We start from the raw sequence: 72,089 nt of genomic DNA, 5'->3' as shown, positions 1-72,089 counted from the left end.
GCACTAGAAATGACCATATATTAACGTAAGAAGAGATCTAACAAATGGAAGGCCAAGGTAAAGACTTTTTACCTTCGAATGAAAGCCAAGACGATGTAAATGTTGGATCTACATGCTCTTCCTCGTTCCAAGCTCCTTAACCTTCAAGCTTCTTCAACAAATGCACCAACAACACACTTTAGCCTCACACACACTCAAAATAGGGTTTGGATTGATTAGGGTTTGCTTCTGGCCGTCAAAAGGTGGTAAGGAGGCTGGAGGAAGGACTTTAGTTCCTTTAAATAGGGTGCAAACCCTAAAAATTAGGGTTTCCATTAACAGCCTCTACTCGTCGAGTTGGGGTCCTCCAACTCGTCGAGTAGATGCCATAAACCACGTGGGTCGACCAGATTCGACACGACGGGTTGGGGCCTCTAAATCATCGAGTTTCCATAATAATATGAATAAAAAGCTTTAAAATATGTACCTAGGAGTCGGGATGTTACAATTCTCCCCCACTTGAACTAGACTTCGTCCTCGAAGTCTGCTGCGGTGAACAACTCTGGGTAATGCTCCCGCATCTCCGCCTCCAGCTCCCAAGTCCACTCGAATCCCCTCCGATGCTCCCATTATACCTTTACCAAAGGAACCTCCTTGTTCGGTAGAACCTTCACTTTCCTCTCCAGAATGGCCACTGGCCTCTCCACGTAATTCAGGCGCTCATCGACCTGAATATCATCTAATGACACCACTACCTCCTCATCTAGTATGCACTTCCGCAACTATGAAACATGGAATGTGCTATGAATCTGACTGAGCTCCTCATGGAGATCTAGTCTATACATCACCTTGCCAACCCTGGCGATGATCCTGAATGGACCGATGTATCGGGGACCCAACTTCCTCCTCTTACGGAAGCAAATCACACCCTTCCCGGGTGAGACCTTCAAGAGTACCATGTCACCAATCTGAAACTCTAACTCAGATCGACGCCGATCGGTGTAACTCTTCTGCCGACTCTAAGCAGTCTGTAGCCTCTGTCTGATCTACTGAATCATCTCGGTAGTCTGCAGAACTCCCTCGGTCCGACCCATCACCCTATGACCCACCTCGCCCCAACAGACTAGGGTACTACATCTCCGTCTATACAACAGCTTATAAGGTGGAGCACATATGCTGGAGTGATAGTTGTTGTTGTAGGAGAACTCTGAAAGGGGCAGGTAGGAGTCCCAACTCTCACCGAAGTCAATAACACAGGCCCTCAACATATCCTCGAGGGTCTAAATGGTCCGCTCGCTTTGGCCGTCTGTCTGCGGATGGTATGCTGTACTGAAATGCAACCGTGTGCCCAGTTCCTCGTGGAACTTCTGCCAGAAACGGGAGGTGAACTGCACATAACGGTTTGAGACAATAGAGACCGGAACCCCATGGCGAGCGACAATCTCGCGTATATACACATCGGCCAGCTTCTCGGCCAATGAGCTTTCCCGAATAGGCAAAAAATGAGCACTCTTAGTCAATCGATCAACGATGACCCATATAGCGTCGAAACCCTTTGTCGTTCTCGGCAATTTGGTGATGAAGTCCATCATGATCTGCTCCCATTTCCACATGGGAATCTCTAGAGGCTGCACCTTGCCATGCGGTCTTTGGTGCTCGGCATTGACCATCCTGCAGGTCAAGCACCTCTCAATGTACCAATCGATCTCTCTCTTCATGCACGACCACCAGTAACTCAAACTCAGATCGCGGTACATCTTGGTGGCCCCCGGGTGAATAGAGAAGCGAGACTTATGAGCCTCCTCTAGTACAATTTGTCTGACCCCACCATACATCGGAACCCAGACCCGACCGCAACGGGTCAATAACCCCCGACTTTTTATGGGACTCAGGACCCGATTGTAGCCATGAGGTGTCTATCTGAATCTTATGGATGTTACACTGACTAAAAAAAGTGTTGGTTGAGATCCTCCCATCAAGAAGCATCGACAACCAAGAATTCGTTGCACTGGGAGCAAGCCAACCAAATTGTATGACACCATACTTCGACTACCTGCTGAATGGCATCCATCCAGACGATAGTATAGAAGCAAGAAAAATAAAAATCAAATCACCTCAGTACACCATTCGCGACGGAGCACTATACAAAAAAAGTTATCGGGCACCATGGCTAAAGTGTGTGACACAACAGGAAGGCACGCTATCACATCAATAAATTTATCCCATATAGGGACAGAAAAGTCAAGAGGGTGAGAGCAAAACAAATAAACGACTTTATGTAGTAAGGTTTTAAAAGGGTATTTCAGTCATTTACACAATTAAGGGAGGATATGTGTACCTTCCCACACCAACCACTATAGTCTATAGTCACATCAGAGCATATCCATATATTGTGGCATATCTCAAAGTAGCCAAAATATAAATAACAGATTCATGACAATTTATAATCTGCAGTGCAGAGCCGAGCCCTTCTCACCTACCTGCTTTGGGGAGAGTTTGATCCGGACAAAACTAGTGGGCGTCGCCTCCCCAAGGTTCAACGAATGAATGAAGCTATGCTATGATCGTACCCGGATAGAGATGATAGTCTTCCTCTGATGTATCCAAGCCGGCCATAATAGAATTGATAGGCGAAGCAGCCAATAGCAGTCTGTTCTCGCCTATCGATAGATAGCAGGTTGCTTCCAAGCTCAAACCATTTGAAACGGAATTGGATCGGGAAACCGTATCCAAGCTCCGTAGCTAGTCCTTAGTTTCTAAACTAGCAGAATCGCATGACATAAAAAGTGGGAAGTTTCTTGTTGGTTTTTCTTCCTCACTCTCGCCTTCTTTCTTCTGCTTCCTTGTGCTTCTAAGATCGCTAGCAATTTTCCATTGACTGATTCACCAAGCATTGGAGCAAGCGAGGAAGACCGCTTTTTCCATCATATAAGTCCATCTCCGGCCCCCTTCTTCCTAAAGCCCCGCTCTAGCCTGCTCCTTTATCTGTCTTCTAGTCGGCTCTCCATTTATCTTCCGTCTACCCCCGCCGATGAGACTTTCCAGCTCGAGGCTAGAAGCTACCAACACTTTAATACAAACAAAAACAGAAATCAGAATTCGTGGGGCCCGAGGCCTTACAGAAAAAGATCGATGAACGATTAAGCGAGACTTTTCCTTAGAGACCAATGAAATGAGACCAAGAAGCTTTATTACACAAAAGTTCTTTGAAGACCTTTTGCTTCTGCTTCCCTGCTTACTATTGCTATCACCTCAACTGCTTTGACCTGCTCACTTAGAGTGAAGATCAATAATGGGCGGAAAGGAGTTCACACAAGACCACAGAGCGAGAGAGAGAGCCTTTAAGTCTTCCCTTCTTTTTAAGTCCGATTGCTGGATGAATCCTAATAAAGCGTATGCGCCTATTGGAAAATTTGGGCTACCTCCTCTCTTTCCGATCTCATTCAGATAATAAGCCAGTCCGGTTTATTAGATAGTGAGTGGGTAAGAGAGGTGCTTGGTCTGTCTCCGAATGTGGGCCTAGAAGCATTAGTCGAGTCTCTGAATATTCCCGAGGGTTCTCAGGATAAAGACAGCCTTAAGGTGCTAACGAAGCTTCCACGGTCTCAGTCCATGAAGGTGCTTGCTTTATTGGTTGGCAGCTTGGTTATAGTCGTTATGAAGAATGAAGGATCGATAAAGGAGCTCACTTCCACGACATGGGAAAGGATCATGGGATGAGGAAACTTTATACCGCCCCAGCCTTCATCCAGTAAAAGATTAGCTCGTGCCTCTTCCTTGGAGGACATTACCAGGCATGAGGGCAAGCACTTGGAACTAGAAGCCTTGTCTTTTGACTCATGTCACGTCGATAGTTGATAAATGCCCGATCTGGGATAGGTTGGTTGGGCACAGTTTTGAAAATCGGATTATTGAGTTCGCCTGGACTACGCTGGCTTTGGGATGCCAGGCTTGATGCTTCAAGAAAGTTCCAAACCAATCTCTGGCACTTGGTAAAGATTTGTGATTTCCGGGTGATGACAAGTAACTCGTGAAGGTCTATAGTCAACTACGACTATTGAGAGTCGAGATGCTTTACCACGCGAGATCCTTTCCTCACGCACGATACTTATATAGTAGAGCAGCAGCCACCGGCTTTATTCGCTTGGTCGAAACAGACAAATATGGGGAGAGAGAAGAGTAAAACTCTATTTCTATTCACAGCGTTGGAAATGCCCGAATAAGTCGGCTCTAGAGCAGTCATTGAATGCACGACCTCAAATTTTATTTCGATGACAAGAAGGTAGGTTAACGTAAGAGGGTTCGACAAAGCCTTTCCGTTGGGAAATCCCTAATAAGCTGCGCTAAAGACTGTTAGCCTTCTCTTTAGTAGTTTCGCGAACATTTCAATTAAAGAAAAAAACAATAGTTGATATACTAAAAGATACAATAGAACCTCAAAAAAAAAAACCTAACCTTTACAAAAGAGATTTTAAGTTCAAATGGTTGATTTGATTTACATATGATTGTTTAGAAATTCCCTCTATAAAATTAGAGCTCTTGGTAGTAGTTCATTGTGTTCCCATAGCATCCTACTCAAAACAATTACTCCCTTTTGCAACAACTCTTTCATAGATCCGTTCCAATTCAAAAGAAATATTATGTATAATACAGTCATGATAATGAACCTGTATCGTATCGCATGAACTGGGGCTGCGGATATAATATTGTTAGAATTAGCAAAAAAAATGGACTTATCTCTAATCCTTTTTTGCCAATATATATCGTAAAATCAAGACGCTCAAAATTTTCCAATATTAAAATTTGGATACGTTGAAGTATCATCAAAACTTTAAATCTAAATAGCGATTTCCTAGTGAGCATCAAAATAATAGCAGATTTTTAGGGGATAGTTCAACGTATCCAGATATTGATAATGGTAACAATACCCTATTTTGTGTTGATTGTGGTTTCTTTGGATAAAAAACCTGATCGTCGGCCACTCGTCAAACAAAGAAACACTTAGATGGAGAAAAGAGGAAGGCGATTCGGCCAATACATCATCTCTCTTATTGGAACATATGCAATTCAGAACCTCGTAGATATGGAACCGCGTTGCTTCCTAAACCTACCGGTGAAAGCTGAGATTCAAGTCGGGGTCAGAGTATTTTCGTTCCAATCAAGAACAAATGAAACCAATTAAGGAAGAAATAGAGATAAGAGGAAGACGGTGAGAAGCACATGCGGACGAAGAAGAGTGAAACAGATGGCTAGGCGGTGCACCAACGGAAGACACGTTGCTGAGGGATTGAGTGGAAGCAAGAAGGCGGTGAGAAGTGGAAGACATCTATTGGTTGTAGTTCGAGAAGATGATTGGTTGAGGAGGACGGTGTAATCTAACCCCGGTGGAGTTAAAGTAACCTGATGAACAGTACCCTGGGTCAGGTACTGTTCATAAAGAGGCTTCTAAATTAAGTTATATATATATATAATTGATGATCAAATAATATTACATAAAATAAAATAAAAATTTGAATATAATTTTTAATACTATTATAATTATATGATTTAAACACTTTCATCGGTCACTACACCAATCATGCCATCTAAATGTTAATTTTCTTTGAACGGATACAAAAATGAGAAAGGATTTGCACCTCATTTGCCAACATGGTGTGATTCTTACACTCCGCTGTAAGATTTTGATATTTCCATAAAATCCGAAGGACTACCAGCAGGGGCGGACCCAAGAATTTTTCGAAGAGGGGGCAAAAAAAATTTATAACTTTTTATGGGGGGCAAATGTTTTTGATGAATCAAAATATATAATTTTGAAGGGTTAATATATATATTTATTTTAAAAAAAAACCTATTTTTTAATGAATTTTTTTTTGTTGTGGGGGCAATTGCCCCCACTGCACCCACTGTATGACCGCCCCTGACTACCAGGATGATTGCTTCATGAGTTTCTGAGAGGATTTTACTTTTGTTGATTTTTTTTCACTTTTATTGCATTCAAGCAGATTTGATAACTGATTAGGGGTATGATCAGCCCATTGATTTTGAAAGACCTATTATAAAAGTAAAAATGAGCTTTTAAATAATATTTTTTTATATAAGCAAAAAATCATTGATAAGTCAGTTATTGTTATAAATTTAATTAAAACAAAAATTATCACTTCTGCCATTAATCTGTCACTAACATTAATATACATAAAAACTTTTTGGGCCCCTTAAACGACATGGACTCTTTGCGGATGCACATCCCTGATATGTCTAGAACTAGCCCTGATTTGGAGTTGGAAGAACGGTTTCCACTAGGGGTGAACATTTGGACTTGTGGACCGGACCGGGCCAGATCGTTTTTTTGCACCCCCAAGCTGGTTCTCGGTTCTAGGATTTGAGCAAAACCGATCCGTTTTTTTTTACCAGTGCCATCCGGTCTGTTCTGGGTAAAAATCGGTTTTGGGCTGGCTTATTTTAAAAAAAAATTATATTATGTGGAATTCTTTAAACAAAAATATCTCATTCGTTTTAAGTTGGATTGATATGCGGTTTTTCCAACGTGTAATTTAGTGTTTGTAGATACTTTTAGACTATAATTTTGTTGTTATTGGTGTTATATTCGATGATTTACAATCCTTCAAAGATGAGATAGCAAAACTGAAATATTTCAGCTTTTCAGCAAGAAATTTAAACTTTTGTATTCTGTAAAATTCTTTCAACAAGCATATCTAATTCGTTTTAAATCGGATGGACATGCGGTTTTTTTTCAACGTGGAATTTAAAGTTTGTAGATGATTTTAGACTATAATTTTATTGTTTTTGGTGTTATAATCTATGAGTTACAATCCTTCAAAGATGAGATATCAAAGCTGAAATATTTCAGCTTTTCAGCAATAAATTTAAACTTTTGTATTCTGTGAAATTTTTTAAACATACATATCTCATTCGTTTTAAGTCGGATTGACATGCAATTTTTTCCAACATGTAATTTAAAGTTTGTAGATGAGTTTAGAATATAATTTTGTTATTTTTAGAGTTATATTCAATGAGTTACAATCCTTCAAACAAATTGTATAAAGTATATAAACAATCAAAGTTTGACCAAGAAACATAAACATATTCATTTTTACGAGTTGTATCATATCAAACCCCAAAAAATATTCATTTTGACGAGCTGTAATGTATCAAACCTAACAACACATTCGTTTTAACGAGTTGTATCAAACACAAAAATGCATTTTAACAAGATGTATCGTATGCATGTAAAGTTGTATCAGTCCAAACGGGGCTAAAAACAGGAAAACCCGGACGTGGATCCCGTAAATTTCATCCGGTCCGGTCCACGGTCCACAATATTCTCCGAAATCAATCCGATCCAAAGAGCCGGTTCATTCCGATCCGATCCAAATACTCACCCCTAGTTTCCCCCACAATCCAACCCTTTGCCACATTTCTTTAGCAATTCGACGGCTCACAAAAATACGATTCTCATCCGAATATTGTGAGTGAATTACAACAAACCAAATATATGAACCAAATGCTTAACTTTTAACTATACATAATGAATGCAAGTTGTAATTTACTCTTCTACTTAAAAAAGAAAAAAAACACCTTTGGAATCTTTGTTTTTAATTATTAAAGATTAAAGAGAATAATTGGACAAATCAAATAATTTGAAATTAGAAAAAGATGAGGAGATAAAAATTACACAACGGCCAACCCCCATGTGCCTGTACCCAGCTAAACCCTACCTGCAACCCACTACATGCATTTCATCTTTCACCCTACACGTGTCCTTCATCAAAGGCCAATATCCATTTTCCCTATTTAATTAATCTATTCTAATCATTATTAACAACGGTAATCCACATGGCCGTTTCTTCTTTTTCTTAAAAAAACGAAGACAAATTATACGGAAAAGATACGAACTAAGTTTGTTCAATTCATATCATAATCATAATATGGTATCAAAATAATAAAATAAAACATAAAGGAAACAAAATTTAAACATATTCAAAACACAAAATTAGGTCATTTAGCGTTTGAAAAATAAGAAAACAAATTGCATTGGTTTTAACTTTTATTATAGATTAGAAAAAGATTAAGAATCGGATTCTTTTCTTTTTAATTTGGAGCTGTAAAAGTTGAGTTAGATTTTGTTTGGTTTTGTAAATAAAACAACGAGTATTGCATATTTTAATAAATATATCTTAATTTTTGAGTTAATAAGTGCAACATATCTTCTAGAAAATAACAAAATATAGGCTCTAAAATGTTTTGAAACGAAAAGATTGAATTTGAAATATGAATCATAAATGGAAACTAAATTGAAGCACAGGTCCTTTTTTGCAATTTGCAAAAAACAAATTTCAAAAAGAAAATTCGGAAAAGTTTTTTCTTTTTTTTCTTTTTTTTTTTCTTTTCAAAAATTTCCATATATTCGTCCTACCCACGATTCTCTGTCTTTCCTATATAAACCTCTGAATCCACGCAGAAGAACACACCTAGGGATTTGAGTTTCGCTTGAAGAAAACCGAATTCAAAGGGGCTATTATTTGTCGTTGAATTTGAATTCGGTCGAGTTTTGAAGATGGAAACCTTGAGAATGTTGTATGTAATGTCAGTTTCTGCTCTTGTAATGTCGCTGCTTCTTCCATCCATGAATGCTCAAGCACCTGCTCCAGCTCCGGCTCCTTCCAACGATGGTACGTTCTTCCTCTCTCTAGATCTGTATATATAACCTATCGATTGGGGAATCCAATCACGTGATTGAGATTCGTTAAAGTAGATCTGGATATATTTAGGTCTTTTTCGCCATCTTATCGATTTACGATCTATAGAATGTTATCGAAAACGACCGGTTTAGGTTTAAGATTGAAATTATTGACTGATTTGGGGTTTTTTTTGGTGATTTTAGGAGCAGCGATTGACCAAGGGGTAGCGTATGTGTTGATGGTGGTTGCTTTGGCTTTAACTTATTTTATTCACTAGATTTTGATGTTGGTTCTTTTTTCTGCCAATTTCTTCTCAACTGAATTTTCTTTTCTTTTATTTATCATCTGGTTTAACAATTTTTTGGGTTTGTTTTGACATTTTAATTCAAACCCAATTCTTTGGTGATGTAAAGATTCTTTTTTTGATATTATGATGTTTAGTGTAATTGGCTGCAAATGTTCCTGTTCCTGTTCCAAATCTCAATGTGTCTACATTTGCATACTTCACGAAATTTGAATTTATTCTCAGAGGGCATTCATAATATAATATTTGCCATTAGATCAGAAAGATAACAAAAACTGCACTCAAACTATTTATATGGTCAAACAATGAAAAATTTAGCCTATGGCTTGTGGGTATATACACGCCAAGTGCTGCGTGGCCACATTGGTGTTCTATTCATCTTCACGCCGAGGCCATGAAAGATGAAAAATTAAGGGGAAAAAGAAAGAGATTAGAGGGAGATGAGAGGAGCTTCTTGGGTGGTCATAAGTAGATGAGGTGACACTTGGGCACACCAAAAATCAACCATGCACAACCGGTGGTGTGCACGCCTCCCAACCAAAGCCACATCAGCACACCGCCTTTGGCATGGGTGGTGTACATGTGAGAGGTATACCCGATAGGTCAGAAGTCTTTAAGTCAGAAGCCTTTTGAAAAACAAACAACCGTGAAGTGTTGACCAACAATAAGTGTTCAGAAATAATTTTTTAGAAAAAACAAACAACAACCAAGACTATATGGTATACCCCCACATTAAAACTGTTTCCTAAATTTAAGCTTCATTGTTTCCTTTTTTTTAATTGTTTAATAATACTAATATTAATTTGAAAAATAAAAATATAACACTAAATAAAATAATAAAGTTATATTAATTTATAGAAAATTAAAATTGCATAATGAAAGTTAAAAATTAAAAGTTACATAACAAAAAATCATTTTTCATTGTTGTCGTCTTTCTCTTCTTCATCATTGATATTCATCTACCTATAGCATATGATCTCAATCTCAATTTAATAATTCATAATTCTCTTACAAATTGTTGCCTATACAAAGGAATAAATGTCTATTTAAATGAAATTGTCGTTAGCGTACATGCAATTATTGACAAAGTAATCATGTATCAGCGTACATGCAATTATTGACAAAGTAATCATGTATCAGATGTTCATTAGCAGTTGCATGATATACATTTATTACAACTCTATTATTTAATTACTTTTGCTCAGTGTTCTAAAAGGGCGCCAAGACGTGCCATGACGTGAGGCGCGACTCCGTCGTTACGAAAAGTCTCATGGCGTTGTTGTTAGGCACAAGTTTTTTCGTTGGAGGCATATTTTTTGCTCTTTGTTATGCCTTTTTCGATCAAGCATACAAATATTGTGGTTTTTTTCAACTTTTTCTTATTAGTTTTTAATATAACACTTCTAAAAACCTATTATATTTGATATAAATCTATATTTGTGTGGTAAAATAGTTACAATTAATATAAAATCGCCGCCATACATCACGTCTTGAAAAATGTCATGGTTCGTAAAACTTGAGATTTGGCTTTGCTGCCACGTCACGCCTCATGCCTTTAGAATCTTGCTTTTGCTACATCCTAACTTTTTGCTTCTTGATCGAACATCATGCCTACCACTTGAACGAATGTGTTTTTTTGGAACGATGAAATTATATTTAAGGACTAGCAAGGAGCTAGCATAAAAAAAAACAATTACATGAAAATAACAGCACAGGAACAGGAAGGGTTAAGTAAATCAACCCAGTTCACACTGCATTTTTCATTTTTATTACAAATCCATAAATAAAAACGAGAGATTACATTGTCAAAAAAGCTTCGGCTTTTTAGGTTTTGTAGATCCGAAATCTGATCGTTGATAAAATTTCACAACCAGAAAGCGGTAATGATCACTGCATCGAAACACTTCTTGTAAAGTAGTAAAAGAAGTGTGATATGACCACCCAATAAGAGTAGCAATCAAGAAGTTGGCATGCATAGATAGGCCCCACCAATGATCAATAAGAACCCGGGTATTTGACATTTGAGGGCAATCTGCAAAAACATGATGAATCATCTCAATGTGAAGCATACAATTAGTGAAAAGCAAGTTATCAAGATCGATTCCTTTTTGCGCTAACTTCGTGTCGGTTAGAATGTGAGATGCATCTTTTCTCAAGACTATTGAGTGTGTGAGTAGTTCGTTCTAAAAAAGTAATATACTATAAACGAACGTAAAAACAGAAACAAACTAAAATAGATCGTTCATGAACATACATAAACTATAAAATAAACTAACGACACTATTTTGTTAGTGTTTGTATAACTAAACGAAAGCAAAATTTTATTCTTGATTGTTTCTTTATTAGTTAAACGAAATTTACCCGATGATTCACTTCGTGTTTTGTTCCGTCCTATTTATTATTTTTAATGTTATAGCATCTCAATACTTCTATCCCATCAACTCACAAAATCATATATATATATATATATATATATATATATATATATATATATATATATATATATATATATATATATATATATATATATATAGATTTATTATTAAAGAGCTAATGTAGATTATATAGCAATTTGACATCCTTATTATTATTATTATTATTATTATTATTAGAGTAAATTACACGAATGGTCTCTATGGTTTGGGGTAATTTACGCGCTTGGTCCATAACTTATTTTTTTAATTCGAAAGTTCTCTACAGTTTGTTTGTATTATGTGCTTGGTCTCTACTGTTTTTTTTATTACACGTTTGGTCCCTATCTTATATAAAAATACTATTATTTAAATAGAGAAAAATAGTGGGGTAGGTAAGGTAATGTGAGAGGTGGGATTGGTGGTGTGTTTATTTAAATAAATCAAAAAATCATTGACAAAATAGTCTTTTTAGATAAGACAGGGACCAAGTGTGTAACAAAAACAAACAGTGGAGACCTTCAAAGTTAAAAATATAAGTTAAGAACCAAACGTGCAAACTACCCTAAAGCATAATGACTATTCGTGTGATTTACTCTTATTATTATAACAAGCGGTATAGCCGTATAGGTATATTTGAGAAGTTTGATTCTCAAATAAATATATGCCTATTCTAATTCTAAATATATCTAAGATTTGTTCCAAATTTATTTCAAACGTCCCGTTCACATACAGTTTGTTACAAGTTAAATAAAGTATTTTTTTTTCTAAACAATCTGTTCTAAGTTAAATAAATTGTGATATTTTAACAATTTGTTCCACGTTAAATGGTTAAAAACATGTTCATTATTACTCCACATTGTTTAAAAAAAAATTCTAAGTTAAAGAACCCGTGATATTTTAAGAATTATATAATAAATTTTTTATATTTATTCAATACATATTAACAAATCGTGGCCTTCTAACAATCTTTTCTAATATTTTTGTTGTATTTGTATAAATGAAATTGAGATTAATGTTTTTATGTCATGTTTTGATGTTAGATGTTCTTTTTCATTTTTAAGGCTATACTGCGTGGAAGGACTTATGCCGACGGTAATCCTACGTGGAAGGTATTGCCGACCGCAAACACCACTCCATGATCATTATTTTACTGGCGGTAATATACCGCAGCCACTTTGTTTACCGATCAATATAGAAGATAAAGCCTTTGTTTCGATTGTTTCCATCGTTGAGTTATTTGAAACAAATATATATTAATTGATATGGGTGATTTGTTTTTTTCTCTATGAATTGTACATTCCATATAAAAAGAGTAAATGTCATCTACATATCTTTATTTCAACAACCTTATTTACTAACCAAAATACCAAAATAAACGTAATTTATCAAAAAAGGGTAACAATTAAAACTATATAACAAATATATGTATTTTAAAAGTTTTTGTATATGTTTCTAATGTAATTTATATATTTATTTTTAAATGCCATAACAACCTTTTATATAAAAATTTAAATTAATTGTTATTGTAAATAAAAGATTGAAAACTTTTTATTTATACTAATTAATATTTTTTTTTAAAGTTGATAGGTAAAAACATCACCACACCCCATTCATAGGTAAATTATGACAAAAATAGTAAACGTTAACGTGGCCCCTATGTGCATATTTTTTCATAGATAAAAACGTTACAACACCATTTAACATTTTAGATAAATAACCTAAAAGTAAGTGTAGTTTAACCAAAATCCGGTTTAAACATATATTTTTAATTGGTTTAAAAATCAACTCATGTTTGCGAAAAGAAAAATCTAATATGACCACTGTAACTCTTTATTGTCAGTTTATTAGGTTACCATTGTTATCTAACTTTAATATATTGTTTTGATTTCACTACTATAACAATTTTTTTGTTTTTTCCTTTGTTAAAGACGGTATATTTTGAAGAAAAAGTTATTAAATGCGGTATTTATTTTTTTGTTATCTTAAAAATTGTATTTTTTTTTATTGTTCTCATAATAATAATTTTTTGTAATTTGACCACTTTGACATATAATATGGATCTAGTATGTTACAAGATCTTTTCGGCTTATATGGCATTTGTAAAAATAAAATAAAATAAAATAAGACGTATAATATTTAGATGACAACATATTTTACAAATTTTCTAGAAAAAAAATAATAATATCCAAAAATACCACTTAAAAATAAAAAATAAAATATATTAAAGACTTAAAAGTTGGATTACTCTAATGAAAAGAAAAAATGATGCGAGTGAGTTTTTAAAAATTGAGATATATATATATATATATATATATATATATATATATATATATATATATATATATATATATATATATATATATATATATATATATATAGAGAGAGAGAGAGAGAGAGAGAGAGGTAAGTTCAATTGAGAAAATAAAAAAGATTTAGAATGGGGGAATCGTTCTCAGCCACTCATTTATTTTTGCCGCAAAAGCCTTTGTTGTACCAGCGGAAATGGATAAGGAATAAACATGCGTTTCCAACAAAACATGTTTCCTTAAACCATGCTAATTATTACCTTAATATATACAAAAACATAGTTTTTTTTTGTTTTTTTTAATTTTTAAGAAGCTATTTATATCGAAAAATGATTTTAAATATACCAAAATTTATGATTTTTTATTCTCTACAAATAGACATCCATATTGATATACTTTTAAGATAAAATAATTTTTTTTTTATATTTTCAGCTATCGTTATTTATAAGTGAATAAAAATGCATCAGATTTTTGTTACAGTACATTCGTTATTCACTTATGAATAAAAATATATAATTAATTTTTTTTACAGTTTAAGTATCATTTATACTACTTATTCATATATGAATAACAAATTAACTGTAACAAAAATCTGATAAATGTTTTATTCATATATGAATATAAAATATGATGACAACTAATACACGTTTTATTCATATATAAATATAATATATGATGAAAGATGATGTAAAAAATATATTTTAAGTAAGAAAACTTTATTGCGTGTCATATTCATATATGAACGGTACTTAAACTATAAAAAAAGTTACGCATATGTTTTATTCATAAGTGAATAACGAATATACTGTAATAAAAATCTGATAGATTTTTTTATTCACTTATGAATAACGAGAGCTGAAACTCTAAAAAAAAATTATTTTATCTTAAAAGTATATCAATATGGATGTCTATTTATAGAGAATAAAATGAATTTTGATATATTTAAAATAATTTTTCGATAATAATGGTTTTCTAAAAATAAAAAAAACGAAAATTAAGGGCTATTCCCATATATATATATATATATATATATATATATATATATATATATATATATATATATATATATATATATATATATATATATATATATATATATATATATATGGGAATCGCCCTTAATTTTCGGCATGTATATTAACAAAGAAATTGGTTGCCTATTTAAATTCACAACTCCAAAATCCGGCATCTTTCTTACACAAACTCACAATTGACCCTGATGGAGACCTCGGAATCTATCTCCACTCCTTCCGTAGCCATCGTCATCACTCCTCCAATAAAAACCATCTCTCCACCACCAACAACCACCCTTTCGCCACCACCACCATCTTCACCCGAGTTCCTTGACTTACTCAGATGTAATCATCAAAATCTTTGGAACTGTTTCAGAAGAAAAATGAAAAGGTATATTGGGTGTTTCAAATCGGAAGATTCGAGTTCTTTGGAGATTAAGGGGGAATTCAAGAACGATAGATTTACAGGGGTGAATAGCACAAGTACAACAATCCCATCGCCGAATTATTATAGCCACATGAATAATGAAGAACGTGATGAGAAGCTTAAATCTGCCATTGTTTACTGTAAACAATCAACTAACTAACATCAAGGTTTTCTTTTATGTTGGAGTTACGTGTTTAAAGTCATTTATTTGTATATAAAACTTGCTTCGATAAATGGGTGAGAAAAGGCTCGCCATCTTTGATGTTATTTCTTTTGGTATTTAAAGTTTTAGAGTTTCTTTGAGGGCAATAAATAATAATGTATTTTTAGTGATTTGTTTATTATAACATTCTATTATAATTTTCCTTGGCATTATAATTTGAAAATCCAATAGCAACATCATTTAAATACAAAGCACTTTACATTCCTATAATCGAATGGATTTTTCAAAATATAAATCGTACTAAAAATAAAAATGTTTGAGTTGAATAGTTTTGTAAAGTACAATGTCTTAGAAAAATGAAAGAAAAATAGTGTTTTATAATACACAAATGAATGAAAATATATTGATATTTCTTGTATTTGGACTTTTTCTGAATTCAAATGTTCGCAATGGTACTTATAGTATATCAGTAGTGCTCCATATGAAAATTGTGGTGTCTTGCTTTGGAAGCCTTATACAAAAAATAAAAACGAGCCCTTGAATATAATTTTTTATATATATATATATATAAGCAAAAATCATTGATGACTCGATAATTTTTATAAAATTAATCAAAACAAACAATGTCGTTCATCTGTCATTAATCCATCACTAATCCGTCGCTAATACTAATGTATGTAAAAAAAATTATGGTCCTCTAACAGGGGCGTAGGTACTAAGGGTGAAGGTAGGTCCTAGGACGTATTTTTTTTTTATTCATACATGAAGTATTTATAATAAAAAGGACCCACCTTATTTTTTATAAAAGACCTACCTTTGACATCGTGACATCGTCCTATATCAGAAGTCCATATCTTTTTTTTTATATCAGAAGCCCAATCAATTGATCAATTATTTTATTTTTTTTTAAAAAAAAAGAGAAATAGAAATAAGAAACGGAAAAGACGCAGACTCCCTGCGTTTGGAAATTGGAATCGATCATTCATCATCGTGACGTCGTCCCTGACTCCCTGCGTGCTCGGTCGTCCGGCGTCCGGCAAGGTCGTCGTCGTCCTCGTCTGCCCGTCAGGTGGTAGCAGCCTATCGGCAATTTTTGATCGGCCATCACTTCATCGATCAACACTCAGGTTTGTAACTTACAGGTTACAAGTGTTACAACTTACATTACAATTTCAGAATTCTTTGCTTTTTGTTGTTCAAAATCAAAACCCTTTGTTTGATTAATGATTGTATATTTGTATGATTTCATGATTTACAACACATTATCACTGAATCACTGATCAGATTTCAGAATTCTTAATTTGTTTTTGTTAAGTGTTAACAGTTTTGAGAATTCTTGATGTTAAGTGTTAATAGATTTCAGATTTTCAGAGTTGTTATTGTCTATTTGATATAAAAACATTGTTTGTTCAACTGCTATTGTCTTGATTTTTATGTTATATTGTTATTGTCTTGATTTTGTGATTAGTCTATTACTCTATTTGATAACAAAAGATTGATAATGGTTATTAGTTTGATACTTTTTATAACATTCAATTTCATAATTCAATTACAGAATAAAGCATCAACATTCAAGAATGTCTTTGCATAAGTTTTATAAAAAGAAAGAAGATGGTTATAGTTTAGTGTCGTATATTGAAAAAAATGTTTTAAAAGGCATCGGTAATGACACAATTGTGAAAATGTTTCAAGATATAAGACTTCGTAGGGTTCAATTGTAATAACTTTATTATAACTATTGAATTGATGTTTAAATATTTTAGGCATGCAACCCGACCCGCCACCACTAGTATTCTTTAATCTTTCATATTTTTTCAATTTTATTTACATAAGGAACCACGTGGTTTTTTAGTTCTAGATTCGCCACTGTCCTCTAAACAACACGGGCTCTGTGCCGTAAAACCCCCCACACACACCCAGGCTCTGACCTGTTTTTTCCTTTTTACTAATTTATATAAATTTAGATTATTCGAGTCGAACAATCAAGAAACAAATCGATAATACATTTCATCTCGTTGAATAAGAAACACCATTTTTTAACAGTATGAGTATAAGAAACACCATTTGATTTTTTAAACCATCTCGCCATCATCAGGAATGTGCAAGTGTTGGTTCTTGTTGATCAAATTAAGGAACCAAAAGTCCAAAACACTTGTGCAATGTTATTCTAAAACCGCATCCAACCTAATAACCATTGTATCTTCATTTTTACAAGCAACTACTTATTTATATTTCTTTACCCATAGGCATAAAATCTTACCTTAGAATATCGATATAACTAAATATATTTTCAGATAATAACGTGTATTTAAATACAACATTTTGCTTTTTCTATCATTATTAGGAACTACTAAAATAACAAGCGGGGTAAAAAGAACTATTTATTGGATATATTTTAAGGGGTGTTTGGGATTGCTTATTTAAAATTGTATATTAATTTATCTCTGTTAAAAATGAGTTTTAAATAAAAGTGTTTAGATTTAGCTTATTTGGTATCAAAACGAAAGAAGTTGATAAGTTATTTTTAGTTTTTGCCAACTCTTATTTTACATGTAATAATTAAACAACTTATTAAAAACTCCTTAAACAAGTTAATAAGTACCTAGAAAATGACTTATCAAAAACTCATTATTTAAATCAATAAGTGTTTATGAAGTCTTTTTATCCAAACACCAAAAACTCTTTATTACAGCCATCATACCGAAATAAATTAATAAACTTTGAAGTAATTTCAAACACCCCGTAAGTCATTTAATTTTATAAGTACAAACGAACAAGAAAATTGGTCGAATCTGTTTGACAATAACTAAATTTCAAGAAAATAGCAGTCAGAAAGAGTTGAAATCTAACACATGATATTTGTAGCGGTAAATATCATTAACTGAATGTAACTATTTCACGTTAGTGTTATATATTTTCCAACTTTTTCAGGTTATGGATAATTTATCTCGCTGAACCATTCAACTTAAATATTAAATTTTGAGGTTATAACTAATGCATACCAAAGAGCTTCTAGTCCAGCGGTATCCGATGTTGCTCTCCCTCCTTGAGATTGAGGGTTCAAGTCCCGTCGTGGACATAAGTATATTTAAGGAGTAGTTTAAAAGTAGATTTGATTTGCCGTTTCAAAAAAAAAACAAATAAATCATTTTTATTCAAAATGGGAGATATTCTTCCATTTCAAAAAATTAATCCAACCATGTAAGATACAAAAAAAACAAACATAAATAATTAAACATAAATATGTAAAAAAAATTATTCCAACATGTACTAAAATATGTAAAAAAAATTAACTTTTATGTGTATAAAATAACAAACATAAATAATTAAACATGTACAAGATAAAACGTATTACCTTTATAAATCATTAGGATATACTTAATTTATCACGATTTAATTTTTATATTTAGAAAATATTATTAAAAGAAAATGTACTTTATTATTGATATATATATATATATATATATATATATATATATATATATATATATATATATATATATATATATATATATATATAATCAAAAATAAAAGATACATCATATCTTATATATATTTTCATCACAATCACGATGTAGATAAAAGTAAGACTAATATATATTTTCATCACAATAACAATCACAATGTAGAAGACTAATATATATTTTCATCACAACCACAACCACAACCACAACCACAACCACAACCACAACGTAGATAAAAGTAAGACTAATATATATATATATATATATATATATATATATATTTTCATCACAATCACAATGTAGATAAAAGTAAGACTAGTATATATTTTCATCACAATCATAATTTATAAGGTATTTGATAGTTGTTGTCTGGGAAAGTGTTGTTTGGAAAAGTTTTCTGACCGAGAAAAAATCATGTTGTTTGATTGTACGTCTTACTAACTATGCTGAATAATGAAAAATAACCATATTACCCTTTCTGACATGTTTATATTAAAAAAACAACACATATATAAAAAATTAAGCATATATGCACAAAAAATAGGATATATATTCAAAGTTTTATGGAGTGGATTCATTTTGATTAAAATAAATAAAAGAGGGGTTAAAAGTGTTTAAATTAGTGTTTAAATTAATTCAAAGTTATGGTTCTTGGATCAGTTGACTTGGTCAAAATTAATAGGTAGAAGAAAACGCTTTTGAACTAGAGGGAAGATACGGTGGTGACTATGGGAGCGTTTCTTGGTGGTCACAATAGCAATTCCACCGGTTGGGGTTGCTCTCGGTGCAAGGAAAGAAGGAAAACGGTGGGAAAGCGGCACTAGCAGGAATGGGGATGACTAATCGACAGTGGCAGCGACAACAAGGCAGTAACAGCAACAGGTGGTTCGTGATGGTGGGAATCCCAACGACAGCAGGTGGCTTCGCCGCTTCTTCCTTCTCTCCGGCGGTGAACGGGAAACGAAGGGAAGGGCAGCAGCGATTTCGAAAAAGGAAGGCAATAGGGGTTTGGTGGTGGTTGCTGGTTTATATAAAAAGGAATATAAAAAGGGACGACGACGTCTGGTCCGACAAAGGAAAGAGCGATGAAGGCTGATGATGCAGACGAACGAGGCGTTTTTTTTAGGGAACATTTGTCCAAAGCGAGTGTATTTTTCATTTGGATTGGGTTTTGTGGCTTTGTGGGAAAGACCCATCTTATCGGCAAAGACAAGTTTTTTTTTTGCAAATCAAACGGTCTTTCCGGCCATTCAGCCAGAAATATCTTTTTGGAGCTGGAAAGACGCAAATCAAACAGGACCTAAGACTGATATATATTTACATCACAATCACAATGAAGATAAAAATAAAATTGTTTCAATGGTATTGCAGGTATTCAATAGTTACGTGTAAATCTAACATGACAATTATCAACACGGCACACACAAAACCTAAATCTAACATGACAATTCTCAACATATCACACACAAAACCCAGGTTTAGGTTGATATTTCTAAACTGCCAAACTACAACCACATAACTAGTCGGGATAATACTCAGGGTTTGCACGTCAAAAGACCAACCCTTGTATTATATGATGATTAAAAAAACAATTTTTAACATTTCTTTATTTATTTAAATAGATTTGCCGTATTTGCTTTTTGCCCTAAATGTAAAGTATTAACCTAACTGTATTACATACACACAATAAGGCTATACAAATGTAAAGAATCCAAGCTAATTTCAAGCAACATTCAAAAATCGACTGATGAACAGAACATCGTTTTTTTCAACAATACATCGTTTTTTTGAACAATGTATACCCAATATAAATTTCAAGAATAACAATATCAAACATTAAACTCAAAACATTTCATTGAATTTTAGGTTTTAGTAGAAACATTGTGATCATCATAATAAAGACTGTCTAAAATAACATGATAGCAATGTAAAAACAATCCAAACAAACTAAGCTTACAAAACTACACAATCCATCAGAGCTTACTTCTCAGATGAATTTGGTCCCCTCTTCTTTCCAAAACCAACAACTGCAAAACCATAAGCAATAATTCCACAGCTCGAATTAGAAACGTAGTCGATGATATTTGTTGCCATTAACAGCAACATAAACAAGATCAGTGAAATTGCTCTATCAATGTTCATACATTTAATATCAAAACTGATTAAAAATTAAAACTTTTAGAACTTGACAGATAAATCAATTAGCATAACTATATCGGATTATCCAAATAACCGGCAGGCGATGAGAAACTTACCGGCGGTGACAAAACGGCGGTTGTACTGAATACGCTTGTGAGCACGGCCGCGAGGCTGCTTCTTCTTGTCTTGCTTTGCTACCTTAGGGGTTTGCCCTCTCACTTTTCCGGCACGAGCCAAAGATCCGTGAACCTTTCCTGTTAAAGTTCATTGATCGGAAGTTTCAGTTATGAAACAATTTACAGAAATCTTAATCGATAGGAAGGAAGAGACTGAGGATGGTTAAGCTTACCCATATTGAATCTGATGTCGTTTGCTGCCTTCCGATATCGATTTCGTTCGTTGAAATGCAAGAATGGCAGACACGATGGTAATTTTAGGGTTACGGTTTTGGGCAAAAATGCATTTATGTATTTAAAGCTAGCTGTATGACGGGCTGTTTTGGGCCGCTAATTGGATATTAAGAATTTTAGATATATTTGGGCCACAAGTTTATTATCTAGCGATATCAAGAAACGAAACCTAGGAGAAAAATATGTTAAATACGTCAAAGATTATTTAAACTCTATTTTATCTTTATTAAATTATTTCAATCAAATATTAGACTATTGTAGTAATACCAAGGTTGCTAAAATCTTGATTTTATCTTACGATCCTACAGGTAAAAAATCAACCGATCTCAATTCTTTAGTTTTATTATATAGCCGAGTATCTAAAATTCGTCTATTCAACTTGAAATCGAGCATCACAAGTTGCAAGAAGTTTTCTAGAGCATCACCATTTTATCAATTAATCTCGAGTTAAACATAGCACACCCATAATCAGGGGCGGTCCTAGCTACGTGCCCGGTGTGGCACCGGCAACACCTAGCTTCCGCGCACATAGTAGAAAAAATTTCGTTTTTTTTTTTTAATTTTTATCTATTGTACCACTACGTAAAAAAAATCGTGCAACTACTAAAAAAATTTTGTGCAACTACATAAAAAAAATATTGTCACTCTATCGGGAATTACGAAACAAAAAAAAAATAATAACGAACCCAAATGCTCAATGTTTTAATCAATTATTGTCGAATAGTCCAATTGCCCAAAGCCCAAAGTAAAACTTAATTGGATAAATTAGCAATTGGGCTAATTGCTTGTAAAAAAGATAGCCCAATCCTAATTAATTGAGTGTTTAATTGTGTATTATCGGTACAAGGAAAAAAAGAAAAAAAGATTACGATTACAGAATCGACATCGACAACTTGACTTCCTGATCCTGCGTCCAAAATTCCTTCGATCGTGCCTTGGCTACTGTCACCTGTCGGACTCGTGAACTCACAATCCTTCGTCCTCGATCGATTTCATTGTTGGATCCATCACAATCCTTGATCGATTTCAACAATATTCAATCACTCAATGTCTCAATCTATCGTTCTCTTGAAGACTTGAAGCAAGTATCGATCAACTTCTGTCTTCTTTCAATTTCTATTGTTTTGGTTTATTGGTTAACAAATAACAAAATCCACTTCAAAGTTCAAACTTCAAAGCCCTACACTACAATGAAACAAGTAAGTTTTACTACCAATTCATTTAGATATTTGAAATTGATATGTTTTTTTGAAGTTATTGATTGACTTGGGTGAAATTGATTTGTTTTATTGAAGTTATATTGTTTGCTTAGGTTATATTGCTATGTTTTTTATTGAATTGATTGTTTGATTAGGTGTAATTGTTAGGTTTTTATTGAATTTATTGTTTGATTAGGTGAAAGCAACTTGTTTTATTGAAGTCATTGTTTGATTAGGTGTAATTTTTATGTTTTTATTGAACTTGTTGTTTGATTAGGTGAAAGCAACTTGTTTTATTGAAGTCATTGTTTGATTATGTGTAATTGTTATGTTTTTATTGAACTTATTGTTTGATTAGGTGAAAGCAACTTGTTTTATTGAAGTCATTGCTTGATTAGGTTTAATTGTTATGTTTTTATAGGTTAAACTAAGTGGTTTTTTTACCAAAAGACAAAGACCTAATCCTAATGAAAGTGGTGAAGAATGTTCCCAAATACCAATCACCAATCAATCAATCCCTTCTGTTTCTAATCCTAATGCAACTCCACAAACACCAATCATCAATCAATCAATCCCTTCGGTTTCTAATGCAACTCCACAAACACCAAGCTCTAACCAACCTAATGATAATGTTGACTTGAAAGATCTTCCAAAGGACCCGGCGGATAGGCCATTGATTACAAGTTACAAACCAAATATAAGAGATGATGTAAGAAGAGCATATTTGCTTCAAGGACCGTGTCAAGTAAGGGCACATAAGTTTCTTAAAAAAAATAGGTGATCGATTTAGAAGATTCGTTCCTTCATGGTTTGATGACTTTGATTGGTTGGAATATAGTGTGAAAAAGAATAGTGCATATTGTTTATATTATTATTTGTGTGGGGACCTCATGGGACAAAAAAAGGGAGAGATGCATTTGTTTCCCAAGGTTTTGATACTTGGAATAAAAAAGATGCATTTAGGACTCATGTGGGTGGTGTTGATAGTTTTCACAACAAAGCAAAAGAAAAGTGTGAGTTTTTGATGAGGGAAAAACAAGCTATTAATGTAGTCTTGAGGAGGCAAACCGAAGCAGAGGACCATTAATATAAAGCTCGATTACGTGTTTCTCTTATTGTTGTTAGAATTTTATTGAAAACCGGTTTACCGTTTCGTGGTCATGACGAGTCGGTTAACTCGGAAAATAAAGGGCTTTACATTGAAGTGTTAAAAGCCATTCGAGAGACTAGTGAAGATATTTTCAATAATACTTTAGAAAATGTTCCTAAAAACAATCAACTAATTTCCCCTAAAATTCAAAAAGAACTTGTGCAATGTTTTGCACAAGAAGTACTTTTGAGTATTCGTGAAGAGATTGGTCAAGATGTTTTTGCTTTACTAGTTGATGAATGTAGTGATGTTTCAAAAAAGGAACAAATGGCTATTGTTTTGCGCTATTTCGATAGTCTTGGCTTTGTGAAAGAAAGATTCATAGGACTAGTGCACGTGAATGATACATCTTCTTTGACACTCAAAAACGCCATAAATGAAGTGCTTACAAGTAATAAGTTGAGTTTTAGTCAGGTAATTTATTCTTTACTTTTTTTGTTATTTCAATTTATATATATATATATATATATATATATATATATATATATATATATATATATATTAATTGTTTTAAATTTTAATAGATAAGAGGACAAGGTTACGATGGGGCTAGCAATATGCGAGGGGAATTCAATGATTTGAAAGCTTTGATATTACAAGAGAATTACACGGCTTTTTATGTACATTGCTTTGCACACCAACTTCAATTAGTAGTTGTGGCTGTAGCAAAGAAGGATGATGGTGTTAGTGACTTTTTTGAGCAAAATTCATTGGTGGTTAATGTTGTTTGTGCCTCGTGTAAAAGAAAAGACTTACTACGAGAGCAAGAAAGAGAAAGGGTGCAAAAAGGCTTGTGTAGTAGTGAACTTGAAACCGGAAGAGGGTTAAATCAAGAGACTACACTTGTTCGAGCAGGAGAAACGATATGGGGTTCACATTTCAACACACTCACAAGTTTGATGAAGTTGTTTGCGGATGTTCTTGTAGTTTTAGATTTTGTGAAAGATGTGGGAGGGTCATTGGCAAACCATCAACAAGTATCTGGAATATTAGCATATTTTAAATCATATGAGTTCGTGTTTTACTTACATATGATGTATGACATTTTACACCTCACAGGTACATTGTCAAAGCAACTTCAAAGAAAAGATCTAGACATTTTAGAAGCAGCTTCGATGGTTAGAGGGACAATGGAGGCATTGCAATCGTTTAGAAACATAGGGTTTGCTAGCATTTTTCCAAAAGTATCCTCTTTTTGTCAAACACACGAAATTGATACTTTAGATATGGAAGAGTTGTATATTGGTGCGAGAAACCGTAGGACTACAAAGACTAATAGGTTTCATTTTGAGGTTGAAATCTTCAACACGGTGGTAGATATGCAACTTACAGAATATCGGGATCGATTTAGTGAAACAAGCACCCAATTACTAGAATACATGGGTGCTTTGAGCCCTTGTGATTCATTTGCACAATTTGACAAATCAAAGTTATTGAAGTTGGGCTAGTTATACAAGTATGACTTTGATGATTCAGATATGATAGACCTTGAAAGACAACTTGAGATATTTTATCACTCTTGCATCAAAGATGAGCGCTTCACTAGTTTGAAAGGAATTTCCGAACTTTCTCGTTTGATGGTTAGTACGGGGAAGCATCGGTCTTATCCTTTGGTTTATAAGCTTTTAAAGTTGGCTTTGATATTACCCGTAGCGACCGCAAGTGTAGAAAGATGTTTTTCAAAGATGAAGCTCTTGAAGACCGACTTGTGTAACAAAATTGGCGATGAATTTTGGAATGACGCATTGCTTTGTAATGTCGAGACCGAAGCACTTGCGAAAGTTGAAAATGAAAAATTAATAGAGCGGTTTCAAAAGATGTATGCACGAAGAGGACAAATTTAAATTCTAATAGATCGTTGTTATATTATGTTTAACCAGAAAAAAAATTTGTATTAAATGTTTTATATTATGTTTGACCGAAATTTTTTTTTAATGTTTTATATTATGTTTGACCGGAAAAAAAAAATTTGTGCAACCCCTACTACTAATTTTTGCATCCCCTGCCCATAATAATCCATTTGTGATCTTATGTATTGTACATGATCAAAATGATCTTATTCCTAACTAATATGTTTTATACTTAATGTTTACAGTTTGTAGCAACAAAAATTATAGGTGACGCTTAAGAAGTTAAAGTAAATGACACTATGGTGCGAGTAAATTTGAATATGAGTTCATTTTGGTAGAATCTTGTTCCGATCTTACGATCACGATTTTGCAAAATGTAAAATGGTCTTAGGTAAGATCTCGATTTTGACAACCTTAAGTAATATGTCTTTTATGTTTAACTATTTTGAATACATTGATCATTTGCAAAAGTATTTAAGTCAAAATGATAGAAAATTGTTTGCCTGTAAAATTAAGGCAATATCCGACACATATAAACTAACTTATTTTTATGAGTTTATTGCAATTTAGTATATGGTGATATCACAAAGTTAGTTTATCGTAGTTTGTAAACTAGTTTTTAGATAAGCTATTTGAGATAGTTTATTGATAAATTAGATTATAACTTAAAAACATGAGCGATCCTCATATTTCGTTAGAACGTATGCAAATAGTTAAAATTAAGCCCCGAAACTAGTAATGTTTTTAAAATATAAAAAAATAATATCCCTTGCATCTTTTATTTCATAATATAATAATAACAAATGTCATTCCTAGATACTTCACGTTTAAAAATTCCTTGTGAAATAAGTACTACATCATCTATTTTCCAATGTTAACTAAGAGATTTAATACATAAAAATAAGCACTACATAATCTAATTCATATAAAAATAGATTCTTTTAATAATCTTCAAGTGTTATCATAATAATAACTTTAATTACAATCAATAAAAGCAAACAATAAGCAAGTCCACATCTAAAAAAGCAAATAGGAGCACGGTTCAACTCACAATTAATAAAAAAAATAAGCAACAAAGAAGACATTCAAGCTTACATCTACAAATTTGTTGCCTTGTTGCAACATGAACGTTGATGGTCGGTGTGTGATGTGTGAAACCGAACCCTTGTTGTTGTTGGTTGCGTATGATGTGATCGACGAATTTTTGCAGATTGCGAACTAGAAAACATTAAAGCTTAACTCTAATAATCCAAATTGGCATTTAAGAATTTCGACACAGTTCCATCATTGTTTTAAGAACCGAGAATGAGAGGGATACAAATAGTTTTTTTTTTCACTCAATTGTGTGTAGTTGTGTGTATGACTCTAATTCAAGCGGACACAATACATAAGCGATCACATTACCCTAATTGGCTAAATGTTTTATACCTTTAATTATATCACCTGTAAAAAATTTGGACCCTAAAATTTTAGGAGGCCTTGTTCACCTGCACTACTTGAACATCCATGTGGTTGGCCACGTGTAACATCCCGACTCCCAGGTATAAAATTTTAAGGATTTATGTTCATTACACAAGACATACTCGACGAGTTGGAGGCCCCAACTCGTCGTGTAGAAACTAGCCAGCCCGCGTGAATCTTAGACCCTACTCGACGAGTTGAAAGACCCCAACTCGACGAGTTGAGGCTGTGCATGAAAACCCTAATTTTTAGGGTTTTTACCCTATTTAAAGGACATTAAGTCCCCTCACCAGCCTCCCTTGCCACCTTATCGTCCAAAGAGAAACCCTAATTGTGCTATACTACTTCCTTGAGTGTGTGTGAGCTTTGGAGAGTAAATCTTATGTTCATTTGGAAGGAGACTCGAAGATTGAAGAGATTGGAGTGAAGAGGAGGCTATATATTCGTCATCTACTATGTTTTGGCAACCATCTTGAGGCATAAAGTTGATACCTTGACTTCTTATTGCTTAGATCTTTTTTTATGAAAGTATATGGTCATTTTTGATGCAAAATGGAGTCATTCTCGAATTTGAGCTTGTCAAGGGGGGGTGGTTTCAGATCTGAACACCTCTAGGCCTCCATGGACATAAAGTTGGCCACTTTATCTAGTCTTGGCCCTTCTCCATGCCCTAAACCTCTTATCAAGCTTAGTTTTAGTGTTTTAATCCCTTTGATGCCTTGCATGCATGTAAAGTTAGCAACTTTACGTGGTATCTTAGCCCCAAGGGGTTAGATTTGTAGTTTGGGACCTTGGATTTGACTGGAAAAGGCTGAAGACACTAAGACAGGAAAACTCGAAGAGTTGCTTAGCCAACTCGACGAGTTGGTGAGGGTTTTCCCACTTTTTGGATAATGAAGAGCTCGACGAGTTACTCTGGTAACTCGGCGAGTTGTATCGAGCTTTTCCCGGTTTTCTGAACACTGAAGGAACTCGACGAGTTGCTAGATGCAATCGACGAGTTGGGTCAACAATGACTGTTGACCTTGACTGTGGACTTTGACCATGGTTGACCAAGTTTGACTTGAAGGGTATTTTGGTAATTTAAGTCTTGATGGAATTAGTCCTATGGTGGTTGTAGGTGTTTGAGTTTGGAGCTGTAATCCGAGAGCTTGATTCTTTCAGTTCAATTCGACATTGTGAGGTGAGTTCTTCTTACTATATCAACAGGGTCTAAGGCACCAAGGTCGGCCCTTTTTGGATTGTATGTTAGTGATCTGTTAGATATGTATCCTAGTTATAGGATGATGTTATGTTAGTGATCTATTAGATCTATATCCTAGTTATAGGATGATGCTATGTTTAGTGATATGTTAGATCGGTATCCTGATATATAGGATGATGTTATGATTAGTGATCTATTAGATCTATATGATTATCTGTACATGCTAGCTAGCATATGATATTATGTGTTATTTGTATGATTGGAGGTGGGTCGATGCGGTCCTGCTTTTTGCTCTAGGCCAACATACCCAGGGCGGCCCAGATAGACTGCAGACCCATCAGGGCGTACTAGTCAGGCCGAAGGCCCGATAGGGTGGACTAGACATGCTGAAGCTTCTGAGAGTGGGCCAGATAGACTGAAGGCCCGGTAAGGGCGGTCCAGTCATATTGTAGACTCTAAGAATGGGCCAGATAGACTGAAGGCCCGGTGAGGGCGGTCCAATCATATTGTAGACTCTATATGCATGATGTTTGCTATGATATTGTTTTGATTATATGACGTTGCTATTTTGGGGGAAACTTACTAAGCTTCAGACTTACAGTTGTTGATTTTGTTTCAGGTACTTCAGATGATCTCGGGAAGGCGAAGGCTTGATCGCGCACCTCCTCACATTTTATGATTTTGATTTATGGGATACTCTGATATAAAATTATATATTTTGAAAACATTTTGTAATAAATAATGGTTTTTGAATGTTTGAAAAAGTTTTAAATTTGATTGAATTTTATGGATGTTACACCATAGCTAAAAGTTAGCGCGCCAAACAAAACCTCAGCCTAATTGGACATGTTAATATTAGAAAGTAACCAATCTCACCTAATGTGATTACTTAATCCCCACGAAATGGTTACATGGCCTGCTTAACTAAACAATTTGTCACCACAAACAAAATGTGATCAACATTATCATTGTTAAAAGGTTTTCGTTTCTTGATTTAAATCGGTCATCTACATTATTTAATATGATTAAATAAAAAATAGTTGTGCTTGATATAATCTAAAAATGCAAATATTAAGTATATATTAGACGAAAAATTATGACGAAGTCCATAAAGATTCACCGGGTGCTTTAATGGATTCGGTGGAAATTTATGATACCGTTAACAACCTTGTGAATATGTCTTGTTACTTATATATTTATAAGGATGCTTGAGATTGCTTAATTAAAACAACTTATGTTTTCTGTATGTAAAATTGTTATTAAATTTATGAACACTAGGTTAAGAAAATAAATGTTTGAATAATGTGTGTAATAACAAAAAACAATAAGTTGATAATATAAATTAATAAAAATATTATCCAAACATTTATATTAGCTTATTAAACATACCATATTATAACAAGTTGATAAGTTAAAATGAAACAATTTATCCGACAATTTAATAACCGAAAAATTGATGTGTATAATAGAAACACTCAATAACAACATTACCACAATCCCATATAAATGGGGTAAAGGGAGTGTAGTATGATTGGAACCACCCAACGTAAGTGTAACATCCATAAAATTCAAGCAAATTTAAAACCTTTTCAAGCATCCAAAAACCATTAGTTATTACAAAATGTTTTCAACATAGTTTCATATCAGAGAATCTCATAAATAAAAATCATAAAATGTGAGGAGGTGCACGATCAAGCATTCGCCTTCCCGCGATCATCCGAATTACCTGAAACAAAATCAACAACTGTAAGTGTAACGTCCGTAGACCCGGGCTAGTCAATTTAGAGATAATAGGGGTCGAAAACGACTTTTTGACAAAAGATTATTTAGAATAAATAATCTTAACCAAGTTGTAGAATACGTCTCAAGGGTTCCGTACATATAAAGAACGTTGAAATCCGAGTTATAACGAAGAAGTTATGGTCCGTCGAAGTTTTACGGCAAAATCGGCACGACACCAGGAGACGTAAATAGTGAATTTACGATGGATGAATTTTTAGCCTTATAAATCTAAACAAAAGTTGTAGTATACGTTAAACCGAGAACATACAAAAAACGAACGCCCAAATCTGACTTCGTATGAGGAAGTTATGAATTTTCTAAGATTTGGCTTAACAGTGCACAGCCCGAAACTTGAATTTTAGATCGAACGGTTTTTGGCCTACGCGACCTAAATGAGATTTGAAGATCTCATTAATAGGAACTCAACGGTAAAAAGACAGACAAAAACAGAGTCCGTATGTAGAAGTTATGAATTTTACGCGGATATTTAACAGTATAATCTCCTCGTACTGTTAAATTTAAGATTGGTCGATAATTAGCCAATAGAGTCAAAATGAAGTTGTAGATCTTATTTTTACCTACGCGTGGATATAAAGAACGTCAAAAACGGAGGTCGTATGTGAAAGTTACGGATTTTAGAAGTCGGAAGTGTGTTGTGTGAAAATGGGTGATGTGGCACAATCTTGGCCATTGCTTTCTCCCCAAGTCTTGCCACTAGATGGTGACATGTGGCACCAAGTTCAGCCATTTTTCACCCTATAAATAGAACCTCTTCCACCTTCATTTTCTTCACACCTTTCTCATTCTTTCTTCTCTTTACTCTCTCTCTAGAACCTCTCTCTAGCCCCGAAACCCCCGAAAAGCCTAGGGAACCTCCCTAGCACGAGGTGGAAGCCCCGGAGTGCTCGACGGCTCCGAGAAGAAGAGCTTTTCGGCTCGGGAACGCTGCTCCAAGCAAAGCCCGGTTTTCTATAAAACCCGCTGTAAGTGAGCTACACCTACGCTATTTTTAATATAGCTTTTATTTAATTATAGTAACGTTATTAGGAACTTATAATAAGTACTTTGGTCATTATTATGGGTTATATAAGTATTTTTTAATGTTTATATAATAGTAATAATAGCTAGACTATTAATTAGTCTCGACGAATAATATACTAAACTCTAGTGGTAATAATACTAGGTTTTGTCGAAGGAAATTATTTTTAAGAAGCGAAGCGCTGTCTGAGTTCGGAATCACCACCTTTTCAAGTGAGTGCATGGTCCCTTTCATCTTACACATAGATATGAAGTATTTAATATAAATTACGTGCTATGTGTGCATATTGTCTGAATACTTGCTGTCTATGTTGCGTGAAATATTTTTATACACGTTTTAAATGATTTAAATTGTATATGTATTTTACATCTACAAAACGTGTTGGGTAAAACATGGGTAGATGTAATAGTTGTTGTGTGACCAAATAAAATAATGAGAGGCCTCGATATAGATGTTATTGATGATCCAGTCATCTAGCGGAGTATAGATGACGACCACAGACTATTCTAGACAGTTCAGTGGAACGCTAGCAGGCTCGCAACCTGTAGGTGTTTATTTGAACTGTGTACTCACCAGCAGTACTCCATCCCCCACATGGTTGCCTTATTTGACATGAATTGATGAGGAACCCCCGGAGCATGTGTTGTCACCCCGATGAAAAGTCCCTTAGACTAGGTCCCTTGTGTTAGATGTTTTAGGGACGTAAAGTGAGGATAACGGGAACGGGTAATCGGGTTTGTTTGGTTTGATAAAGTTAATAAACTTATTTATTGTGGGTTGAAAACCCTATGTACTCACCAGGTTTCCCAACCTGACCCACTCGGTTTATTTATATCACAGGTGTTGATATGAAGTCACATTACACTGAAAGATTAAGGAGATATAAATCACTAGTGATAATGAATGTAAGTTCTGTTTATGCTTATGTTTCTGTATTGACGATAACATCCAAAATGTTTTAAAATGAATAAAAATACTTTTCTTCAGAAATGCTTTGATAACGTATTTATCATGATTTACTGGGAACAAATTCCGCAACATTTTTATTAAAAGAGGTACTCTGATTTTTATAAAGCATAAACAAAATCGGTCTTTTCTGGCCGTGAAAATGGGGATGTCACAGTTGGTATCAGAGCATTAGTTTAAGCAAACTAGGAATATGGATTTATTTCTAGACTTAAACTTAGAATGCTAAGCAAGGATTGTGAGGAGTGTGTCTAATAAAATTTAGGTAAAGCACCTGAATAGACACAAGCACTAGCTAATTTAGGGAAAATGCCTAACATGCTTTTATGTGCTAAATGATTTATGATATGCATTGTATGATCGGATCTATGGTCTGTTGCCGACCGGATTTAGAAACTTTATGTGTTCAGATTTCTAAACGTTTAATTACGGTATTAGAACTGGCATATAACTTTTCGGAGAAATAGGGAGAATTACACGTCGATCGTAAATAAAATCTTTCCTATCTTAATTCTCGTCATTGCACACCGAACGTTTGATTTGGTATATAGATCGAAATGGCAAGAACACGTAGTGGAGCCGGGAATGCAAATGGGAACAGGAATCAACCACCAGTGATTGAACAAATACCTGTTGTAGCAGATGCTCCTGAGACAATTACAATGGTCGTAGTACAAGCCATGATACGGGCTATGTTGGTTGAACAACGGGAAGAGATGAGGCAAATGTTGCATGAAAATAGGGACGAACCTACAATGCCAGTTGAACAGCCCGAATTGAACGATGGGCAGTCAGAAGGAGGGAACTACAGTGGGACCGTTGGTCAAGCCAACCCACCAATAGTTCGACAAAACAACCAGTATGACGGAGTCGAGAGGAATGGATGCAAGTACAAGGATTTTCTGACTTGCAATCCATCGACTTTCACTGGAAAGGAAGATCCGATCGGAGTCATGGATTGGATCTCGGAGATGGAGTTAGCTTTCATGACGTGTGGTTGCAGAGGCAAGTTACAGACCACCTTTGCAGTACGTCAATTCCGAGGAGGTGTTGTGCGCTGGTGGAATACCCTCGGGAAGACTTTGAGCCCCAATGAGCCCCTGCAACTGACATGGGCAGAGTTTTTGGTGCAGTTCAAACGCAAGTATTGCTCAGCCCAAAACCTGCTCGAGCTAGAGAACCAGTTCCTGACCTTGAAGAAAGGAAGCATGTCAATTGATGAATACACCAACAACTTCACAGAGAAGATGGAGTTCGCCTTGCATCTTGTTTCGGATGAGCTGACGAAAATCGACAAGTACGTAAAGGTACTTCCATGGGAGTACGCGGTGCCAGTGCGTCAGGCACCTACTCTGGAGGCAGCTATCTGGGCTGCCAAGTCTGTGGAGAATATGATTAAGGGAAGAGCTTCCAACAAGATTGAGGTTGGCGAAAAGAGGAAGTTTGAGGGGTCTACGAGGCCCAATAAGAAGATCAAGTCTGGTTCAAAGGAGTTTAGCGGAGGAGGAAACAAAGTGAAATGGTGCGAGAAGTGCAAGAAGAAGCACTTCGGGAAATGTAGCGAGGAAGTGACTTGCTACAAGTGTGGGAAGACCGGACATTACGCCAACGAGTGCACCTCCAGCAAAAGGGTGTGTTATGAATGCCGTGAAGAAGGGCACGTTGCTAAGGATTGCCCGAAGAAGAAAGAGGCGGCAAGACCAAACATTCCACCGAAACCGAAGGCAAGAGCGTTGCATATGATCCTTGACGAAGAAGATGGAAATGAAAGGGATCAGGAATGAGGATCTATGAAGTAGTCGTGTAAATAGTACCACGTGGTGTAGCCTATTAGAGGCATAGTATAGGTTGAACTTGAACACCTGTGTAATCGTTTCAAGGAATAATATAAAACCTTTGTTTTGTTATCTAATGTGTCAAGTTGTTATGTGATTTTCTTGTATGGTGACTTGGGTGAACTGCAAGACAATACTTGGGACGAGTATGAGTAGGTGTGAAAGGTAGTAGAGGCCTATACTACCGGAAGCACAGGACTCACGCTTGGATCAGGGAAAGTCACAAGGTTACCAAGAAGCTAGTAATTGATACCGTTTTATTCAAATATGTCGTTACCATCGTTTCGGTAACGACTAAGAGGATGATTGTTATTCCGATCCTAGTGGTCATATCGAATTGAGTCCTACTACGATAAGTATGTTACGTGGTTCAGAGAACCAAGTTTGATGTAGCATCTGACTTAAGTCGGAAGATTGAAATAAAAGATAATCAAAGCGATTGGTGGAGGTATCGCGATAGTTGCTTGTAGCTAGAAATGCTACCTTTTAAGATGTGATTAGAACATGAATAAATGTATAGTCTGTTCTGGAAGACTCTAAGAGACCTGAGTCTAAGCGTGGGAACATACGATGATAAGTCATTAGAATATGACACATCGGTCCATTTTAGTAATAAAATAACTTATCTTATGTTTGTTAAGAAGAAGAAGCAGTCTCCAGTAAGGATCGAGATTTTGACTTGAAGGTCATAATTTGGAGTCTAACGTGAGATAGGGAGCAAGTGCAAGATCGAGCACCTCCTGAAATCAGGAAGTCTTAGAGTTAGATATTCATTCGAAGAAACATCAAAGTTACGGTTATTACTTAAGATGAAGAGATAACATATGGAGTCATCATGTGAGCCCTGTTTCGTTGATGATTATGGGACGTAATCATCCTAAGGGGGAGATAACTGCAACGCCCGTAGATCCGGGCTAGTCAATTTAGAGATAATAGGGGTCGAAAACGACTTTTTGACAAAAGATTATGTAGAATAAATAATCTTAACCAAGTTGTAGAATACGTCTCAAGGGTTCCGTACATATAAAGAACGTTGAAATCCGAGTTATAACGAAAAAGTTATGGTCCGTCGAAGTTTTACGGCAAAATCGGCACGACACCGGGAGACGTAAATAGTGAATTTACGATGGAGGACTTTTTAGCCTTATAAATCTAAACAAAAGTTGTAGTATACGTTAAACCGAGAACATACAAAAAACGAACGCCCAAATCTGACTTCGTATGAGGAAGTTATGAATTTTCTAAGATTTGGCTTAACAGTGCACAGCCCGAAACTTGAATTTTAGATCGAGCGGTTTTTGGCCTACGCGGCCTAAATGAGATTTGAAGATCTCATTAATAGGAACTCAACGGTAAAAAGACAGACAAAAACAGAGTCCGTATGTAGAAGTTATGAATTTTACGCGGATATTTAACAGTATAATCTCCTCGTACTGTTAAATTTAAGATTGGTCGATAATTAGCCAATAGAGTCAAAATGAAGTTGTAGATCTTATTTTTACCTACGCGTGGATATAAAGAACATCAAAAACGGAGGTCGTATGTGAAAGTTACGGATTTTAGAAGTCGGAAGTGTGTTGTGTGAAAATGGGTGATGTGGCACAATCTTGGCCATTGCTTTCTCCCCAAGTCTTGCCACTAGATGGTGACATGTGGCACAAATTCAGCCATTTTTCACCCTATAAATAGAACCTCTCCCACCCTCATTTTCTTCACACCTTTCCCATTCTTTCTTCTCTTTACTCTCTCTAGAACCTCTCTCTAGCCCCGAAACCCCCCAAAAAGCCTAGGGAACCTCCCTAGCACGAGGCGGAAGCCCCGGAGTGCTCGACGGCTCCGAGAAGAAGAGCTTTTCGGTTCGGGAACGCTGCTCCAAGCAAAGCCCGATTTTCTATAAAACCCGTTGTAAATGAGCTACACCTACGCTATTTTTAATATAACTTTTATTTAATTATAGTAACGTTATTAGGAACTTATAATAAGTACTTGGTCTATTATTATGGGTTATATAAGTATTTTTTAACGCTTATATAATAGTAATAATAGTTAGACTATTAATTAGTCTCGGCGAATAATATACTAAACTCTAGTGGTAATAATACTAAGTTTCGTTGAAGGAAATTATTTTTAAGAAGCGAAGCGCTGTCTGAGTTCGGAATCACCACCTTTTCAAGTGAGTGCATGGTCCCTTTCATCTTACACATAGATATGAAGTATTTAATATAAATTACGTGCTATGTGTGCATATTGTCTGAATACTTGCTGTCTATGCTGGGTGAAATATTTTTATACACGTTTTAAATGATTTAAATTGTATATGTATTTTACATCTACAAAACGTGTTGGGTAAAACATGGGTAGATGTAATAGTTGTTGTGTGACCAAATAAAATAATGAGAGGCCTCGATATAGATGTTATTGATGATCCAGTTATCTAGCGGAGTATAGATGACGACCACAGACTATTCTAGACAATCCAGTGGAACGCTAGCAGGCTCGCAACCTGTAGGTGTTTATTTGAACTGTGTGCTCACCAGCAGTACCCCATCCCCCACATGGTTGCCTTATTTGACATGAATTGTTGAGGAACCCCCGGAGCATGTGTTGTCACCCCGATGAAAAGTCCCTTAGACTAGGTGTAATGCCCGTGTTTCTAGGCTAGGCATTAATATTGACATGATAGTCTAGGTTAACCTTTGTGACTCATTTTGAAGAAATGAAAAGGAATTATTTGAATATTATGTGTTTTATGCTTAATTATTAGGGTTTAATTAATTAAGAATAAAAATGAGCGTCAAAAATTAAATTTTAGATAAAGCCGATATCTATTAAGAAACTTGTATTTAGCCCCTTTTTCCATATTTTCTTCATCTTAACATTCCCCAAAGCCCCGGTATCGATTATAACCCCCGGAATACGCCACGAAGTCCCCGAGAAGCCCGGAAAATTTATCTTTTCGGTTTCGAAGCCCGACCCTCGCAGAGCCCGATTGCTTAATAAAACTCCCGGTTTTATTAGAAACGATCGTTTTAGGAAACGAATTGCTGCCCGATTTTCATTAAATCAAGTGAGTGTGTAGTTACTTTCACCTTACACATAGATATGAAGTATTTTACATAAAATACGTGCTGTGTGAATATATATTGTTTGTTTATTTGAGATGGGTGTTGAAGGAATGATTTATACAGGTTTTTAAATAATTTAAACTGTATATGTATTTTTATCTACGAAAAATGTTGGGTAAAACATGGGTAGATGAAATAGTGGGTGTGATGAAAGGTGAGTTGGATAGATGAGATGATCAGTGATAGAGATCATGAGTTGAGAGTGAGTGGTGAAATGAGATCATGAGTTGATAGTGAGGGGTGAAGCCCTTACCCAAACGTTGGCGTGAGTGGTGCAATATGAGAAAAGCCCTTACCCAAACGTGGGCCCCCGTCATTCAGCAGAGTATGGATGGCAACCATGGACTATTCTAGACAGTCTGTGGAACACTAGCAGGCCCGCAACCTGTAGGTGTAATGAACTATATGTTCATTTGCTGTACTCTAAAAACCCATTGACATGTATTGCAGGGGGGATACCTGTAAATAATACTGTCGATAAATGAGAGCTATGGACTTAGCACATGTTGAATAAACCTTGGCAGCTATGGAGTTAGTGCCCGTTGTATAAACCCCGGTGACGAGGTGACTTTGTGTCTATTCCTTAGGATGAATCCTTAGGAAGGAGTGATAGTTGATTCTTAGGGTAAACCCTTGAGAAATAAATAAGATAATGGGGTTGGGGTAATTCGGTTGATTGATTGATGTTTAAGCATATTAAATTATGTATTGTGGGTTGAAAACCCTATATGCTCACCAGGCTTCCAAGCCTGACCTACTCAGCTTTTTATATTATAGGTAGTGGACCCCGAGCATAGTCGGATGATGATGATGAGTGATTTTTGGATTATAGGCCAGTAGTTAAAAATAATTGTTGTAAGGCTTATAATGTCTTGTTTATGCTTTTGATCTGTATCGGAACATGACATCCCGAGGTTTTGATATAAAAGGAAATTATATATTTCTTAAAGAAAGGTTTTGAAAAACTTTTATTATGTTTTGTGTTGGGGACCAATTCCGCAACATCTTTTATAAAGATTTATCTGATTTGATTTTAAAAAACATAAATTAAATCGGTTTTTTCTGGCCGAGAAATTAGGGGATGTCACAGTTGGTATCAGAGCATTAGTTTAAGTGAACTAAGAAATTGTAGGATTTCTAGACTTAAACTTAGAATGCTAAGTGATGATTGTGAGATAAGTGTCTGCCATATTTTAGACACGAGCACTAGTTTATTTTAGGAAAGATGCCTAAAATGCTTTTATGTGCTAAATGATATATGTTTGTCATATATGCCATTATTTGTTCGGATCTATGGTCTGTTGCCGACTGGATCTGGAAACCTTATGTGTGTAGGATTCTAAACGTATGATTACGATATTAGAACTAACATATAAACGTTTCAGAGTAATAATGAAGATTTAACGTCTATCGAAAATAAAGATCTAAATTCACCTACGATTGGTGTATAGATCGAAATGGCAAGTACGCAAAGTGAATTCGGAAACGATAATCCGCAGCCTAAGCCAATCACGATGGTTGGGGTGCAGGCAATGGTGCGTACAATGTTAGATGAACAGATGGAAGAAACAAAACGTTTGCTTCAACAAAGTAAGGATGAACTTACTGTGCCAGTATGTCAGGCATCTGTTCTTAAGGCAACTATTAGGGTTGCTAAGTCTATTGAAGAAATGATCAATGACAGGACCGCCAACAAGGTTGAAGTTGACAAAAAGAGGAAACTTGAGGGGTCTTCAAGGCCCAACAAGAACAACATATCCTCAAAGTCTGGCAAAAGAAGAGATAAAGGAAAATGGTGCGGGAAGTGCAAAAATAAACACTGTGGGAATTATGACGGGAAGGTAAAGTGCTTTAGGTGTGGAGAAATAGGGCATTACGCCAATCAGTGTACGATTCTCAAGGGGGTGTGTTATATATGTAAAGAAGAAGGCCATATTTGTAAGAACTGTCCGAAGAACAATGAAGTAACAAGGCCAAGTGCACCACCAACACCAATGGAATTTCAGAATATCCTTGACGAAGCAATTAATAACGCTAGGAAGTAGAAGTAAAGACTTGATACCCGAAGATCAAGTTACGAAGTAGTAATGTGAATAGTAACAAGTGGTTTAGCCTATTAGAGGTATAGAATAGGGTAAACTTGAACCTTTGTGTAATCGTTTCAAGGAAATAATATAAACCCTGGTTTTGTCATCTGATGAATGGAATGGTTGGTGTAATTCTTGAAGTTGTCCCATCGTCTGGAATTTCCATCACCAACCAAGTTGAAATAGAATTGATCATTGAAGATACGCATGGAAGAAGTCCTAGTAGAGTCTAGGAAAAATTTATGATTAATTGGACACATTCGTATGTGTTAAATTGTTTTGTGATTTTAGGACTTAGGGACTGCGAGACAGTACTTGGGACGAGTATGAGTAGGTGTGAATAGTAGTAGAGATCTATACTACTGGACGCACAGGACTCACACTTGGATCAGGGAAAGTCACAAGGTTACCAAGGAGCTAGTAATTGATTCCGTCTTATTCCAGTCTGTCGTTACTATCGTTCCGGTAATGACTAAGAAGATGATTGTTATTCCGACCCTAGTGGTCATATCAAATTGAGTCCGACTACGATGAGTTTGTTACGTGGTTCCGAGAACCAAGTTCGATGTAACATTTGACTTAAGCCAAATGATTGAAGTAAAGGATGATCAAAGCGATCAATAGAAGTATCGCACTCATTATTGAAGAAGTTGATAGTTAGAAATGATACATGTTGAACTGTGATTGTATCACATTGGAACATGAAGGTAGGTATAGTTTGTTCTGAAATTTGTCCCTAAGAGACCTGAGTCTAAGTAGTGCATTATACAATGAGAGATCATTAGAACATGACCCATCGGTCTGTTACAATAAACGAAGGAAAATACTTATTCTAAGAAGAAGAATGAGTCCTCAATAAGGATTTATTTTGTAACTCGAAGGTTACAATTGAAAGTCCTACGGAGATCTGAAGCTTTTTAGGATTCGTCGGATATTATCGAAGGTTTATCCAAGGCTTTTCTTCGATCGCAACTCCATTAACAGCTTTGACCCACAAAGGAGTTGTTTATACTTGGAATGAGAAGCATAAGGAAGTTTTGAGAAGTTAAAGAAGACGTTGTGCGAAGCACCGATTCTTTCGTTACCTGAAGGAGTTGATGACTTCACATTTTATAGTGATGCCTCTGGAGTTGGTTTAGGTTGTGTTCTGACCCGAAGGGATAAAATGATAGCAAATGCATCGAGGCAATTGAAGGAGTATGAAAAGAACTACCCTACTCATGATCTGGAGTTGGCAGCGGTAGTATTCGCCTTAAAGATATGGAGGCATTATCTTTATGGTACTAAGTGTAAACTTCTCACTGATCATAAGAGTCTTCAATATCTCTTTAATCAGAAGGAATTGAACATGAGGCAACAGCGCTGGCTAGAATTACTCAAGGACTACGACTGTGAGATACTTTACCACCCTGGTAAAGCAAATGTTGATGCTGATACTCTTAGTCAGAAAGTAAATCTTGAAAAGAAAAGGCCAAGAGCGTTGAGAATTGAAGTTGTCTCGACAGTTGTGGAAAGTATAAAGAAAGCTCAGGAGAAAGCTTTAGAGAGAAATGACCGAAAGGAGGAACGTTTGGGCAAAACGTTGGTGTTTGATACAAACGGTCAAGGACTGAAGGTATTCAAAGATAGGATTTGGGTATCTAAGGCGGGAGGAGTAAGAGATCTTCTGATGGAAAAATCTCACAAAACCATGTACTCAATTCATCACGGCAGTACGAAAATGTATAGGGATCTAAAAACCCTATTACTGGTGGCCGACGATGAAGCTCGATGTTAATAAGTATATGGCTGAGTGTGTAACTTGTGCTAGGGTTAAGGCACAACATCAGAAACCGTATGGGAGTTTAGAACCTTTACATATACCCAAAGCAAGGAACGGTCACGACATGATTTGGGTGGTCGTTGATCGCTTCACTAAGAGTGCGCATTTCATAGCAGCCAACGGGAAATGGTCTATGGATAAACTTGCGAATTCTTACGTGAAGAAAATTGTGAGGCTTCACGGTGTTCCATTAACGATTGTAACTAATCGTGATAGCCGTTTTACCCCAAGGTTTTGGAGGAGTTTATAAGAGGAATTGGGTACCAAGTTGTGTTTGAATACAGCTTACCATCCGCAAACCGATGGTCAGAGCAAATGAACAATTCAAACCTGGGAGGATATGTTGAGAGCATGTACCCTGGAATTCCAAGGTAACTGGGGTAAACACTTACCATTAGTAGAATTTTCCTATAATGATAGTTTCCACTCGAACATCTAGATGGCACCTTATCACGCTTTGTATGGGGAAAAGTGTTGAACGCCGTCATGTTGGCTTGAAGCTGAGGAAAAACAGTTTATGGGACTTAAAATAGTCCATCAGACTGCTGAAAAGTTGAAAGTGATTAGGGAAAAGATGTTAGCTGCTCAAGAGAGCTATGCTGACAAGAAAAGATAATTGATATCATTCAAAGTTGGAGATTCGGTTTTACTTAAAGTCTTGCCATGGAAGAGACTTATAAGGTTTGGTAGAAGGGGAAAGTTGAGTCCAAGGTTTATTGGACCATTTAAAGTTCTTCTGAGGATCGGGAATCAAGCTTACAAGCTAGAATTACCGGAAGAACTAAAGGGTATTCATAACACCTTTCGTGTGTGTTATTTGAGAAAATTCACGGGAGGAGTGCCCGACATAATTCCCATTTCTGAATTAAGGTTGGATGAAAACAAGAGGTTAATTGGAGAACCCGAGGCAATCGTTGACCGTAAGACTAAGAAGTTGTAACGTAAGATGGTCGATTTAGTGCTTATACATTAGAAACATACGAATGGGCCAAATCTCACCTGGAAAAAAAAACGGAGAGTGACATGATGAGTCGCTACCCGTATTTGTTTGCTGATGTGTGATTCTGGGGACATAATCATTCTAAGGGGGAGAGAATTGTAATGCCCGTGTTTCTACGCTAGGCATTAATATTGACATGATAGTCTAGGTTAACCTTTGTGACTCATTTTGAAGAAATGAAAATGAATTATGTGAATATTATGTGTTTTATGTGTTTTATGCTTAATTATTAGGGTTTAATTAATTAAGAATAAAAATGAGCGTCAAAAATTAAATTTTAGATAAAGCTGATATCTATTAAGAAACTTGTAGTGGGCGTGACAAGGATTACGGATATATAAAGAATGCCGAAATCCGAGTTATAATGAAGAAGTTATGACATGTCAAAGTTTCGCGATAAACCGGCACGCTGCCGAATGTCGTAAAAAGTGAGTTTTTAATAAACTACTTTTTAGCCTTAGTAATCCAAACAACACTCGTAGTGTTCGTTAAACCGATAGTAGGTATAAAAAGAACGCCCAAATCTGACTTCGTATGAGGAAGTTATGATTTTTCAAAGTTTCAGCTTAGCAGTAGACAGCTAAAAACTCGAATTTTAGATCAAGTAATTTTTAGCCGACATGACCTAAACGAGAATCAAAGGTCTCGTCATTAGTAGCACAACGGTAAAAAGTCTGACGAAAACGGACGTCGGATGAAGAAGTTATGAATTTTTAACGGATTTCCTGTCCCGGTCTGTTAAAAATAATAATATAAAAATTAAAGTCAAAATTAGCTGATGAAGTCTGAATGAAAGTTGTAGAGCGTAATTTTACCTACGCGTGCATATAAAGAACGTCAAAAACGGAGCTCATATGCGAAAGTTATGGATTTTAGAAGTTTTGGCGCGAAAATCGAGAAAAATCCCCAAAACCGAGGAATTTCGCACACGTGGACTTCCGCCACGTGTCCTCGCTTCGCATCCGACGCGTGTCCGGAACCTGCTGAGTCATCGAAGCCACCTGGCGAGGCGTGTCATGTTCTTCTCCAGTCAGAGGTTCGGTCCAATAGGAGGCTGCCCCGTGTCCGAACCGAAGAGCAGTCCGAAGCGTTCCAATCAGAAGCCTCCAGCGAGGCCCTCGCACGCGCAACCCATGTGCGAGCACCTGCGCACCCTCGCCTGCGGACCCCACCCTTCTAAGCCGACCTTCGGACCCTATAAATAGAAGGGTATGCGAACCCTCCCGGTTACTTTTGGGATTTTGCCATATTTAGCCCCTTTTTCCATATTTTCTTCATCTTAACATTCCCCAAAGCCCCGGTATCGATTATAACCCCCGGAATACGCCACGAAGTGCCCGAGAAGCCGTAAAATTTATCTTTTCGGTTTCGAAGCCCGACCCTCGCAGAGCCCGGTTTCTCAATAAAACTCCCGGTTTTATTAGAAACGATCGTTTTAGGAAACGAATTGCTGCCCGATTTTCATTAAATCAAGTGAGTGTGTAGTTACTTTCACCTTACACATAGATATGAAGTATTTTACATAAAATACGTGCTGTGTGAATATATATTGTTTGTTTATTTGAGATGGGTGTTGAAGGAATGATTTATACAGGTTTTTAAATAATTTAAACTGTATATGTATTTTTATCTACGAAAAATGTTGGGTAAAACATGGGTAGATGAAATAGTGGGTGTGATGAAAGGTGAGTTGGATAGATGAGATGATCAGTGATAGAGATCATGAGTTGAGAGTGAGTGGTGAAATGAGATCATGAGTTGATAGTGAGGGGTGAAGCCCTTACCCAAACGTTGGCGTGAGTGGTGCAATATGAGAAAAGCCCTTACCCAAACGTGGGCCCCCGTCATTCAGCAGAGTATGGATGGCAACCATGGACTATTCTAGACAGTCTGTGGAACACTAGCAGGCCCGCAACCTGTAGGTGTAATGAACTATATGTTCATTTGCTGTACTCTAAAAACCCATTGACATGTATTGCAGGGGGGATACCTGTAAATAATACTGTCGATAAATGAGAGTTATGGACTTAGCACATGTTGAATAAACCTTGGCAGCTATGGACTTAGTGCTCGTTGTATAAACCCCGGTGACGAGGTGACTTTATGTCTATTCCTTAGGATGAATCCTTAGGAAGGAGTGATAGTTGATTCTTAGGGTAAACCCTTAAGAAATAAATAAGATAATGGGGGTTGGGGTAATTCGGTTGATTGATTGATGTTTAAGCATATTAAATTATGTATTGTGGGTTGAAAACCCTATATGCTCACCAGGCTTCCAAGCCTGACCCACTCAGGTTTTTATATTACAGGTAGTGGACCCCGAGCATAGTTGGATGATAATGATGAGTGATTTTTGGATTATAGGCCAGTAGTTAAAAATAACTGTTGTAAGGCTTATAATGTCTTGTTTATGCTTTTGATCTGTATCGGAACATGACATCCCGAGGTTTTGATATAAAAGGAAATTATATATTTCTTAAAGAAAGGTTTTGAAAAACTTTTATTATGTTTTGTTTTGGGGACCATTTCCGCAACATCTTTTATAAAGATTTCTCTGATTTGATTTTAAAAAGCATAAATTAAATCGGTCTTTTCTGGCCGAGAAATTAAGGGATGTCACACTAGGTCCCTTGTGTTAGATGTTTTAGGGACGTAAAGTGAGGATAACGGGAACGGGTAATCGGGTTTGTTTGGTTTGATAAAGTTAATAAACTTATTTATTGTGGGTTGAAAACCCTATGTACTCACCAGGTTTCCCAACCTGACCCACTCAGTTTATTTATATCACAGGTGTTGATATGAAGTCACATTACACTGAGAGATTAAGGAGATATAAATCACTAGTGATAATGAATGTAAGTTCTGTTTATGCTTATGTTTCTGTATTGACGATGACATCCCAAATGTTTTAAAATGAATAAAAATACTTCTCTTCGGAAATGCTTTGATAACATATTTATCATGATTTACTGGGAACAAATTCCGCAACATTTTTATTAAAAGAGGTACTCTGATTTTTATAAAGCATAAACAAAATTGGTCTTTTTTGGCCGTGAAAATTGGGATGTCACAGTAAGCCCGAAGATTAGTGAGTTCCCCCAAAATACCAACGCCATACAAACCAAAACAATATCATAACAAACAACATGCATATAGAGTCTTCAGAATGATCGGACCGCCCTCACCGGGCCTTCGGTCTATCTGGCCCACTCTCAGAGTCTTCAGTATGACTGGACTGCCCTCGTCGGGCCTTCAGTCTATCTGGACCACTCTCAGAACCTTCAACATGTCTGGTCCGCCTTCCCGGGCCTTCAGCCTATCTGGACCATTCTACGGGCCTTCGGCCTGACTAGTACGCCCTGATGGGTCTGTAGTCTATTCGGGCCGCCCTGGGTATGTTGGCCTAGAGCACAAAGTAGGACCGCCTTAACCTACCCACAAGCACACAATCAACACATAAATATCATACGCTAATCATAGCATCATCCTATATACCAGGATACCGATCTAACAAATCACTAAACATAGCATCATCCTATAACCAGGATACTGATCTAACAGATCACTAAACATAACATCATCCTATAACCAGGATATAATCCAAAAATGGTCGGCTTTGGTGCCTTAGACGATATAGTGAGAAGAACTCACCTCACAATGCCGAACTGTACTGAAATCTCCGACTGCTGATTCACCGAGAATCCCGAACTAAAACAATAAACGAACACTAAGTCAAAAATTGAATACCAATCTTGGCTAAGGGTCCAACATGTGTTAATATTCCATTCTATCCTTTCCTTAAGTTGGACAAAGGCCCAACTCCAATTCCTTAGCCCAAAAGCCCAATATACAAGGCCCATAATTTGCCCAATTTCCAAATTGGGCCCAACTCTCTAATTGAGCCTCATCCTAAGGTCCAATTCCATACAAGACACTACTATTCAGAAAGCCCAAAAAGGGTTCAAACCAACTAGCCCAAAGATGGCCCAATCCCGAAGCCCAAATCACAAAAGCCCAACAGAAGACGTACGTTGGGCGTACGCGAGCCTCGCGTTTACTGGAAAGCGAGGATGTTGACTGCGTACGCGGGGCGTACTGCCCTCTACGCGGGGCATACCCTCGTTGAGTCCAAAACCCTAATAAGTGCTTAATGACTTAAGCACTTAAGCCCATATTCCAGATCCATCGACCAAATGTGTCTTAGAACCATAAAGTCTCAAACTTTAAGGCTTTGGACGTCCATAAAGTTCTTAATGCAAGGTCTTAATCCATTAAGACCTCTCTACCACTTGCATGAGACACTTCTAGCCATTGGGACCTCATTTTTATCACTTAAAACCCTTGATGGGGTCTAAAAGGACAACTTAACACGTTCAAAACCCAACATGCACAATATTGGGACTTTTTGGGACAAGAAAGGTCTCATAAAGCTAATAAGGCAAGATCTACATCATTTAAGCACAAAGGCAAAAGCTTTTTACCTCCTGGAGCTTCTAGAGGACAAGATAACCTCAGATATTCAAGCTTGCCTTCCTTCTCCAACTCCTTGATGCAACTCTTTCTTCTTCAACCACTTAAAACACACACTTTTAGCTCATACACTCAAGAAAGGGGTTAGGGTTTGGGGAAAATGGCTCAAGACTATGGAGGCTGGAATGATAGAGGGTTATGAGCTCATAAGGATGTTTATATACCACCCAAACCCTAAATATTAGGGTTTCCATCTGACGTGAGTACGCCCAGCGTACACAAGTGTACGCCCAACGTACTAAGGCACGCCTAGTACGCTCAACGTACCCTTATGTACGCGCAACGTACTCCTCTTGATCCAAAACTACAATACTAGCCATTAGGGCATCTCATGGCTATACCCTTCCATCCCCAAGGACTAAAAGTGACAAAATAATAATGAATGGAGGCTTCGAAAGTACCTGCAAATTTCGGGATGTTACAGTAAAGTTATGCCACTATTTTTGTAGATAACTTCTGATAAAAAGCAATACATAAAAGATCCATGCCCACGCTGAAAAAGATCTACGCATAAAATCTCTATATACAAAACATTAACATGCGATGAATAATAAAGTGATGTGTATCTCAATAAAGAAATTGATAAACTCAATAAATCTGCACTTGAAATGATGTGTATCTCAATAAAGAAATTGATAAACTCAATAAATATGCACTTGAGGGGCAAAGGTCACCAAGTAAAACATGGATAAATACACAATTAGTGTAAGAAGATACAAGAAGTGGGCCAAAATCATATACTAACTACATGTGCTGAAAGTAGATAGGAATACCAGAGTAAGTAGGTGAAAAAAAAAACCTACACACACTAATTTTACCGTTACTCTTTTCTAAGTATCCACATTCTCCTGTTAGATATCATAGTAAAGACTAAATCCTTAAAGTTCAGCCTCAAGCTATCTTTTCACTTCCTTTACGGCCGACCTCTCCTCCTAGCGCCTCGACTTAGCCCCTCGACTGTAATCAACATTAGTCTCCCTAATTCCTCCCCTTAATTTCTCAGTGATTGATGTCACACCCAACGAATTACTAATTGTTGTGTTGAGTATCATATCCAACGACTTACCACATGCCCACCTCAACATTTTTAGTTTTGTGACCTCCAATTCATGTTCTTTCTTAATCAGCCAACATTAACATTCATACAACAAAGTTGACATTGTTACCGCTCTATAAAAGGTTCCCTTTAGTTCTAGTGGCACCTTCTTGTCACATAAAACTCTTCTCGTTGCCCTTTACTTTAATCATCATGCCTTTGTGTACGGTGTGTAACTGTCATCACCAACACCTCTTTTCTTATGGATCATATATCATATGTACTTGAAACTTTCATTTCAGTCATTTGGGAAACATGCTCATCGACGTCTTTTACTATTTTGCTCATTGCTAATTTGTCTTTTACTATTTTGCTCATTGCTAAAATTACACAATAGATATTCTGCATTATCATTGCTAAACACCCTTATAGTACGTGATTATAGCAATTCAATCCCAAGCCATTAATGTTGTACGCAAAGAATATTGTTATCCAGTTGACTAAAATCATGGACTTTAGTCCGAGTCACAATGTTATGCACACCAAATGCATTTACAACATAGCGTTTCCATATAGATAATCACTATACCTCATAACAACTTCACAATGAATTAGGCTGTTTCAGGATGATTTAGGCTATCTTCAGATAGAGTTGAATGTATCAACAAAGAAGGAAATTCAAATGAAATACCAAGTAAAACAACACATGTTGTATAATCCGAATGAAATACCAATTCTAAAAAAACAACTCCTGTTTTTAAACTCAAAAAAAAAAAAAATCCATTAATCAATCTTCGTCATCAATGATCTTGGTTCCAAGACCCTTGAGCCCTTCAGCTGGGATCTCTGCAACAGTGACGAGAGAGTAAAGTTCTTCCTTGGCATCTTCATCATCATTCCTTTTGCGTGCAATACGCACTCTAACTCTTCTTGGAACGCTTCTGATTCCTCTGCTCCACACGTACTTGTTTAGCTTCACATCTATTCTCACATCTGTTGTCCCCATTGATTTCTGTGTAAATTTCCTGATTTCTTTAATGGCGTTGGGAGCCTTCTTCTTGAATGTGCTGTCAGTATTTGATCATGTAAACATCAAATGTTGCATTTGTGTATGATTGTTCGTCTTTTACTTAATCAATCACATTTTAAATCGATGGAATCAAGCATCTGAATATGGAAAACAGATGAATCGAAAACACGTACCATCCATGGAGGCGTTTGTGGAGGTTGATAGTGTACTCCCTGGTTACCACCTCTTCCTTCCTACCTTTAGTCTTCTCCACCATTGTTAATCTCTCTCAAACCTTATCTTCACCTGCACATAACATTTTTCAATGCGATTTCCATAAAAATACATCGTAAAACTACAATTACATACGAAAAGATAATCTACGCTGGTAGCATTGAGAACTATAGACGTATAGGTGTGACTGCGTGTGTAAAAGAGATGGAACGCACCTAGGGTTTGAGATTTGGAACCAAAATCAAAAATGGTTGTAGCGAGAGAAATTGAGAAGAATATAAAACCCAACCTTGTATAGTTAGGATTCGAATACCCGAATTTTCTCTTCGATGGGCTTCAACCTAATTTGTTCGGCCTAACAGGCAAAAATTACTGCAGGGTAACAAACAATGGCTTCCTCAATTAGAGGTGCACATTCAAACTACTCTTTCTAAAGAGTAAATTAAGTAAATTACACGAATGGTACTTATGGTTCGGGGTAATTTGCGAGTTTGTTCATGACTTGTTTTTTTAACGGTTTTATTATTTGTTTTTGTTACGCGTTTGGTCCATACTGTTTGTTTTTGTTACGTACTTGGTCATTGTCTTACCTAAAAAGACTATTATTTAAATAGGAAAAAATGGTAGGGTAAGTAAGGTAAGGTGATAGGTGGGGTTGGAGTGTTTATTTAAATAAATTAAAAAATCAATGCCAAAATAATATTTTTAGATAAGACATGACCAAGCGCGTAACAAAAACAAACAGTAAAAACATTCCAAATTAAAATAATAAGTTAGGGACCAAACCATAGCACCATTCATGTAATTTACTCTTCTTCCAAAACTCTCCAAGGTTAAAAATGACGGTTTGTTTTTTTTTTCCAAAATCTCCCTAGTTTAAAAATGGAACAATTGGTTAGAAATATGTTTTAATAAAAATTTGAAAACAACTTTTTTTATTGTTTTTTCTTTTGTTACTGAACCCGTTTTTAACCGAAATTTTTTTTACCATATATTCCAAAAAATTCAACCAAATCCAGTTAGGTTTTAACCGAACCGGTGAAAACCAAACCATTTTTTTAACCAAAACCGGCTTTAATCAACCTTTGCGCTTCACGAATTTCACTCATATCTAAGACGAGACTCGAATCCTTAATAACATGGATTTCCTCACTTAATTGAAATAACTCAATAAGCTTAGAGCATCTCCGATTATACATGTCAGATATTAATAAAGGTTATATATAAATTAGTCATAAAAATGTGTTTTGTTACCAATTGTACACTGTAGATCAAATTGTGCTCACTTTTTTTTTAAAGAAACGTTTTTCCTTTAAATTTAATTTATTATTTTTTTTAGACAATTGAAAACTCTCATTAGAACAGCATTTTAATTGTCATCGTACAATGAGTGAGATGACAAACGGGCAACAAGCTGTGTCGTTAAGCCTTTTTGAATGGTAAAACTAATTCTTTTAAAGACTACATCCGAAGATCTAGGGGTATAACATTACTATGCATAATTCGTTGTACTCTTTTAAGAAGCTCTACCGCATCCGGTGCGAGGAAACCAATCGTATCAAATGCAAATGGTATGAACACGTGTTGATTTTCCATGCACGACTTCTCATGTTTGGTGACTTTGCCTGTAGCTGCTTTTAAAGCAGCATGTCCCGCCGTGAAACCCCCCGCCCTCAGGCCCACGAGAGGAGATACCCCTGTAAAATCCACACATGCGTGTTTCCCTCATGAATGTATATATTTTGGCATCTATATATTTATATATCTATATTAATAGATTATAATAGATGACATTTTTCTTATTCCATGTACATATCAAACTCCCATGCATCTGCAACTCACTTTTAACTACTACAAATCAATAGACTTTTCAAATAATTTGTTAAATTAATGTGACATATGTACAAAAAGTATTGTTAATGTAAAAAATATTCTATTTTACTTATCTTGGAATGAGAGCTTTTTATTTTGAGTTGAAATTCCAATATCGATTGAAGCATAAGTGGTGTAAGAATGCATGATGGGAACAAAATCATTATTCCTTGAATCATATATCGTAATGAACATTTTTTGTACCAAATAACAACCAACTTCAGAAAATAAGGTTACTAACTTCCTAATAATTTTGTTTATAGTTTATGTTTTTTTCAATTACTTTCTATTTTAAGTTTTATACTATACTTGAGCTGACAGAAATAAATCACCACCTCGAATCATAGTAAACTCTTCATCTAAGATTATGATTTCGTACTTCCTTAAATTCAACACTCATTGGGGATTTCGATTTATTGTGAAGAAATCCTATCAAATCTTCCAAGACATAAAACCTGGATTTGACAATCAGAAACTAAAAATAAGATAATCGACAGAATATGATTTTGGTTTTAAAGCTTGCATTCGATTGTTGTAAGGAAAGTACAAGAAAATGATCTAGCTCTAAATCTACTAAATTTAACTCTCAACTCACAATTCTCCTCAAACTAAATCTTTAAATACAACCTACAAATGACTTAAACAAGACTATACATGTAGATGTGCATATAAGTCAAATGAAATATCATTCACATTATAAAAAGGAACATTCTAAGCCTCTTTGTCATCTCCCATGAAAAGCTTTTCGCCCTAACATTTTCTCCTTCAGATCTTAGTTGTAAAGCTTGCATTCGATTATTGTAGGGAAAATAGGGGTGTATATGGGGTGGTTTGGTTCGGTTTTTATCTAAAATCGAACCATAATCATTATAAGTGGTTAATGCATTTTCGAGCCATTGGTATTAGTTAATATTGGTTTTGGTTAACGTTTTTTTTTCGGTTAATGGTTATGGTTAATGGTTAATATTGGTTAATCATAATGTAACGCTCGTAGATCCGGGCTAGTCAATTTAGAGACAATGAACATCAAAAATGAGTTTTTGATGGAACAATATTTAGAAGGAGTAATCTTAACCAAATTGTAGAAGATTTCACAATGGTTCCGTACATATAAAGAATGCCGAAATCCAAGTTATAACGAAGAAGTTATGACACGTCGAAGTTTCGCGACGGAACCGGCTCGGCACCGGGAAGACGTAAATAGTGAATTTACGATAGAGGACTTTTTAGCCCTAGTGGTCCAAACAAAAGTTGTATTATACGTTAAACCGAGAACATACAAAAAAATAACGTCCAAATCTGACTTCGTATGAGGAAGTTATGAATTTTCTAAGATTTGACATAGCAGTGCACTGCCCGAAACTCGAATTTTAGATCGAGCGGTTTTTGGCCTACGCGACCTAAATGAGAGTTGAAGATCTCATTAATAGGAACTCAACGGTAAAAAGACAGACGAAAACGGAGTCCGTATGTAGAAGTTATGAATTTTACGCGGACATTTAACAGTATAATTTTCTTGTACTGTTAAATTTAAGATCGGTCGAGAATTAGCCGAAGGAGTCTAAATGAAAGTTGTAGACTTTTTTTTGCCTAGCGTGGATATAAAGAACGTCGAAAACGGAGCTCGTATGCGAGAGTTATGATTTTTCTAAGTCGGAAGGGTGTTGTGCGAGTTTTGGTGACGCGACGCGATCACAGCCGTTGCTTCCAACCCAAGGCTAGCCACCAGATGGTGACACATGGCACATTACGCCCAGCGTAATTTTGAGTACGCTCAGCAAAACCCTTAAAAACCCATTACGCTCAACGTAATTTTTGAGTACGCTCAGCGTACTCGGCGCTGACAGCCTATAAATAGAGGCGCAAATCTCCCATTTTCTTCACAACTCTCCACTTCTTTCCTCCCAAATACCCACAAACCTTCAAGGTTTTTCCCTAGCACCTCCAAGGTGTTAGAAGCAAGTCTCGGAGCACCGAGAAGCTCCGAGAAGAAGAGCTTTCGGCTCAGAACCGCTGCTCCAAGCAAAGCCCAATTTTCTATAAAACATGTTGTAAGTGAGCTACGCCTACGCTATTTTTAATATAGCTTTTAATTAATTATAGTAACGTTATTAGGACCTTATAATAATTATTTGGGCTATTATTATGAGTTATATACGTGTCATTATAATATCTTTTTAACCACCCGCGGTACGGGGAATCAGTTTAAAGGGTCGCATAGGGTATTGATACTAGGTTAACGTTGGACTAAACCCTAGTGGTATTGATACTAGGTTTTGTCAAGGGGAAATTATTTTGAGATAACGAAACGTTGTCTGAGTTTGGAATCACCACCTTAACAAGTGAGTGCATAGTTACTTTCATCTTACACATAAATATGAAGTATTTTATATAAATTACATGCTACGTGTGCATATTATCTGTATACTTGCTATCTATGCTGGATGAACGATTTTATACATGTTTTAAATGATTTAAACTGTATATGTATTTTATATCTACAAATTGTGTTGGGTAAAGCATGGGTAGATGTAATAGTTTCTGTGTGACAAATTAAAATAATGACAGGCCTCGTTATAGATGTTATTGATGATCCAGTCATCTAGTGGAGTATAGGTGACGACCACGGACTATTCTAGACAGTCCAGTGGAACGCTAGCAGGCTCGCAACATGTAGGTGTTTATTTGAACTGTGTGCTCACCAGCAGTACTCCATCCCCCACATGGTTGCCTTATTTGACATGAATTGCTAAGGAACCCCCGAAGCATGTGTTTTCACCCCGATGAAATTCCTTAGACTAGGTTCCTTGTGTTAGATGTTTTAGGGACGTAAAGTGAGGATAACGGGAAGGGGTAATCGGGTTTGATTGGTTTGATAAAGTTAATAAACTTATTTATTGTGGGTTGAAAACCCTATGTGCTCACCAGGCTCCCAAGCCTGACCCACTCAGTTTATTTGAATCACAGGTGTCGATATGAAGTTAAATTACACTGAGAGATTCAGAAGATATAAATCAGTAGTGATTGTGAATGTAAGTACTGTTTATGCTTATGTTTCTGTATTGACGATGACATCTCAAATGTTTTAAAATGGATAAAAATACATTTCTTCGGAAATGCTTTGATAACGTATTTATCATGTTTTCTGCGAACAAATTCCGCAACATTTCTATTAAAAGAGGTACTCTGATTTTTATAAAGCATAAACAAAAATCGGTCTTTTCTGGCTGTGGAAATGGGGATGTCACGCATAATGATAAAAATGAGATAAAAATAAAAACACTTTGTTATAAAAAATGAAAAACATAGTGTACATTATTATAAAAAAGTGAACAATTTAGTGTTTATAACCTTATTGATATGATAGAAGATTAGGTATCTCATTTAATTTTCATCTTCATATTCTAATAAAAGAATAAGTTTATTCTCCTTTTTCCATTTGTCCTGGTAGGCTTCCTAATTAATGTTATGCCACTTGTCAACCTATTGATTGTCCATTTCAAAATTCAAATTTTAAATTTGTCAATCTAATTACATTAAATTCAAAATTAAATTAATATATATTATAATGTGATGTAATTTCACGTATTTATTTAAATAAATGATTATAATTTTATATAACTAAAAAAATTATCTAATAGTTAATAATTTATTTAAAATAATTGATTAATAATTTTGAGTTTTTACTATGAAAGTTTAATTTTCTAACCGTGATTCCCACGGGTTATAAACTAGTTTCAAATAGTTATCTTTTAAATTTTCAATCCCAAAAGTGACTACATACCACATTTAATATTATATTATATTAAAACATTTATTAATATTATTGATTCAGTTCGGTTTTTAGTGATTCGGTTTTGGATGAAAACCATAACGGAACCATATGTATTTGGTTAATCAAAAATAGAAACTGCACCACCTTTTTTAGTAATGGTTCGGTTATTTCGGTTAATTTGGTTTTGGTTAGGTTTTTCAGTTAATATGTTCACCTTTAAAGGAAAGTATAAAAAATGATTTAGATCTAAATCTACTAAATTTAACCCTCAATTCAAAACTCTCCTTGAACTAAATCTTTAAATACAACCTACACTGAAAAAAACAAGACTATATATGTAGATGTGCATATAAGTCAAATTAAACATCATTCATTTGATAAAAACAAACATTCCAATCCTCTTTTGTCATCTCCCATGAAAAACTTTTCACCCCAACATTCTCTCATTCAAATCCTGGGATATATGAATCTTCCATAATCAAGGCTCTAAGTTTCGAACAAGCAACTAGCTAATATAAAGTCCGGACAAGAAAAAGGATATCAAAATGATCAAAAAACCTATAGTCTTCAAATCACTGCTTTGTCACTACGTTGTGGTGCACTCTTCACCACATCGTGGTGAGGTTGGAAACAACCATTCCATTTCTTTTGTAATGTTATTCAACATCAAACTTACATCTATCAATTCCATTTCGTTTACAATTAAAATAACATATTCTTACAACTTCAAAACATAAGATGAACGCATATAATACATATAATATCATTCTACAAATTCAAATATCACCAAATTGACCAAAATGCCCTTCACATCAAAATAACATTCTACATCATAAATGTTCAAAAATCTCAGTTCTTACACCTCTTGTGTGAAATTTCACTCCCCAACCAATAGACATATATATGAAGGCTCAAACACACAATTAACCATTCTTTTTGAATGGTTCATTACTTTCCTACCCTAGTTAGACCGTCTCCAACCCATAACATTATTGTTTACACTAAAACCAATATTTATAGTGTAAAAGATATTGTTAACACTAAACATCTCCAAACCATTACATAGATCTTGCAAACGTGTCGTGTCGTATCGAGTTTGTGTCGTGTCAAATCAATAAACGAGTTGAGAGAGCTTGACCCTAACCCGCCCATTTAATTAACTCGTGTCAACACGTTTATTTTCGTGTCGAGTTCGGGTTAGGGGTATACCTTAAAATGTGTTGTGGCATGTGAGGTTGAAACATTAAACATGTTGAAAGAGTATGAGTTGGATAGGTGAAAATGAAATGTAATAGTTGGGAGGTGGAATGGCTAAAATTATAATACGTTTAGAGAGCAAAACAGAATGAACATGAGTTGGAATGAGATAGAGGGAATGGTTGAGGGGATTGTGTAATTTTGACGATAACAAAAAAACTGAAAATGAAAGTCTTGACTAAGACGGCTAAGTGTATTTCACGTTACAAAACAAGTCAACCCAAAAGTTTTCTTTTACGTATTGTTTTGGTTTTTTGTCTTTCTAGTTTATTTAAAATATTCATAAAGCTTACATATAAGTGGTTCATTTTCAAGTCATATTCAAGTTGGAATTCTCAACCCTAACTTTACCCTTTTTTTGTCGTATCGTGTTGTGTCAACCCGTTTAATTAAACAGACTGAAATATCTTATCCAAACCCGTTTATTTTGTGTCAGGTTTCGTATCATGTCAGTTTTTACTACCTCTACCATTACAAAATAATTAACAATAAAAAGAATATTCCAGATACATTCATATCTATATAGTTTATATAATTTTACAAAACAACTTATATTTATTAAGATTTTACAAATTAGATCCATAGTTTTTTTATCAATATAATATAAATTATATTATTAAAAATCTATAATCATAATTACTTATTCATGATTCATATATAAATATTTTTCGTATTATTGAAACAACCCGTTTTTATACGTATAAATAATATTTTATACATATTCAAACATATAAAGAATGTATTTACACTTTTATATAAATCTTGTATTGCATTTTAACTTATTAAATATAATAACATAAGTAAAAATATTAAACATAAATTATAATTATATTACATCCTCCCTAATAAATAAAGATCTTTTTGTCACATGTCACATTCTCATTTATTTTGCCACATGTAATTTTTGTGGTTATTTTAAATTAATTTTTATTCCACATGTCATTTTATGGTTTTTTCATTTTATTAAATTGTAGATAGTATTTATATTCAATAATAAATGCATATCAATTTCATTAATGAACTTTCCTTCTAATAAATTACCAAATTAAAAATTCATTAATTTTCTTTATTTATTTATCTAAATTATTTGTTTAAATTTAAAAGAGAAAAAAAAACACTTTAATTTTTATAATTCAATATTTTTTCACTTTTCTTATAAATTCAAACTTTTCAAATGTTTAGAATTTTGTATTTAGTTTTTTTTTTAAATAAAGTCATGTAATACATGAGTATCACACCTAGTTAGAAATAATCTAAGTTCAAACTTCTAAAACTAATATCTACTATGGAAATTTTAAAACTAAATATAATCCACATAAATATGTTTCATGTTATCACTATTTTATAGTTTAAGTTTATTATTGGGTTGAAATATTATAGTATAGATTTTAGTATAAGGGGCCGTAAAACGAACTAAGTTTGAGGAAAAATCAATTTCTATTTACAACTAAAACAAACCCAGAACAATTAAAAAAAAGAAAAAAAAATCTGATTTTATATGAAGAATAAAAAATCTGATTTATATCCATGTGAAATTGTGAATTCGTACATGGTCTTTAACCTGATTTATCTGACCCAACCCAAAGGACATACGAGCCCAATAAGCCCATGCACAGTGGCTCTACGGCTCTTCCAAATGTTCTTCGGAAATTTGATTGCTGTTTGAAGTCTGAACACCGATAAACCCTAAACCCCAAATCACTCACGATGAATGTACTACAGTTAAGCACAATACAACTCCCCCTTATCTTCAGTTCGACGTTCACCCAATTGAACCATATTAATTCATCTCCAAACCTTTTTACTTCCATTAAATTACGCTCTAGTCGCAAACCATGTAAATATTTGGTTAAAGCTGGTGAGAACCGACCACCGAAGTCCACGGATTTGCTGACACAAATTAGAGAACTCGAAGCAGAAGGTGAAGATGAAGACCATGATGATAATGATTTGATTGATATTGATTGGGATAAAGTGGAGGATGAATTTTCTCCAAAGGGCCCGTTTAAAGGAGAAGGAGAAGAAGGAATGGATTATGATAAGGATCCTGAATTTGCTGAAATTTTGGGAGATTCTCTTGACGATCCAGCTAAAGCAAGGTCTAAAGTAAGCAAAATTACAGCTTTAAATAGCTGGGAGGCTTGAATTTTCTAAGAAGATATTATCATTTACTGAGATTATTAAGATTATGTTCACGGGAAGCTCAATTTCGTTAAAATTTACTGCTTGCTATCTTGTTACAATGTTACTTTTGAAAAGATAAGCTTGACCAGAAATTTAACTCATTACATTACATCCTGTACAAATTAAAGTTTCTGTTTTTAGTTTGCAATTTCAGAACATTGAATTAAGAATGCATTAGTTTTCAAATGAGGATGTATACCAAGTGTTTGTTGAAATGTCAGATAGAAGAGAGGATGAAGAAGAAAAGGGACAAGATACTGCAGCGCAAAACCGGTTCAGCCACACCCATGAGAGTGACTTTTAATAAGTAAGGATCATAGAATGTCTGAATGTTTTTCTTTTTGACTTAATGGGGACATGACTTAATTCCATCCTGATATGAAGATGGGACCCACAAAATGGAGAATAAAAAATGCTCCAAGAACGTCTTCATGGTATCATTAAAATACTTTTAAGCATAGTTTTATGTTAATTTAATATTTTGAAGCAAACTATTTCAGATTTGACTTCAACAACTCGTATATTTGGATTGAGTTCTACCATGCTCCAATGGAGAAAGACATTAGGATGATTTGCGATGTAAGTTACTTTCTTTCACACAAAACCATTTAAATAATTAAAAAAAAATATCTGTATATATACAAGTAGGGCTGCAAAAAGAGGTGTAGAAATCGAAATATTTGATGTGTTGTAAATTGTAATTGCAGACGATTCGTTCATGGCATATTGTTGGACGCCTTGGTGGATGCAATTCTATGAATATGCAAGTAATAACTAAAAACTTCACATATTTCCTTTTTTAATTGATAATTTATTTAAATAAATAAATAAACATCAAACTGAGTTAAAATCCTGTCATTGTCATGTATGTTTCTTTTTTGCAGTTATCACAATCTATTACGGATAAAAGACCGAGTTATGATGATATTTTAGGAGCAAACATTGAACCCACGACATTTTATAATATTAGTGACCTTGAGATTCAAGACAATGTTGCACGTATATGGTAAAACCCTATACAAAAACATAAGCTTCACATTTTTTTACATTTTGTATATCTCCATGTTGGATTTCTTGAAACCTCTTAAATTGTTTCCCTTATTTAAAAAAAAAATGTATTGGTTCTTGATGTCATGATGAAATGTTGCAGGGTGGATATTGGTACAAGTGAGCCTTTGTTGTTGGACATATTGATAAATGCAATGACACAGATAAGCTCTGAGTAAGTTTAAAGATTCTATCTTCAATACTGTTTTAATGAATACATGTTCAAAGAAAATGATCCGAAATGTTTTAAGCTGGATTTTTTAGGTAATCGTTGATGTTTTTTTTTGTTTGTGGTATTATTATTTACAGCCATGTTGGAATCAAGCAGATGGTTTTTGGTGGATCTGAATTTGAAAACTGGAGTCCAAGTTTGACATCAGAGGATGAAGGTTATAGTGTACATAAAATCTAGTCAAACATTCATCATCTCATGTGTAATATTCACCATTTTGTTGTCATAATAATATAATATAATATCTTTAAGGGTTATCTTGTTTACTTTGGTAGAGAAAGGAAGAAATAGGATGATGTATGATTTACTTCACCAAGTAAAATGATATAGTTTCATTTATCTTTTTTTTTTCTGTATTTATATTTTTACTTCAACCATGCTTACAAATGTTTTAAAAAAAAAAAAAACCGATACTGATAGTAGGAATTGAGTATTAGTTATGTAGATTACCATCAAGTTCAAGGAGGTGTTCATGTTGGGATTGTTTATTTAAACATCGGTATTAAAGTATATAGTTTTGTCATTTTTTTTATATGCATTTTTATTTTATTTCATCAAAAACTAAATAATGCTTATTACAAACCACAATAAGCTAATATGAAAGAAATGATTTGCCATTAAGTTCATTCTTAGTCCCTTGTCTGATTAAGAAAGGATTTCATATTCTGAGAATTTAAGAGAATATTTTGTTTATAGGTTAACATTAAACTAAATAAATCCCAAACTCAACAGAGATTACAAAACAAAATAACAGATTAAGAAAATCATTCATTTTAATTAATTTCAAGAGCTCTTGACACATACTTTTTGAGCAACCAACTTTATAGCTTGAATCCTTTCATCAACCAGCTTCTGAAGCTGCTCTTCTTGTTTACTCAAATCCTGTTCCTCCATCTCCACCTCCTTCCCTTCACCACCATCACCACCACCTGTTGTCCTAAACATCACAAACGACACCTCCTCATCATACTCAGTCGGAACCTCAATCACCCGCTTCCCGGCCCCACCATTATCCTTCCCGATGACATCAGCCCTAATCCTGTCCAACACAACACTCCTAAAATTCTCCATATACTTCTCAACAGGATCCAGTTTCACATAAAGCAAAATCTCCCAACACTGTAGAAACTGTTTCTTGTTGATTTTGAGAGTTTTTCTCGCCTCTTCAATCACAGATGATGGCGGGGTGAATTTGGTAATTTGGGTCCGCTTTGTGAGATTTTCTTGCTTGAGACGCAAGGCAGCTGAGTCAAGTGACGGCTGGATTGCTTGGAGTGCAAGCAACCGTGGGATATCAACACATGATCTTACATGTTGTAATGAGTCAAGAGGCTCTTCGATCGAGAGGTCATACACGTTGTCTGAAACTGCCATGTTTGTGATTGCTTCAAACAAATGACCTCCGTACCCTTTGCGTTGATATGGAGGAAACACCAATATCTGTAATCGATGAATCCATTGAGAAAGGGTATTTTTGTAATTACTATATTAACAACATACCTGGCCAAGTCTTAACCTCTTGCTACCAGGGTAATGAAAAAACCGATAAAGAGCTGCGAAACCAAGAAGCTTCTGTGATTCATCACTTTTCTTTTCAACTAAAAGATAAACCTCCCAATCAGGATCAGTCACATCAATTGGATTGCTACCTGTTGTAATATAAAAAACAAATTAAAATAGAAAACTGGAGTTTAAAATTTAAATCTTCAATAAAAAAAAGAGAGAACATTATATAATTTAATAGTTGAGAGCAGATAAATATTACCATCAACAAGAAGAAGAACAAGTGGCACCAATCTACAATAAAGAAGGCCCATAGATGTGCCCTCAACATGAACAACCTGATAAAAAAAATAAACCAGTTAAATCAACAAGACTTCTAAAATGGAAAAAAGATAAAAGTGTAAAAATCACCTCAAGCTCAGAACAATCTTCTTTCAAAGTCCCATTTGATTCATTGTTATATGAAGATGGGAGAATTTGCTGAATTGTTTTTCCCTCTGAGATCATAGATCTGTAAATGGAAAATCATCAAGAATCAATAGAGAAATACATGTAACAAGATGCAATTTTTTGAGGGAAATGTTTTGGATCATACTTGATATAATTACTCTCTGTGGAAAATGTTTTGAGGAAGTCATCTTTTGTCTCAACAAGATTATCTGCAAAAATGTTCTGCAAGAAAAAAAAATTGAAAAGATTAGCATTGTGCAATCATTAAAAAAAGAACAAAGGGGAAAAAGTGAATACTCAATGATCACCTGAAGAGAAGAATTAAGATCTGTGATTCCTTTCCCAGCCTTTATGAGCAATACAATAACAACCATTAAAAAAGAAAAAGTCAGACTTACATGTAAATATGCAATTTAACATTTCAAATAAGGTTAAATGCAGAAAATAGGAATGTACTTTTATTTAGCTGTTTTTAAAGCATTGTACTTTTATTTGTACATTGAAAAATATGCCCAATTATAACAATAAAAGCTGCTTTAGAATTTATTGATATTGCTATACTTAGAAAATTTTTTCAAAATAAATTGTTGTATAATAAACAAACATATGAAAGTATGTTGTTGTTATTCTTGCATCTAACCCTTTCAAAAACTATATTATACAGCACATAAACTTACATCAGATGTGCTCTCGAAAGAAATATCTGCATATGCTTGAAATGATATGCTGCTAATCCAAATGGCGATCTGCATTGTTTAATGTTTATCACAAAGATTACACGGTGACTGATAAACTTTTACAAACAAAAGTACAGTTTTTTTACAACAGATGGATTCACAGGTTCAACAGGTTTTTTACAATACAAAGATTAAGGTTGATTAAAGATAATACCTTCAACCCTTGATAGCCGTATATTTTCCCATCTTCTTCAAAAAAGGGGCCTAGATCAACAGGTTCAACAGGGAAGCTTTCTGGTGAGCCCACTTCCTCTTGTCGAGAAACTGAAATTCATTTATTCAGAGACAAAATAACAAGATTTCATTAGGGCTACGAAGATATCATATAGAGTTGAAAGATATGAAAACATGTTTAAATCTTATACAGAAACAAGTATTGCATTAGCCCACATGTAGCTCTCAATTTACACATGATCTTACTCTTCCATCCATTACCAAATACATAACATAAAGTGATAAAACAAAACCATGAGATCAGGGGAACAATTTTAAAGCTGAAAACAACATTAATTTGCTAAATGAAAATTAGAGGAACTGTCTGTGCGTACTAAAAGCTAACCAATTTTGAGTACATTTCGAAGAAACCCTAGACGACACGCTCTAAAAAGCAACAAATATATGGAGGCAGAAAGATGTCGCTCAGCAAGCAGGCGAATCAGGAACTCGGTTCCAAAAAATGAACATAATTAAGTAATTATAGTGCTGTTAAGGATTTTTGATGCATACCCATGTAGATTTTGATGCAATCGTTAGGTTCAACCCCTTCATCTACATGAAAACAAAGTGAACGAAATCAGTGAAAACAGAGATGAATCGAAGTAATTAGCATGACAGAGAACCGGAAAACTTACCGACTTTGGAGAATCCGACCTTTCTACGCTTTTTGGGATCGGACACGGGATCGGAGGAGTGGTGCTTCGTCCCCATTTTTCGCAAATTAGGGTTTCGACGAGAAGCGGGAAATGTTTACAAACGCGGGAAATAGAAGAAATGCCTGTAGGCGACTGTGCGTGTGTGACTTTATATAGGACCACGAGGGCAGTAATTGAATCCTGTTTTATTACATATAAAAGTAAAATGAGGGGAATCGATATGTCGGGCGTTTGGTCTAGTGGTATGATTCTCGCTTTGGGTGCGAGAGGTTCCGAGTTCGATTCTCGGAACGCCCCTTCTTCAACAACACATTTCATAATCTAAAGTTTACTATGTTTTTTATGTTTTAACTTATTTACATAAAGTAGATTAGAGGTAATTGATGGAAAAAAAGAAAATAACCTCGTTTTATCTTATTAGTTTTTAATTTTTTTTGCTTATTTATGTATAATATTTGCAAACTTTTGTTCATTTCTACCATTTTGAAGGTTTACCCGGTCAAAGTCGGTCATCCTCAACCTCTTATTTAACCAATGTTTTAAAAATCGATTTGAATCGGATACCGGAGATGAGAGCGGTTCAACAGCGAGTGGTTTTATGCCAATTTTTTAGATCAAATCGAGTCGGACTGGTTTTCAAAACCGAGTTAAATCGGTTTTTAAAACAGTGAAGACAGTCTCAATATGGTGACGTTCTATTTTTGTTTATTTTAACAAAATGTCTCCTAATATGGTGTAAACTACTATTAAACATTAAACATTATTACATAACAAATTAACAAGCGAATAATACATATTACATAGATTAATCATAACAAACAAGCAAATAAATATATAAAACATATTACATATATAAACTCATAAATAATACATAAACTTACTAGTTGATTAATCAAAAATGATTAAATTTAAAATTTTGGAAAATCAGTTGGATATTTTGCATTTTCTTGAAGCACCCAATCGTTATTTTTTGTATGTTTTTTAGAACCTTTTTCATTTTAACCTCTTATTTGTTGGCGTACTCTATTGCATCTCATATCCAACCCCTTGTAGTTTTTATGTCGTGTTCTTTGTCTTGAACCGACCTCATATTAGACCAAATATCGGCTTATCAGTCATCCAACCGTTTCCTATCTTCTTCAATACCTTTAATCTCTCTCTTGATTTATTATTCTTTTATTAATAGTTGCAATCGCTTCTCTTGTGGCATCAACCACCATTGTTCTTGAGAGGTAAACATGATTGTATGTGCATGATGGTTATATAATAACGAGTAGTATACGATTTGTAAATCTCAGACCCATACATATAAGTCTCTATAAGTAATTAACAATTTATCTACTTTTTATAGGTTTTGACTATTGTCAAATAGCCTTTGACTACTATATTATGTGGTGTCATATCGTACAGTGATTTGCCAAGACATTATTGTAATTTGACTACATTTTTATAGGATTTGACTACTGTCTACTAGCCATCAACTACTACTTCATATGTAGTCTTATCGTACAGTGAATATTCGACACATGATTGTTATTTGACTACTTTTTTATAAGTTTTGACTAGTGTCTATTAGCGTTTGACTACTACTTTATGCGATTGACTAGTTTTTTATAAGTTTTGACTACTGTCGTCTAGTCGTTGACTATTATCTAATGTCATATATAATGTAAATGTGTTTTCAATTCATAAATCAACGAAACAATAAAAAAAAATTTGGATGGTGAAAATGACAGAAATATTAGAGGAGATGAAAAGGATCTCGGCAAAATTTAATTGGCCATCTACATCCACCAATAAGCCTCATGAGTCAATTGCCCATAACGCTTCAACCGATCCCCCTCCCAACGTCGATCTTCCTATATTAGGGGAGAAGATGGATGAGGAATTGAAAAAAGTAGGGGTGAGCAAAAACCAAACCGACTAAAAATAAATCGACAAAACCGCAACCAACAAACCGAAACCGATGCAAAAACCAATGGTGCGGATTTCATTTTGCAAAAACCGAAGGTCTACGGGTCGGTGCGGTTTTTACCAAGAAATCGGTCCATCAAAACCGAACCGCACCGAATATTTATAAAATAATAAATCACAAATTTATTTTTATATTCTATAATATATATACATATCTTTTAAAATACTAAGAAATATTAATACATATTATATTTGTACTTTGGACTTTGATAGTTGGTTTTAGCCATTAAATTGGGATTCCAAATCATTTTTCAAACTTATTTTCTATTTTGTTTTTATTTTTGTGGTTAAAGCCACAAGAGAGTAGGTCACTAATTAACTATGTGTTATAAGTTTTTAAAAAATAAACCAAAATTCAATTTTTTTCTTAGTCAACCGTTGTATATAAAGTCACTTACAACTTTTGATTTATATAATTTATTTCGGACTGATAATAAACTTCTACAAATAAACGGTTTTAAAAAGTAAAAAAAATTGCACCATACAAGCTTACATGCACATTGTTATCGTGTTTTTTTTAAAAAAAAATACACCAAAAAACATCAAAGACCACACCAAATTTTAGAATCGGTTTAAAACCGAAACCGCACCGATATAACCCGAAACCGCAAAACCGAACCATTGGAAAACCGCACCCAACGGTTTTAAGAATGCAAAAACCGCACCTTGCGGTTTGCGGTTCGGTTTGGCCTAAAAACCGCACCATGCTCACCCTTAGAAAAAAATGTTGTTACAAAGAGAAGCTGATGTGGATAAGGCTTATATGGATTTTGCTTTCCAACGAAACCTTCTAGACAACTATTGGGAAGACATTGACCGTAAAAGGAATTGGATCATAACGACTGGGCAAAAAATCTAATATACCGAGAGTTCGATCCGCTATGGTAAAGAAATTGTTCGAAATCTAAAGAATGAATTAACACTTCGTGGGTACAATTTGGAGAAAACAAAAAGGAAGTCAATATTATGAAAAAAGAGTATCCGTACGAGTTTCCGATGTGGGAAGAAGATGAGTAATATTTTAATAATGTGTTTGTTTGTTGAAGTAATTTTAAGGTAATATATCTCTATGTATGTCTTTTATTAGTGGTTGGTAGAAAAAAAATTGTAAGAGTTATCGGTTTACCTATGTTTAGTAATCTAATTATGTTAGTGTGAAGTAATTGTATTTTAATGAGTATTGTATTGTAGTTTAACAAATCTATAAGATTGGATTGTTGAATTAATTTATATAAGTAACATTGTCTTATACTCTTGTGACCCTTTATCCATAGGATGCAGTATTTGTATTTATTTCGAACAGTAAACTAGATACCTTTGATGTGTTTTTGTGTAAGATTTCACAGAATAACATGTACTATATGCGACCTATAAGAATCTATACTTGTCTATATAACAATCTTATAATATGACATTAGTTTGTATCATAAAAGATGGACCCTATTGTACCACTAACATGGAACACCCAAGAAGAAGGCATTTTGATACGTGCTTGGATTACCATCATAGAAGAAGCTTATCCACATGGTCCCCCACAATGTCGTATTGGTTCTTTTTGGAGGCGCGACTTTCACTTGTTTCATTATGAAATGGGTCGAGGTTATTACCGCACAAAAAAAGATGTAAAATTAAAAATGTTACAAATGAAATGACATGTGAAGCACTTTCATAGAATTCATAGCGAGATCGAAAATGCACGTCCGAATGAGGATGAACAAAGAATTTTACGGGCGGCTATGGAGCTATTTCGTTTGGAATCTAACGGTAGGGAGTTTGTCCATGTTGATTCTTGGAATGTTATGAAGAATCTACCTTATTTTTAATTATTTTTCTAATCTCGGATGAAGTGTGTTTTGTAGCTTAAAATGTATGGTAGGGAGCTTATCCATGTTAGAACTTCCCTTCCCTAAGTCTAATTTCTATCTGAAGTAATCAATATTTGATATTCCAGAATTCAGGTTTGTTTTATCAGTTACTCAACGCAATGTTCCTATCTGCCATTTTTTGACTTTTATTTATTTGTAAACATCATGTGTTGTACAGTCGAACAAAACCAGAAAAAAAAATAGATTACAACCTGTACACAACAGTACGGAAAAGATAGCACAACACATTACCATACATGGAAACATAATCCATTACAAATAATAACATACACTACATTTTACATAGATTAAATGATAAGTGCTACATAAAGTTAGCTGATGGACATTTATCTTACAACTTATAGACAACAACACCAAAAAAGAAAATCCAACTACAAAGTAATGCTATCTTAAAGTGTAGTATTTTTCTTTGAAGCTTCTTCTTCGATCGAGCTAGGTTACAGATTATCAACGAATTATTGTCGTTTGCTTCATCCACCCAACAAATAAACCCAAACTGTGGTGGCTGGTAAATAAATTTCTGCACTTGCAAGTCACCCTACAACTTCTGATTCACAACAATCCCTCACTAGACCGAGATATAAAGGTTCCCAAACCATCGTTGAGACTACCAGTCTCGCACCAGGTCCAACCACTAGGTTCCCAAGAGTCCGAATAACAAGGCTACCCAGCATGTAAACCCTTCCGCGTCGCACACTGACCCCCACTTAATCTTGTAACTCCATATCCAATACCTTGACCCAAGGGTCTCTACCAGGTCCCACCTACATTGCCATAACACACGAGCCTCGCCCATGGGTCCCACCCAAACTATACCATGGAGCGGCCTTGCGCATGGGTCTCATCCATCTAAAGCTACACAGGTCTGACTCCGCCTCGGACCCCAATGGTTTTCAACCTAAACAGAGAATACCCCACCCCGGGCAATCCTGACCGGCGTGCCCAAGGCACAAACTGATCCCCCCTTTGCGTTCATGACCACCTCCAACAATAGTCTACCTCAGACTGGTAAATGTTACGATCCCATCGCAGTCTTACAACACTTCTAACCAACCATATTTACCACCCCTGGTTTCACCACACCCAAACCATCTCACCCCCAAATATCCTGAATCGAAACCGTATTTGACTGAAATCAATAAGGTGTTCAGGTCATGCTTCGAACCCCAAAGCCTTCATCATACAAGAACATGCAGCGAGGCTCTAACACAACCCTCGACCTGGATCCATCCACAAACCTGCCATGCATAACAAAAAGACGTCGACCAACTGTTGGAAGTTTCCTGAACTCTCAACTTACACATCTTCAATCCAGACAACCACTTATGTCGCTTCCCTCTTGAATGGGATGTGGAGTTTACCTTAGTTCCACACCTGATTCTACTCCAAAAGATTCTGATCAATTCTCCCCCACTTGGATTCGACAAAGCTCCTTCATCCCATAAATCTGATGGATTTCCCAACTCATCAAACCTCATATAGCAAAAATCGCTTATGACCTGTGCTTACCAACACTAGCGTTCCTTTACTAGCCAATATCAGTGATCACCTAACTCCTGAAATCTAGAAGAATATTCCCTAAAATATTAGCACGCCCAATAATCCTGGTCACCTACCATGATACCGCACCAACCCCTTAAGTCTTTTATTTTGATGACTAAAACCATAACCCTTGCCTTGAACTGAGGAATCTTCACCCCAACTCACATTCTCAAAGAATCATTGGAATCCAATCATCTACAACCCATGCCAATATAAAATTTCCCCTGACACTTCCAATGACCAATTAACTCATGCAACTGTCACCGCCATCTTCCTGCTACCGTTCCTCCCCTAGCAACAGTATTGTTTGAATCCAAAACTTCTTCCATGGCCAACTGTCAACCCAACCAAATCAAATGCTAAAACTATTGAATCTTGACTAGATTGGAGAGCTATCCTGTTGAACATGACCGTAGACCTTCCAATCGATATCCCTGAACTGAACCCAAACAAGAACTGGGACAACAACCGAACACACTGGAACCCGTTTAACCAGCTATTACCCTTTACTGACCCACTAATGATCAATGGCATGCGAATGGCATATAACAAATCTTGATGAAACAACAACAAAGAATTAAATCAAAGATGAAGCTTACCCAACCGATACAAGATTTCAAGCAACATAAATACTGGCAACTACCCAAAAGAAAGCAAAAGATAACATACATGCAATGTCTCCTGCTGGAGTCCTGGCCTCCCCTGACTGACACCGCCATGCTTGGCCCCTCGTTGTTGGGGATCCTGCATCACCCTCACGACCACCAGAAGTCCTCAGAGCAACTGGAGCAGGTGCACTCACTGCCCCTCCCCTCAACATTGAGCAGTCGACCTTCTTGTGGCCCACTTGGTTGCAACAAAAACATATCGAAAATGATTCCCAAGAGCAATTTTGTCGATATGAACCATCCAGCCGCAAATGAGACATATCCTCTCTGTCTCCCGACATCCTCCAACATGGGTCCACTCATACTTGGCACAACGGCCCTGGCCCTGCTGAGCTCCCAAGGGTGAATCTTGAGTCATGGGCCTCTTCACCAGACCCACTTTGGTCTGCAACTGGTCTGACTTCCTCTTCCTGAGGTGCTCCAAATCAATCTACCGCTAACAGGATCCATCAACCACATTGCTTATGGTCTTGCACCCTGACATGCTCACCATCTCCCTTGCCAACGGCTAAACTACGATAGCTGGCACAATCTCCGCCCTAAACCGAGTCACAAATTCCTCCCAAGACATAGTCTCCAACTCGGAAAGTGCAATAGACCGTGCAATCAATTCCCAACAACTCCTTGCCGACTGATGCAAGAGATCCAAGGCGAATCGAACCTTGGCTCCTATGGGATAGGGACTAGTGCGGAAAACACTTCCATCTCCTCAATCCAATGCGAACTCAACACCCTGGCAGTCCTTCCACCAATTGGCTTACTACCGGAGCCTAAACCAAACCCTGAACCTTCCCATGTGTGCTCGTCACCATTCTGAAAAGCAATCATACCCATGATCAGAACATAACCAAGAATCCTCATTCCACAGGCTTCCTAGATTCTCCGAGACTCTCCTCGATTCGAGTATGGATACTGTGCTTTCGGTAGTACGAGCCCAATACTACCTTCCACACCTATCCATACTTTCCTCAAGAATCATCCTGAATCCTCCAGGTCACCTACTCAAGCTGATGCACCAAATACTCACTCAACAACGCAACTAAACCCACCAAAGCACTCCCTAAGCTCTCTTAGGTTCCCGACATCACCCAACCCTCAGCTACTGAAAGACTCCCAACAATCTCAACTAGCCACCTCATGAATATATTCACATGAAACAAAGATAAGATAATCCTTCGAGTAAAAGACTCAACCCTATAACGGTTGGACTCAAATGAGAGATGCACAATAGAGCCAAGTCCTTCACTATGAGATTATTTAACATGTGTCACAGGTGACTTTAACATATTCACTTAGTAGTTGATTCACATCATTATGAGTCCTACAAAGCACAAAGCAAGCAACATTCAGGCAATGGAAAATCTAACCAGCACACACTAATCAAGCTATTCTATCCACTTATCTCAAAACCCTACTAGCATGCAATTCTAAAAGCTCATACAATCAGGCATATAAAGGCATCTCTCCTATCATGAAGTCCTGAGCAGATCCTTAGCCCTAACTAGCATGCGATTCACAAATTCATAATCAAATCATATCAGATAACATGTATGTGTATTTTGGGAAAAAAACTTACTTGAGCTCGGTTGATTGCATGCACCACACCCTTTCTTATTTTAGAAAAACTCTTAAAAATATATATTTATTTTTGAAAAACTTACCAAATCCTCAGTTTGAGTTCAGACACACCCGATAATATGTCTGAATCCCTCAAACCAAGGCTCTGATACCAACTTTTAACGTCCAAAAAATAATGACATAAAATTTTTGTTTTTAGATTAATAAATCGTTAATACATATCACTTCCATAAAACCGAGTTAATCGAGATTTATCAAAACATCATCAAATCAGAGTAAATCACAGAATGCGGAAACATGTGGTGTGTGCTCTACAATCATCATGAGCTCTTCCATTTGAAAATCCAAAGTACCTGAAACATAAACTGAAAATCGTAAGCACAAAGCTTAGTGAGTTTCACAACATACTACATACCATACATACACAAATAAACACATAATGGGCCCCGCCCGACATCGGACCCCCCCCCCTCGGCGTACAGATCTGTAAATCAACGGGCCCTGTCCACACTCGCATAACGTGCCCCACCCAATGAATATAATGGGCCCCGCCCAACATACAAATACATAATCCTACAATTGCTCCTCAAGATTTCGTATGTTACAATCACACTCTCTCAGTCTCCAAGCAAACCCTAACCTCCAACTTGCTTTTTGAGCCTTTGGTGTTGCTTTTTGGGTACTATAAGAAGAAGAAGGTAACATTTGGGCTTGGATTCAGCAAGAGACTCTTATCATCTTCTTGGTGTGCATCTTATGGACTTTTGTAAGTCCTCGAGCTCCATGTTTTTTAGTTCTTTGTGTATAGATCTAGGTTTCTAAGCCTTAGTCTTCATGTTGGGACTTACTAGAGTGTTAGAATTACATAAAGTTGCCAAATTTATGGATCCCCATAGTCCTTTTGGGGTTAAGAGTGTTGGATCTGGAATTTCTTGGAGTTTTGAACTCTTGCATGTGATCTTGGCCCCTTTTTACTCTATTTTGACCTAGTTTGAGGTCAAGACATGCATTGGACATGCATATATATATAAAGCAATGATTTTTATGGTTCATTGGATGAGAGAATGCTTTATGGGAAGTTTGAATGGTTGGTTTGACGGATTAAGAGCTTATTTGATTAAGTTGGTCTGAATAGTCACCACGACGTTGTGAATGGGTCACCACGACGTGGTGGATGGCTGCCATGTGACTGTTTTGTCTTATAGTCACCACGACGTGGCTGGAGCTTGCCACAACGTGCGACTGGCTGAGTTGAATTGTTGACTTTGACCTTTGACCAGTGTTTGACCTAAGGGTATTTTGGGTATTTTGAGCCGTATTTGAGATTGGTCACTATTTGATGAATAAGTGACGGTTAGAGTTGAGGATCAGAGTAGAGACCTATTCAACTATTTTTTCAGACTCAGATGTGAGTTTTTCTCACTGTACTTATGGGTCGAAGGCACCAATGTCGAACCACTGAGTTATGTATCATGGTTTAAAGGATGTTGCTATGACGAATTGATCTGTTAGAACTAAGCTCTGTTATATAGGATGTTGTTATGTGATAGTGATCTATAGATCTGCATGTTAGTCTGTTGATTGGTTATATAATTACTTGTTACCGTTATATGTTACTTGTTATGTATATGTCGACATAGTATGGTTAGGTTGAGGCATTATTGCTTTATACATAAGCCAACAAACCCGGGAGCAAGCCATACATAAGTTGTGTGCCCAATGGGAAAGCCAAACTTATGCTATGGGCTTCGGAGTAAGCCGTACATGAGATGTGGGCCTGAAGGCAAGCCAGCCTCATGTCATGGACTCAGGGGTAATCCAGTCTGTTAGCTGTTGATATTGTCATATTTATACATATTTTTAGG

At 35.5% G+C, this 72,089-nt stretch overlaps 5 protein-coding genes and 1 non-coding gene across 7 annotated transcripts; 3 read left to right on the top strand and 3 right to left on the bottom strand.

Moving 5' to 3' along the window:
- Positions 1-20,598: 20,598 nt before the first annotated feature.
- On the bottom strand, positions 20,599-21,363 carry LOC145115604 (small ribosomal subunit protein eS30z/eS30y/eS30x). The gene is made up of 3 exons (XM_079051929.1): positions 21,258-21,363; positions 21,025-21,162; positions 20,599-20,796 (listed from the first exon to the last, which is right to left on the bottom strand). The coding sequence occupies exons 1-3, from the start codon at positions 21,259-21,261 to the stop codon at positions 20,750-20,752; spliced, it is 189 nt and encodes a 62-aa protein (XP_078908055.1). The 5' UTR covers positions 21,262-21,363; the 3' UTR covers positions 20,599-20,749.
- A 1,145-nt stretch (positions 21,364-22,508) lies between these two features.
- LOC145113709 (uncharacterized) lies at positions 22,509-25,115 on the top strand. The gene is made up of 6 exons (XM_079049768.1): positions 22,509-22,517; positions 22,795-22,824; positions 22,939-23,262; positions 23,371-23,579; positions 23,643-24,081; positions 24,192-25,115. The coding sequence occupies exons 1-6, from the start codon at positions 22,509-22,511 to the stop codon at positions 25,113-25,115; spliced, it is 1,935 nt and encodes a 644-aa protein (XP_078905894.1).
- A 22,948-nt stretch (positions 25,116-48,063) lies between these two features.
- On the bottom strand, positions 48,064-48,981 carry LOC145115563 (large ribosomal subunit protein eL31-like). 2 transcript variants are annotated; one of them, XM_079051874.1, is made up of 3 exons: positions 48,863-48,981; positions 48,608-48,719; positions 48,064-48,471 (listed from the first exon to the last, which is right to left on the bottom strand). In XM_079051874.1, the coding sequence occupies exons 2-3, from the start codon at positions 48,688-48,690 to the stop codon at positions 48,192-48,194; spliced, it is 363 nt and encodes a 120-aa protein (XP_078908000.1). In that variant the 5' UTR covers positions 48,691-48,719; positions 48,863-48,981; the 3' UTR covers positions 48,064-48,191. The 2 variants fall into 2 exon arrangements, with proteins under 2 accessions (XP_078908000.1, XP_078908001.1); XM_079051875.1 differs by having other exon boundaries at positions 48,783-48,908.
- An 8,198-nt stretch (positions 48,982-57,179) lies between these two features.
- On the top strand, positions 57,180-59,359 carry LOC145112931 (oxidoreductase/transition metal ion-binding protein (DUF3531)). The gene is made up of 7 exons (XM_079049043.1): positions 57,180-57,657; positions 57,957-58,042; positions 58,236-58,314; positions 58,443-58,502; positions 58,620-58,741; positions 58,886-58,957; positions 59,092-59,359. Exons 1-7 carry the CDS (start codon positions 57,259-57,261, stop codon positions 59,192-59,194), a joined length of 921 nt encoding a protein of 306 aa, XP_078905169.1. The 5' UTR covers positions 57,180-57,258; the 3' UTR covers positions 59,195-59,359.
- A 327-nt stretch (positions 59,360-59,686) lies between these two features.
- HAG2 (histone acetyltransferase of the GNAT family 2) lies at positions 59,687-62,694 on the bottom strand. Its single transcript, XM_079053840.1, has 10 exons — positions 62,556-62,694; positions 62,431-62,472; positions 61,859-61,968; positions 61,645-61,713; positions 61,276-61,314; positions 61,113-61,189; positions 60,929-61,028; positions 60,780-60,855; positions 60,515-60,663; positions 59,687-60,454 (listed from the first exon to the last, which is right to left on the bottom strand). The coding sequence occupies exons 1-10, from the start codon at positions 62,629-62,631 to the stop codon at positions 59,798-59,800; spliced, it is 1,395 nt and encodes a 464-aa protein (XP_078909966.1). The 5' UTR covers positions 62,632-62,694; the 3' UTR covers positions 59,687-59,797.
- Positions 62,695-62,801: 107 nt separating this feature from the next.
- TRNAP-UGG (transfer RNA proline (anticodon UGG)) lies at positions 62,802-62,873 on the top strand. The gene has a single exon. It is a non-coding gene; the product is annotated as a tRNA-Pro (tRNA).
- The last annotated feature ends 9,216 nt before the right edge of the window (positions 62,874-72,089 follow it).

Source organism: Lactuca virosa, chromosome 5 (assembly GCF_052849685.1).
Source record: "Lactuca virosa cultivar CGN04683 chromosome 5, Lactuca_virosa_CGN04683_v6, whole genome shotgun sequence".
In the NCBI taxonomy this organism is placed as follows: Eukaryota; Viridiplantae; Streptophyta; class Magnoliopsida; order Asterales; family Asteraceae; genus Lactuca; species Lactuca virosa.
The sequence above is the reverse complement of the archived record's forward strand: the minus strand, read 5'-3'. Positions and strand labels throughout refer to the sequence as shown.

Bases quoted from the DNA above. Each gene is read 5' to 3' on its own strand.
- LOC145115604 (XM_079051929.1), bottom strand. The intron at 20,797-21,024 runs GTAAGTTTCTCA...ATGGTTTTGCAG, and splicing joins CCGCCGTTTTGTCACCGCCG to TTGTTGGTTTTGGAAAGAAG.
- LOC145113709 (XM_079049768.1), top strand. The intron at 22,825-22,938 runs GTTTGATTATGT...ATGTTTTTATAG, and splicing joins CTTGTTTTATTGAAGTCATT to GTTAAACTAAGTGGTTTTTT. The intron at 23,580-23,642 runs GCAAACCGAAGC...TATTGTTGTTAG, and splicing joins ATTAATGTAGTCTTGAGGAG to AATTTTATTGAAAACCGGTT.
- LOC145115563 (XM_079051874.1), bottom strand. From the start codon at position 48,690: ATGGTGGAGAAGACTAAAGGTAGGAAGGAAGAGGTGGTAACCAGGGAG. The intron at 48,472-48,607 runs GTACGTGTTTTC...AAATACTGACAG, and splicing joins CACAAACGCCTCCATGGATG to CACATTCAAGAAGAAGGCTC.
- LOC145112931 (XM_079049043.1), top strand. From the start codon at position 57,259: ATGAATGTACTACAGTTAAGCACAATACAACTCCCCCTTATCTTCAGT. The intron at 57,658-57,956 runs GTAAGCAAAATT...TTGAAATGTCAG, and splicing joins CAGCTAAAGCAAGGTCTAAA to ATAGAAGAGAGGATGAAGAA. The intron at 58,742-58,885 runs GTAAAACCCTAT...GAAATGTTGCAG, and splicing joins GACAATGTTGCACGTATATG to GGTGGATATTGGTACAAGTG.
- HAG2 (XM_079053840.1), bottom strand. From the start codon at position 62,631: ATGGGGACGAAGCACCACTCCTCCGATCCCGTGTCCGATCCCAAAAAG. The intron at 61,969-62,430 runs GTATGCATCAAA...AATGAATTTCAG, and splicing joins TTGCATCAAAATCTACATGG to TTTCTCGACAAGAGGAAGTG. The intron at 61,714-61,858 runs GTATTATCTTTA...TAAACAATGCAG, and splicing joins ACGGCTATCAAGGGTTGAAG to ATCGCCATTTGGATTAGCAG.